This window comes from Wolffia australiana, chromosome 19, assembly GCF_029677425.1.
Source record: "Wolffia australiana isolate 7733 chromosome 19, ASM2967742v1".
NCBI lineage: Eukaryota > Viridiplantae > Streptophyta > Magnoliopsida > Alismatales > Araceae > Wolffia > Wolffia australiana.
Window position 1 is genome coordinate 1,945,171 of NC_135853.1, and position 69,439 is coordinate 2,014,609.

The window sequence follows — 69,439 nt, forward strand, 5'->3', positions numbered from 1 at the left end:
AAATCGATGTCAAATGATTGGGTTAAAGACCTGAAAATGAATAAAAATTAGAAGTTTCATTCTAACAATATAATAATCAATTTTAAATTTTAATAGCATGCATTTATGATCTTTTCGCTGAAAAAAGTAGATAAAATATATTATTATCGTCCCACGGACATTACTACTGAAAATCTCATTTTCATTTGTGATTATCATCTCTTAGACATGACTCACACTCTTCTATACAAAATGAAAGTTCTTCACTAGTTATGGTGGGATGTGTTTCTTGCCTCTGCTTATATGATCAATTTCGTGTGTCTCTCCTCTCAATGGCAAGGTTCCCCTTCATCTCCACCTCAATTGTGAGCTCTTCTCTGTACCTCTGGTGTTAAGGTGTGTGCCCTTCATCCATGATGATGTGTCCAATACATCCAAATTAGCTCTTTCATCCCATAAAGTGTGTTTCATGGCTACTCAAGTACTTGGAAATATTGTCATGTATACCTATCAGATATGCTGATGTCACATTCTTTGAGTCCACACACTTATTGCAAGATTCACCATCACCTCTCGCTCCTCCCACACCTACACCTTCTATGCCTTCACTATTTGCTATCTGTCTAAAATTACTCTAACCTCCTCTTCTATTAGTTGAGGGTCCTTGACCTACTCTATTCTTCCTCTCCCTTATCATTTCCCCCTCCAGAGTATTTATTGATGCCTACTCTCGCTCAGCTCTCTGCGGCTTCACTCTATGATCAGGTAATTTACAACCAAGTCTGATGCAGATTACACTGCCCTCAGACGATCTCTAACTACACATTGCTCTTTAGAATTGTACCTGTTCATGTTATCTTCAACCCATTTCATATGTTGTATGCTATGACAATTCATCAAGTCTACGGAAGGCAGCTTTCTACTTAGAGTATGCAGCTCTCATCCAACGGGGGACACATGTGATGGTCCCTTGACTTGTCAATATTAACATTGTTATTAGCCGATGGGTTTTTATCCTCAAGTGTAATTTAGATGGGTTTAATCAATCATCACAAGGCATGTTTCTGGCTTTAGGATTTTATCAACAACATTATGGTGATTACAAGTAACCTTGTCCCTAGTGGTTTGCCTTATTTACTCTATAATTTTCATTATGATTCAGGGAGAATTTAACACATTGTAACACCATTGGCATAGAAAGTTATTTTATTGTCCCTTTTGTGTAGGCCTTAAAGTGTTGTGACCTCACCATCACAACCTAGATGATATTTCTTATTTGGATTTGATAATGGTATCACATTAAATCAGTTCTTTTGGACAAGTGCACGGGGTAACACTAGAACCATATCAACGCTATAGACTGTCCAGTCATCTGGATCGCAATAGCCTTCGACAGATGCCTGATGACGGATTATGATAATATTATTTGTAAGCTTCGTGGACAGACGACGATCCATCATCCGTTGTCAGCAGTCATTCATCATGACCTTGAACAAGCAACAGAACAAAAAGCATCCATGCCGTACATTACGTCCTGTTCCACTCCGTCATCAGGCACCGGCAATTATCTCAAGGTTTACAATCATCCTCCGCCCGTCCAATCAAAGTGCAGAATTAACGACGGACGACGGATTACTAAAGATGGATGACGAAAGATGAACAATGGATCACGGATGACGAATGATGGATAGCAGAAGGCAGATGACAGATGAAGAAAGATCGATGACGGATGACGGATGGCGGATGACGGATGACGGATGACGAAGGGCGGATGACAGATCACGAAAGATGGATGATAAAAGGCAGATGACGGATGAGGAAAGATCAATGACGGTGGCGGCTGACGGATGACGAAAGATGGATGACGAAAGGCGGATGACGGATGAGGAAAGATCAATGACGGATGGCGGCTGATGGATGATGAAAGATGGATGACGGATGGCGGATGACAGATCACGAAAGATGGATGATAAAAGGCAGATGACAGATGAGGAGATATCAATGATGGATGACGACTGACCGATGACGAAAGATTGATGACGAAAGGCGGATGACAGATGACGAAAGATAGATGACGGATGGCGGCTGACGGATGACGAAAGACGGATGATGAAATATGGATGACGGTCCGAATTACTGTCCCGTCCGTCATATAACAGACCCGGCATCCGTCCCGGGCCTCTTTAGTAACCCTACTCTGTTGTGTGTAGAACAAAAGCGTGAAGAGAGTCAACCGTAGTGAAGAACAGCCCAGCGGAAGAAAAGCGGCGGAGTAAATCGAAGAAGATGGACAAGAGTATGTTGGGAGATCTGGATAGTCTTCCTGAGGAAGACAAGATCAAGATGGCTAGGATGATCGATCAGCTACAGGTCACCGATAGGTTGGTTTGCGACTAATTTCGTCGTTGTTTGCTCATTTTATTCTGCATTTTGATTATCATATTATGAAGCATTTCTTGGGTTGAATTTTTTTCTCCGTCGGATCTACATTTGGGTTGACCTACAAACTGCGAGAAGTGGGTTCATGTCTTTTAGTCTTCTGAATTTGTCTGCAACTCCCTCCGAATTTTATTTTTTTTGACTTTTTTGGTGGTTATGAACTTTCATCCTCTAGGTCTACTGTCGCACACACGTATTGTTTAATGAAATCATAAATAAATGCCGTGCTGATGCCTTTTTGGTTGTGTGTTTACTCCATCTTCATAGTATTGTGAAGCTGAATTCAGATCAGGGAATTACGGTTAATCAACTCTTGGGCAGTAATGATTCAGCGTGATACATTTTTTTTAACCAGATGGAGGCCATAAATGGATAGGTTAAATGATGATAGGTGCCTATTTTCTTGGGGGCTTGCAGGTTTCATTGTCAAATAACGTTTACATAACCATCTCATTTGCCTATTTTATTACTCTTAATACTTATGCTAGAGGATTTTTGGAGCAAATCGACGTAAAGAAGATTCGAATTTCTCTGTTATTTTCCGTCCACTTGAATTCAAGACTAGTAGTTCTCGAACTTCAATTATTTTATTTCCCACAAAAGGAGCGGCATGACTATTTATGTGTTTTATGCATGTTACGAGATCCCCCTCGATGATCCATGGATTGGTCAACCATGGAAAGTGCAATTCGGCACTTCATATTCCAATTTCATGTGTTGAGTTCATTTGTTTGTTGAATGATGATTACAGGAATGGTGTATGATCATTCATTCATCTTGTATTTCCTGCTTGGAAAACCTGTGTTCTCATTCAACTATTTCTCAAGTAAATGTTACTATCGAGTTTATTACCCCTGAAAAGTATTTCTTTATTTGCTCTTTTTTGGATTGGTGCTGGTTTGTTTTTAGTGAGAGAAAGTTCTTCTTTGCAGTCTTGGCTTCATCTGTGCTAGGAATTTAGAGCTTATTTAGATGAAAGTTGGATTATCCATTTCGCTGAATTTCTTTCAATTTACTTTTCTCTCGCTTCTCTCGTTGAAAGTCCTTGCTATGTTTTTGAACTGAAGCTTATATTGTCATATCATAACTAGAAATAGAAACGATTCTTTGTAATATGGTGATTCAGACACATTATCATTTCTATTATAATTGGTTCATCAATTGATATGTTTATAAATATATAAATTTTGTTTTCACGTTTAGCATCATAAATGTTGAGGATCTTATCAAATTCTTGCATCGGCAGCTTGAGGATGTACAACTCCCTTGTGGAGATGTGCTTCACAGACTGTGTAGATACCTTCAGGCGTAAAACCCTTGATAAGCAGGAGGAGACCTGCATCCGCCGATGCGCTGAGAAGTTCTTGAAGCATTCCATGAGGGTGGGCATGAGATTTGCGGAGCTCAACCAGGGTGCCGCCACCCCAGATTAATCACCATTCGTTCTTTACTAATCAGCTTATATACATTTCCTAATGTTGTCCTCTCAGATATCAGTTAAGGCTGTTCTATTGTTCCCTTTCTTTTCCTCAATTTGGTGTAATTTTTGATATTATATATGGGTTTTCTGCAAGGTAAATTGTGGATAAAAAATCAAGTAAAATATGTTTTATTTAATAAAAATGAAAATAAGACTGTGGATATGAGTCCCCATTTATGCAATCTGGTTGTATCTATCAGTGATGAACAGACTGTAGGGAATCTAAATCAAGTTTCCAGGCCAGATCAAGTTTGCTGGATGTAAGAAATGACATGTCGTTGCAAGCATAATGTCTGATCTCAAAAAGAGTGCAAGATGTCACCAGAGGAAGAAAAACAGTTAAGGTGGGTCGAGTGGGTTGGGTTAGCCTGCGACCCAATGTGCTTATTTGGTGATTTTTGTGCTCTTTCCTTGATACTTTTAGCCCACTAGTTATATAATTAAATAATATTATATGCTGTGTTTATTGGTGTAAATATCGGGTGGTCATCGTTTTGTTGGGCGATTTACCCTTTCAATTTCTCAACTAAAAATTATTCTATGTTGTATAGTTTTCAAAGTTAATTTCAATTAATAGGATGTTAAAATATAATATTGATTTATTGGAACTATAAATAAATTAGGTTAGAAAAATGGTATTGTCTAAAAAAACTTATTTACAAATTAACTGATTTCTGGATAAAATGAAAGTAAAGACAAGAAAATGATATAAACAATGAAAAAAATGGTTGATATGTAGCCATTAAATAAATGAATTTCTTCAAATGATTTTGTGATGTGCAGTGAGTCTGTGTATATGTGGGTAAGGGTATGCGGGTGGGTGTGTGTCTATGTGCACAAGTGTGCCTGTGTGGGTGTGTGTGGAAGTGTGTATGAACGGTTGTGTGTGTATCTGAGAGGGAGAGGGAGGGACACAGAGTCCAGCGGGCGAGGGATGTAGAGAGAGAGGACATAGGGTTTTAAAAGAAGTCTTTTTAAAAAAGCCTCATCCTACCCCATTGTGACATGTCGTCGCATGGTCAAATCTGGAGATAAGAACAATCCTTGGATCGAATGTGTGACAGCATCAATGCTTAGGCAGCCTTTGCTTGTGCAGTGGAAGTCTCTTTGGACTGCTTTAGATTGCTTGGGGGTTAAGGAGAGAAGGTAGGGCTAGGCCCTTAGCATCAAAGGGACATCGTATTATGATAACCAATATTACATCAGAGGCCATAATATTACATGAGGGAAGACCAAGGATGATACTAAAGTAATGAGACAGGGTGCAACACGCGTCGTCGTGTTGTGGTGCCCTCTGCGTTGAGGCTCACTGCCATGCACAGGTGCGTGCAGGCACCGTCATCAAAAGCATACCCCCGGGCCGGGCGCCTTGCACCGATGGGTCATGACCCTCGGCGCATCTGCTGATCGGTCTTACCATATGCCCCTATGTCCAACTGCAGCACCCTAATGCTCGGTCCCAGCCTTAACACTCCATGCACCCGCATGCCTGTGGTATTGATAGTCTGTGCGCACAATGCTATTGATAATCTGGGAACTAGGGTTCTTGGTTATTGATACTAAGTATCACTAACCTAGGCCGATTGAGAAGTTCCCTAGATTTATCAATAAATTTATATTCCACACTGATAGGGGAGTGAGAGTCGAACCACAGAGAGAAACTAAACCAAATTTGAGTGGATTTATGCTAAAAATGGGTGTGTAAGAATTCTATGAATTATGTTCAATTTTATTTTGATTAAATGAAGTGTAAACAATAATAAATTATGAATTTACGCATTTAAATGATTTTTAATGAGTGTAAAAAAGTTCAGGTTAAGTTCAGAACATGTTTTAATGATTTTTGGTTATTTTATTGATTTTTTATCCAATTTAATTCATCGTAATCAAATCGGGGAAAAAATTCAGAAGAAACTAGACTTGTTCTTATTGAACAAATCTTGGTCGAAAAGGAAATTTATCCAAGATTTGCAAGATTATGTTTCACCCCACACTTGGGTGTTGTGAATGGAATTGGGTGTGTTCTTGGACCAAGAACACCCAATTCCCACATGGCAGGTGATCTAGAGAGACAAAGAACCCTAATCTTGATTTCTACCACAAGAAATCAAGATTAGCCAAGGAGAAGGGTAGAGAAAGAAAGAATTGCCTTACCTGGCTGGTAGACCTCTCCTTCCACCTCCACAAGCTATGGACGCTTCTAACTTCTTGGATCCTTTGGCAGCTCCAATGTAGAAAGAGAGAGGAGGGAACCCTTGGGGAGGGAGTAGAGAGAGAAGGACTTCTCTCTCCCTTCTAGGCCTTGTCAGCTCACCTTCCACTTTGCCCTCACTAACTCTTAGACTTCATGAGAGAGAGCAAGAAAAGAATCAACTCACCCTTTCACTAAAATTCCAAATAAAAATTCAGGATGTCTTTTACAAAGGAGTTTAAATCATTTATAGGCATGCCTTAGATAATGGATCAATTTGATGGGTGAGATTTGGGCCAAGCCCATATGCCCATTAGTGGCCTTCTAGAAAAGTTGAATACTTTTAAATGGTGTCTTGGAGTTCCTTCTTGGGTTTTCTTTCAAGAGGGAGGCCAATTAGTCCAATGAAATCCCCTTGGCCGTATGAAGAGTCCTTTGATCCTTTCATAAATGCAATTTTCCTATCCTGAAAATGGTCCAAGATTCTTCAAAGAAGCGGGTTAGATTCAGCCCACTTGGTTGATTGGCCAAGTGGGTCACATTAAGTACAAAAAAAACTATATTTTTATACTATTCAAAAGATGAATATATATGGAGAGTTCTAATGTGATATTTCACTAAATGCACATGCTCCAAGTCAGGATTCAATATGAAATGTGAATAAAATGTGCATTAGTAAACTCTTATTTAATACCTTTATATTGAGTTATCAGCTACTAGCCTATTGCACAGCTTGCATGGCCTGCCTGCGCACATGAAGTTTAGTGCCCACACCCACGTGTCCTCAGTGGCCTGTGTGTGCAGCCTGCCCTAATCCGCCATGCTACCGTGCCGGCGAGCACGATCACCAAGTGGGCATTGGCTATAAAGATCAGGGTCGAGTGTCGCCACATGTGACGCGTGCAATAATGAGTCCAAGTATGATGGCAACATTCATGCTGCAAACTCAATCTCCAATTATGAGTCCAAGTATGGAGGCATATCCTCATTAGTTAGCACGCAGGCCGCTCTGTAGGAATTCCGCCTACTTTTGGGCCTTACACTAGTAAATATTGATGGGTTGGGAAGTACTCAATCAACATGCACCCTAATCTGGTCAGCACAACCAAGTGTGGAGCAACTAAGGGTCCTAACCAAGGAGGCAAGTCAAAGGTTTGGTAAAATTTGGTTTGAGTTAGCAGACCATGAACCCTGACCAGGAGAGCAAATGTGGCTCTACCATAGAATCATGATCAAGGTAATTTGTGACACATTTGGTTCAAAGAAAGCAAATTAGCAGTGGCAATTGGGCTTCACAACCTAATCAAAAAACATATTGCGATATACATTCTCATGATTTGAGGATTATTTGAAGGGCCTTCAAGTAAGTTCTTTTAATGATTTTATTTTTCTTTGAGACAATCAACTATATTCTACCATTTTATAAATGGAGAACTATAAAGGGTATGCATTGCATGCTAATATAATGTTAAATGAAATATTTTCAGAAGGTTACCAAAGTTCTCACAGAGATCAGAACATTTACTTTGACATAAAGCCTGATTGTGGACCTTTATTGACCTTGGTCAAAGAATTTAATAATTAATTTTGAAATAGAGCAATGTACAGCATAGGCAGTGGGCAGCACTAGACATGGGTATACTAGGCAAGATACCATTGAATGGTGATACGAGATGAGAAGATAGAGCTATGATATTGTTTTGGTGAGAACCACTAGATGAGGAAGTTAACAAAATTTTATTAATGCACAATATGACTCACAAGCCAATTTCGCATTCTACATCATTTCAAATTTATGAAAAACAGTTATATACTCTAAATTGACATCCAATGTTAAAAATAAATTCTAAGAATATCTGAAGTGGTAACTAGATTACTATGAGATTACATAAAGTGATTACATATTCGTAATGTGTATCATAAACATTATTAATTTATATGATATTCAAGGACAAAAAATCATGTATATAGAATAGCATTATCTGCATATACTCAAGTGATGATTATGGTTTTTGTACATATGACTGGTTTATGTGGAAACTCTAAGCATGTAAATTGGTTCATCCTAGGAATATATTTCACTCTGATGCTACATGTGAAATCCCTGCATGGTATATTGCCTAACTATCAAATTTGAGTTAATTCATGTCTACTTGTATAAAAGGTCCTCAAACCTGAGACTCCAAGGACATTCATGTATGAAAGATTATGATTTAACTATGACATATACATCCCTAATCAAGGGACTCCAAATAGCCATACATGAGATACAATAAAAAGTCTACAAGGGTGATGGTGTTGCCAAAGTGTGATTGTTCGTCCTTAGCTTGAGAGGAGACATTGTTTCAAGAAAATCATTTTTTCATGGCTAATGGTGTCAACATATTAAAAATTATTAACAATGATTTCTCGATGCATTTAAGATGTATTTACAAGATGATTTAGTACATGTCATGATAACTGCTAATAGAAAGGTTATATGAACAAGATTGTGAAACTCTTTAAAACTTGTAGAAAAAAAATTGAATTACATCTACATATCTAAGGTATGGTTATATAGTCAATGTCATTTGCGTGTGCTGAAGTATGGTTATTTTCATGATATCATAATATTATGATTAATTGTATTGAGAATATATTACCTAAACAATCCTACTCATAAGATACTTGTAGGGTACTCAAAGGATATTCAAGAAGATATGTAGAGAGAAAACATTATCCTATCTTTATCATATGATGCAGAGAGGTAATGTTCAGTCCTAAGGCTTTTAGCTGGATGTAAAAAATGTGCTTCTGCAGTTGAAGACTTGAAATAGAACCAAAACTTGTATCTTCAAAATGATGAATCAAATCACTTGGGCGAAGATTGTATCCAGGATTTCTCGGGTCCTCAAGTGAGATGTGTCAAGCTGCTCAAGAGTTCAGCCTCTAGGTATATCCACATGATCCTTGGCATGCTGAATATCCTCCTTTACCTTCATGAGCTCATTACACACTTTGTTGTCACTATTACGTTGTCCCAATCACATCAAAAATGGAGAGAACCTGAGGCGATAAGGGAGAAGAATAGAAATCACTCTAAACCATTCTGGCCTGGGTAAATTTCATTCTAGGGTATTTTTCATAAAAACTCCCAAACTTTAACTAGATATTATAATATCCAAAAGCCCATTTCCATAAGACCATCAAGCCCATGTATCAGTCTAGTAAATGACTCAATTAGCCTAATAATTTTCATTATCCATCAAAATTAATTAGTGATATCATCATATAGATTTATTTAACCCAATCATTACATCGACTCTCTAGCCTGTGGGGTTCCAAGTTACACCTAGTGTTCTAGAATATACAAACAAGTGTTTATCCATTCGCTCACAGAACCTGTCCATCATCGAGTATTGTATATGTGATTAATTAATCACTTATCCACTTGACATTCCTAGGAGAACTTAGGGAATGATCAATTATCAAATCCTAATTCATCATTCAGGTTATTACTCCTACATTAGATCCAAAAATCATAAGAGAAATATTCAATAATATTTGACCACCTTGGCCAATGACTTCATCACATCATCTTCTTTGACATATCTCCTCATATACCTAGGCAAATGATCCCATCTTGACCACTCAATTATCTAATCAAACTTCTTGATGCACTTGAACTAAGACTCTTTAGAATCCCAAGATTATGAACTCATAGGTTGATTTGGGACCATCAAGCTTCGCAGATTCTGTCGAACCAATTCATCGAGCGAGGGCTCACACGTGAGACCCAGCCTTCGGAGTACCCGACCTCGTCAACGGGCCATAAAGGTTTGACGTTATCTTTCCTTATGCTTTCTTTGTTTAGTAGGCCTCGTATGTTGGCTGTGTATGTGTTTGTTTTCTGTTTGTTCGCATGTGTTTAGACCATTGTATGGACCTACACGTTTGCACGTGTGTGAACCCATGTGTGGGCGTGTTAGTGGGTTTCTCTCTCCTATTGGGGGGCCCTAATTACTCTTAATTGGGCCTTCTCCCCTTTATTTCTAAGGGGGAGGCCCATATCTGTCCCAATAAAAGGTGGGGCCCACCCATAGGAAGAGAAAAGAGAAGAAAGATTGAAGAAAATGTGATTTTTAGTAATTTTTTCCTGATTTTTTTTAGTTTTTGTCATATTTATGAAAATGCCACACCGAAAATAGAGAGAGAGAGAGAGAGAAAAAAAACCCTAGAGTTTGCTGAAAACCGCCGCCTCCTTTGCCAGAAATTGCCGCCACTTTCACCGGAGCTCCAGCCACCGCTTATGACCGCCAAGCGCCACCACAGCCGCCCAGAAATGCCTGCGGCCACCCAGCCCACCCGTAGGCGTCTACAGTTGTCATAGCAACTGCCAGCACCACCGGAGGTGCCCGCCACCACTACAGCAGCCGCCATAGCAGTCGCCCGCTGCCACTACGGCAGCATGTAGCCGCTTCAGCCGCCCGCGATGGCCAGCTGCATGCCGTCGCCGTCGCGTCCTGCCATCACCCCCACGACTGCCAGCTATCTGCCGCCAGGGATGTGCCCTGCCTCACCTTTACGACCGCTAGCCGTTTGTAGCTGAGCCCTACCTCGCATTTACGGCCGCTAGCCGTCTAGCACCGCCGTCGTGCCCTGCCATCACTGCTACGGCCGCCAGCCGTTTGTCGCTCGCCCTACTGCCGCCGCCGTGCCCTGCCATCACCGGCACGCCCAGCCGTCGCTACGCCCATCACTACACCCGAAGCCGCACTTCACCACCGTGCTCATGGCTACATGCATTGTCGTGCCTCACCGTCGCACCCATCGTCGTGGTGCCTTGCCATTGTGCCCGTCACCGTGTCAAGCCGCCTACTTGCGCCGCTGGGCCTACTTGTGCTGCCGCACCTCCTTGCATCATCACACCTACTTGTGCCTTGCACTTACTTTCATCGCCACGCCTACATGGCTGTCGCGCCTACTTGCGCCGCCACGCCTACTTGCGTCCCCGCGCCTACTTTCATTGTTGCCCCTACCTACGCTGTCATCGCACCTGCTCGCCTTCCACGGTTGTTGAATCAGACACCTCCCGAGCCTACCGTTCCTGGTACGCTCTTCGATTCCCTCTCTACGTTATTTTATTTCTTTCAGTGCCTCCAAACATTTTCTCTACCGCCGGGGTTAGATTAGTGATAGATAGGATTCACGTTCTGAGGATTAGGATTTCATTCGGTGCATCCTTGGTTGAGACTATCGAAGGCGTGTGCAAAATGCAGCAGTAGCCAAGCTCGCATCGTCGGCCTTCAACCCGACGTCCGGATCATCAGGAGCCTAGTGGCATTCCAAGGCCGCACTTACCATAGCCTAATGGTCGTTGGTGGCCGTCGACGCCAGATTTGTACTTCTTAATGACTTCATTGTTGCATCATCATCACTCGCATTATGTCCACATTAGTCGTCTCCACTACATGACATGACTGTTATAGCTCTCCCTATGGTGTAACACAAGCCATTAGATCCCGTTCTATTCTTAGTGCCTCTACTCTAATGGCTATGGGACCAGCCATACTCATCATATAATTGAGGCTAGATAGTTCTTTTCTATTTGGATACTTTGTGCCCTTATTGAGTATCCTTCTAATATGAATATCTAAAACACATGCTTAAAGACTAATTATCTCCATACTACTATCTCATCATAATTCATTATATTCGATCATGTATTCATGATCTTCATTATATGCATTGTATGTGTAGCATAATGAATACATAGTATTAATGAACATGGAACAAGATATGGAATGTGTGATTGGCTTACTAGCTACATATGTTTCCATCACCTTGAAGATATATGACCCTTAAAAATAGATGTCGCATCTGCTTAAGTGATAGATGACAATTGAACCTCAATAACACCCTTTAGTTTTCCCTTTTTTCTAATGTGGCGCACCTTGAAATATCTCCAAAAGGTGTTAGCGTTTATGTCCACATGCTTCTTGATCAAATTCCTCTACTTCTATGGGTTGCTTTTGTGGCACACAAGACAAGCACGATGGATTCTACGACAATAATTGAAATGAATCTGAATCAATTCATGCAACAGAAATTAGGAAATGGAATTGTAATAGCTCTTAAAAATGCCACGATGAAATCAACTTAGCAAATATTAGATCTGTGATTTCTCTTTTCCTGGAGTGAGACATTTTGATATGTTCATGTTTCCAGCCTCTAGACGTATCCACATGATCCCCAACATGTGAAATATCCTCCTTTGTGTTGATTCTACTTGTTATCAAACTGAAATCGCCATTTTTTTTGTTTCAAATGCACCGAAAGTGGAGGGAAGCCAAACCAAGAAGGGAGGAGGAGGGGCAGCTGAAGAAATTTAACTTGACTGGATTTCTTTCAAGGCCTTTCTCTAATTATACTTCAAAAATTATGATTCATAAAAGCCCTAACATTAAGTATACACTTCCGTGTCAAATAGGCCATTTTATGTGACCCTCAATGCCCATGTATTAGTCTAGTTAAAAAGTATAATGGCCCAAAAACCTTTATTTGCCTTCCAAACAAATTATTTATATCGTCATATAGATTAATTAATAAAAAATATGAATTAAACCAATCAATATATTATTATATGATTTTCAAGCCAAATAAAATTCCATAACACATTTAATGTCATTGAAATAAATATTCATTCATTATTATCCTTTGATGGTTATAATGTAGTCCATGATTAATTAATGTATTCTCATTTGATCAATAGCATGCTCACTTGTCTTCAAGCATGCATTCTAAATATCCTTATTTTTTGGGTACTTTAGACAAAAATCAAATTTTCCACTTAGTTAGCCATATCTAGTCCTACTTATACACCAAGTATGGCTGATTCTGTGGCACTAGTATAGAAAAATGAAGTACAGAAGATGGGTGCTCTTTAGATAAAGAGTTAACTAAAGTTATATGTATGAGTCTGTTGATGGTGTTTTGCCTAAACATCAATGAGGTTGTTTCATGTCACGGTTGTATTAGTGGTCTGTTAACTTGAGAAACCATGCACATCTTGTGTATGGCTACCCATGTCTTCCTAAGACGTACGAGTTCCTAACCATAGAATTCAAAGATGTCATAGCTCAGACAAAGCAAAAAATACAATGGTGATTAGGTAGTCAAGACATGATCATTTGTCCTCGATGTAAGAAGGGATTGACTCAAGGAAGAAGAGGCATCAAATCCCTTGCCAAGGTAGTAGGGATATTGGAGTAGGTGTTCTCCAATGACCCTCCTTATGAATCAGTATTAAATAAATGATCGATTTAGGTTCGACGACTTACCATACTCTTAAGTCATTTGGGAGACTTCCGCGGATGAAGGATTATATATACGCAGTGATCGATGATGGTACAAGTTCCATGATATAGTTCCAAAATTGATTGGTATTTTCTGAAGATTGAGGTGTATTTTGGCACCTCACAGGCTAGAAACTTAAATTATCGATTAGTTTAAATGCACCCTTGATTAATTAACATATATGTTGATAATATTAGTTTATAAGTTTGGTCAATAAATGGTAATGGACCTTTAAATTTATTAACTAGACTGATGTAGGGACCTAGAGGGTCACACAAAAAAGATTAAAGGATATTGAAAAAAAGAGTTTATTAATATCAACTTCTATGATAAGTTCCATACAAATAAGAATAAGGGGGCCACCCATTTTAGGTGTCATGCCAACCAGATCTGGGCTCCCCTCTTTTTCTCAGTTTCACTATTCACTCAATTCCATTAGATTGTCTTTATTTGGAGAAGAAGGAGAGGAGATCCAACAGTCCCTTGATCATGTGGATACATCTCTAGGTGGGCACCTGAATAACTTGAAAGGAATCTCCCAAGGATCAAGCCAAGTGGAGAATAAGTTCCCCACAATGTATTTTAATAATTCACATTGATTTCCAGTTTTTGCTTCTTGGAAAAGAGTTTTACAAGATTCCATTCTTGGCCCAGACCCCAACAGTTCTTTAACAATATCAATTTAGAGCTCAAATAGTTAAAATAAGAAATATACAATAATAACTCACTACATTTTATGAAAAATATTTGACTATGCGATAATGTCTAGTTGAAACAAGTAGTATATTTATATATACTTGCAAATAATTGCATATTATTTTTGGATTCCGTCTCTCTATCTTTTCATATCTGACGACCGGGTATTCTTTAATCCAGTGATTTGTAATGGTTTCTCACCTACACTAGCAGTAATTGTTTTCTCAGTGGTGCATTTTGGATCGTTTTGTTGATTACTAATTTGTTTGGTTGTCAGTTAGCTGGTTTTTATAATTCATTCTTGCTGAAGACTTTGAAAAAGTCATTAACGCCCAAGCATAAATGTTCAGGTGTTCTCATTCTGATATTCTCTCTCTGAAGGTTAGGATGTTCTTGTTTTGTTTTACAATATTTGATTGATATCTCCTAATCTGAACTCATTTCTTTGGGATCTATTATTGTTCTTTCTCAATCTGTTCTCACTCTTTCTCAATTTTTCTTGTTTTTGTTTGCAATAATTGATTGATCTTTCTAAATCTTGAGTCATTTCTCTTGGATCTGTTCCTGTTTCATCTAACAAACCATTACTTTTCTTTATCAAATCTTTCATTTTTTCTATCAGAAAAACTTCTCGAAATATTTCCAAACGTTATCATCCCCATGCAATCTATTTTTTGTTATCTCAGACTACCTCTTCATGTTCTATCTCATAAACCATTCTCTTATTTCTCAAATCATTATTGTTTCCTTTGAATTATTTTATTGATATTTTTTCTTTTTGTTCTCAGATATATGGGATCTATTTTTCATTATGTAACTACCTGATCTCCTTCTTTCTCAAATTGTTCATTGTTTTTTGGGAAAATACTACAAAAGAGCATCAACTATTGTTTTGTCAGCCGGGCAGCATGAACTTTCATGCTTGTCTAAAAAATAGCATGGGCCAATAAGAAGACGCCACTTGGCGTCTTCTTATTTTTTTGTCAGCCATGGTCAACTGCTGACGTGGTGGCCACCATGGCACCATGGTGGCATCCACGTCAGCGGCTGCCGCCGACGCCGCCCGGCTCCGTCCGCCCACGCCGCCGCCCGTCTCCGTCCCCCGCCGCCGCCCGTCTCCGTCGCCGACGCCTCTCGTCTCCGGCCGTCGCCGTCGCGCGTCTCCGACCGCCGCTGACGCCTCCCGGCTCCGTCCACCGACGCCGCCCGTCTCTGTCACCCGACGCAGCCTGTCTCCGGCCGTCTCCGACACCGCCCGTCGGCCTTCGCCGTCGACGCCGGCCGTCTTCGCCGACGCCGCCGTCTCGCCGCGCGACGCCGCCCGTACCGTCGCGTCGGCGGCAGAGGCAGGTGGTGGCGGCCAGGGGCAGGATGGGATGGCTCTCCTTTCCGCTGCGCCCCGCCGCTCCCCCTTCCCGCCGCGCGCCGCCTGCTCCCTTCCCCGCCGCCGCGCGCTGCCCCTTCCCGCGCCCGCCGCCTCTCCCCATCCCCGCCACACCACCGCCTGCTCCCCTGTTTCCTGCCGCTCCGCCACCCCCTCCCCATTCCCGCCGCTGCCCCGCCTGCTTCCCCTTCCCGCCGCTCCCCACCCCTCGCCGCCGTCCCCTCTCTCCAGCCCTCCTCTGCCTGCGGCCACCCTTGCCCGTCCTGTCCTCCTCCCTGGCCGCCACCACCCCCCGCCTCCGCCTGGCCCCCTCCTCGCCTCGCCCTCCTCCCCCGGGGGGCGTCGGCGGCGGAGACGGGCAGAGTCGACGGCGGCTGCTGACGTGGATGCCACCGTGGAGTCCACCTGGCTGCCACGGTGGCTACCACGTCAGCAGTTGACCATGGCTGACAAAAAAAAATAAGAAGACGCCAAGTGGCGTCTTCTTATTGGCCCATGCTATTTTTTAGACAAGCATGAAAGTTCATGCTGCCCCGCTGACAAAAACAATAGTTGATGCTCTTTTGTAGTATTTTCCCTTGTTTTTTCTCAAACTACAATCTTTCTCTTGTCGTCCACTAAATCTTATGATCTGCCATCGCTAAAGATTTTCTCGCTATTAACGATATGTGTTTTGGTGGTGATTTTGATTTTCCAGTCTACATATCGGTCTTCTAATCCACTTTAAAGACTCCATTCATTCAACATTCATACTTTTTGATACATTTCAAATCAGATAACTTTGTTTGAAAACTGTATACATCATAAGGCTATAAGCAATTTTGTTCTACAATTTGTGAAACTAATGAACATACAAAATACTTCTGCAACTATTCTACATCAATGACTATTGGATAATGTCTGTAATCATGTCTTTTCTACAATATTTTACTACAGTAGACTTAAATTTTTTTGCTGCATTATTCAGCATTGAACTCGAAATATGTGGCTGAAATTTTGCCTAAAATAATGACTAAACATTTTTAATGAATTTAAATACCATATTTTGAAAGAAATATTTTCAAACATCATAGGAGAAAACTAGGATAGGTGCAGCAAGGGAGGACAACACTAACATTTGATGTTAAAGAACTAAGGTTTAGATAGAGTTTGGAGACTCTCGAACAGATTTGGGAGGCGTAGGACCTTGAGGAGACATGTTAAAGTATAGAGGAAGAAAGTTAAAGCTGATTTTTGAGAAAAATTGAAGATTGGGGATATCTCCATTCTAGAGATCCTCAGGCAGCATTATGAAACAAGAGTGTGTTGATTATCATTTGAATGTGTAATGAATATGAGCTTTTGTCTCTGTACTTAAGGATCATCCAGGGTCTTAGCAAGTAGGTTAATAAACCAAGTAGGTTAGTTCCCACCCAGGGTAAATATTTATCTCACATTGAGAAGATTAGTGAGTGTTAATCCATGAATATAAAATTGAACATAGAAAATGATAAAATGTAATATTTTCAAAGCACCAATTAAACCACTCCATCCATTCTTAGTGTTTTTTAGTATCACTTTCTCCAACAAAGGATATGGAGGCATTGGGATGATGGATATTATACATGGGATATTTTTAATACCCCTTGCGAAAAACCTTTGGGATGCAGTGATGGATATTTTGTGACCGTCAAGCCAATCGCACTACCATGTCTCATTAATGTTCATTTAATTATTACTATCATGTCATTTTATAATCAAGTCCTTGAATGCAAGCAATGACTGAGGGAATTATGATGATTATATGGTTGATCCCACATCCATCAGTGTGGAGACACTAAAGATAGATGGTCGTAGCTCTTTAGGAAAAGAAAACACTAAATTAATATGTAGATCATGTTGATTCATATCAAGGTAGCGTAAGGGGTCCATTGACCTAAGAAACCAAAGACATTTTGGAGAGACAGCTGTATTTGACTATGACCTACAAGTTCCTTGCCCCAGGTAGTGGAACATTAATGAATTAGTACCCTGATGCTTTCGATAATGCATTAATACACTCTGAGATGAATGACTAAGGTTTGATAATTGACCATACCCTAAGTCATAGTAGGAGTATCAAGTAGATGAGGTATTATATATACATGGTAATTGGTGAAAAAAATGTTTCATGAAAGAGTTATCAGGTGTAGCTTGGCACCCCATGTGCCAATGACTTAATCAGTTGATTGGATTAAATTAATCCAATATTAATTGATCTATAAGGGCTATTAGACCACTGAAGTTATTAGTTAGACTAATCCATGGGCCTAGAGGATCACATGTCATAGAAATTTAGACGTTGGTGGATATGTTATAAGTTTAGAAAAATTTATAAATGTTCTTAGATGGGAACTTTTGTGAAATTTTCACATAAACTTTTATGAAAGTTGACCCAATACGCATAAATAGAGGGGCTACCCTCATTTTATACCCATCCAAGTCCTTGTTGAGTGCCCCTTTCTACTCTTACTCTTCTTCTTGAGTTGCTTCTCTTACTCTGACTAAATGGTGAGAAAATCCTCTCTAATTTCAGGTGGCTAAGCTTGAGGGAATAAAGAGAGGGTCCAATGCTCTAAATTTTGTGTCAATGCATATCGGGTTTAAGCATTGGAATCACTTGAAGAAAGTCATTAGAAGAACTCAGTAATTGTGGAAGTTGTTCAACACCAGTTGTTATGATCTATTTTTATTTTAAGATCTGTGTGAGATTCAATACTCTGCCGCCACAATTGATTCTTGATTTTTCTATTAAAGCCACATATCCTAACATGTAAATAGGTGTATACAATCGAGTATCACATAGATGAATACCTACAGAGATCTAAAGCATGACAATTTGACAAAGTTTATACACAGTCCTAAGGGATAGACCATGAGAGACATTTTCATGTTCCAAATCTCAATATAATATGTATCTTAATTACCTTGGCTTCTAGCTTGAAGTGGAATCTCTATCAGTATGACGACAAGAATGTCTTTCTCCATGGAGATGTGAATGAAGAAATTTAGATGGAACTACCACTCCGATACAACGAACAGGAATTTGGACACAAAGTGTGTAAGTAAAATAGTCACCATGTGCTTGGTTTAGTAAGTTCTCTCACAAAGTGAGAAACATGGGATGCTGTCAAAGTAATGCAGATCCTATTACATTTGTAGAGAGTTCAGAGGCTGGGAAATTTTACTTGTTGATTGTGTATGTTGATTTCATAATTATTCGTAGTAATGCTGAACGTAAGAATTAAAAACTGAGTGTTAAACTATCTCACACATTCAAGATAAAATCTCTGGGAATATTAAGGTATTTTTTGGCAAAGAAGTTTCCTACTCAAAGTGCAGTATTTTCATTCTCAACATAAGTGTATTCTTGAATTTTTGGGAGAAACAAAATGGTCCAAGTGTAAATCATAATGTGGAGGATAAAAAACCTCGCCTCACCCGCCAGTCATCTGCTACTCAATGTGTGTTTCTCTCCACTTGGTGCCCTCCCTCCCCGGCTCCCTGCTTGATAGTCGGCATCTTCTCTCCATCCTCCACCACTTGATTCCACTCGTTGCTCGTTGACTTGGCACCTGACTTCGTAAATGTGCAATTGATTGAGTTGGTGAAATGACCTAATTGCAAAACTAAGTAATATTTAGTATAGTTAGACCTTTGATATGTTTTATGTGGGTTACATCTATGACAATATTTTAGTTACTCTATTAAGTAATGAATTTTAATTTTGTGTACTTATGCAAAAAATATTAAAAATATACTTAAAAATATGAAGTGGGAAATAAAAAACTGATATCCATGACCAATATCTAATATTGGCATCCAACACCTCAGACAAAGGCAGATATTGATATTGAATATCTGGACTGTAACAACTGGCATCCAGTCACATCATCTAAAATCCAGATAGATATTGATAAAAGACAGATATCAGATTTCCCACTCTCAATATCCGGTTTAGCATCCGTCCAAGTCTATAAACAGGCATTCACTGCTCAACACCCTCGTTGGGTAAACAGTACTGGTTTCTTGGGTCAATCCTACACCCATGAGGGCATGTCTGGATTACTCAATCAACAATATGTTAGTATCTACAGTCTAGGCTGATGTAAATTATCATCGTCATCTAAACCCCATCATCATCCATAACTTGTGTGTAGGGTTTGACGGTCCCGGTCCGGTCCGGTTTTCTGGCATGGACCTAAACCTTACCTGAAGTTTGGCCCGACTTCGGTCCGGTCTTGCTCGGTCTCAGTCTGGTCCTGTACGGCGGTGGCGGAGGCGTTGTGCGCATGGAGCAGTGGCTATGAGCGTCTGGGGCGGGTGATGGGAAGGGTGACGGGGAGGGGGATGGGTAGTGCGTGGGACAGGGTCCGGTCCTGTCTGGTTTTTTGGCATGGACCTAAACCTTACATGAAGTTCGGTCCAGTTCCGGTCCAGTCTTGTTCAATCACGGTCCGGTCCGACCAGTCCCCGGTCCAAAATGTCAAAGCCTACTTGAGTGTCAGTGAGGGTTTTATCATTGTCATCCTCTCCAAGATGAATGACTGCAACGGTGGATCTATGCATGGATGATGATAGATTATGACAATTATGTCTCATCACCATCATTGTCTCATCATCTGTGCAGGCAAGTGGGCACACTGCTCATGAATACTTGCATGGGCTATAAAGAAAATAGCCCAGTGGGTTGAATGGTAGGGAGGAAGAAGTCCATTTCTGAATAAATGGGCTGGGAAAAATATCAGGGAGCCGAATCTTTGTAGTGATCATCAGATGATCCTGTCCTTCAAATCCCAGATCCAGAGACAAAGCTTAACCTCACGAGTCCTCAGTTTTCTCCACGCCACTCCAGCAGAGAAAATCTTTCTGGGTTTCTTTGTTCTTCCGAGAAACTCGCGATTTTGAGCTCCGAAAACGGATAAAAGGAAGGAATGCGCTGCCCAAGCTTCCGGGTGATCATCAAAGCCCTTTCTTTGGCTTCTTGATCGATCCATCGTCTATGTCGAGGAGCCTCGCCATGAGGGTCATGCTACCCTCTTCGTATTCTCTGTTTTCCCCCTTTGTCAGCTCTTCCAGGCGTTGCCCATCTCTGGAAATCCTCTTCCCTTCTTCGAAATGCTTCTCTTCTGGGTCTGTTCCTTCTCCTCAGCAAGGATTTCACTCTTATCTCTCCAAGTACCAGAGCCGTCGCCGTCTGCCAAAGAGTATTTCTTATCCCTTTCGAACGTTGTGCTCTGTCTCTTCCGGGCAAGAACTTGAGTGGAGGGATCAACCGTTCAATTCATGCTCAGAAGAAGATACTAGTTACACAGACCACCTTCTGGAAGTGCAGCAACAGAAACAGAGCCGTTTTATCCCTGTTAAAGCTTACTTCATCTCTACCAGGTTTCTTTTCACTTGTTTTCTCTTCTTTTGTTGATTTGAAGGTGTTGTTTTTTGAATGTTTTGTTGTGATTTTGTTCTTGGCAGTATTGATCTGAGGGGACTGCAGGCCCAGAATGCTTTCAATGTTATTCCTCCTACTTCTCGTGCTACGAATTATGTCGTTCTCAGGTACTATGACGGGAAGAGTTCTCCTCAAGTAAGTTATTCCTTTTGGTGACGAACTCGGTTCAGATGAATCTTTATGTTTCAAAGTCAATTCAGATTCATGATGGGAATTTAGTGAAGAGGAAGATTGACAAACCTTTTTTGTATTCTAGCTTATGAATTATTCTGGGCGCTTTTATACATTGAGATCTACTGCTGTTTTGCTTATGATTGAACATCTTTGGATGGCTCCCATGTTTCCCTGTTCACAATCCATTGATTTTCAGTCAAAGATAGTTTACCTCTTTCCACTTTTCACATATGTAAATTTCTTACATTTTACGGTGTGAATTCTACATTTTGACTATTATTCATAGGCATTCAAAGTTTTCATCTGATAACCGTGATACAAACCTTCTGCCCCACGGGGGGTATCTTCGGCACTTTAAAGCTGTAAGGACGTCATGGCTATTTCCATCTTGGGTAATTTCATTAATGTAGATGTGCTTTTCCCTTTGGGAAACAAGTCAAAAATGAAAAATTGAGTTGCATCTTGGCTCAACCTCTTCTCAGTCTCTCTTTCTCTTAGTCCCTTTGCCCTATGATGTTCGTCGATTTTCCGCCTCTCTGTGATCGCCTCACTGGATTTTCAGCTGGCTCAATCTATGACCTGTCCCTACCTCGTCTCCGATCGATCTCTCCCTCCTCAATGCATGGAGATTTTCTCCTATTTGCGATTGCCTCTCCCTCAGCAGATCTCTGGCCAACTCACCTCCGATCGATTCATACGTCCCGCAGCTTAATCCTTCTTCCGTCCTTTTCCTCAATATGAACTAACATTCATGTTTCTATTATCTTGTTACTCGCAGAATATAGATTGCATAATTAAATATGGAATCATGGCTCTTGTTGTGCATCAGCAGCTTTATGCATGATCTGATGTCAGTGATGTGAAATAATGTGCAGGATCTAAATGGTTGCTCTGTGAATGAGAGTGCTTGCTCCTACATGGTCGTCTTTCAGTATGGTTCCATCGTCCTCTTCAATGTTTCTGATCATGAAGTTGATGGGTATCTGAAGATTGCGGAGAAACATGCCGCTGGTCTGCTTCCTGAAATGAGAAAGGATGGTATGTTTTCGTTATCCTTTCATCATCATGTATTTTCATTACTATTCGGTTATTTTTCACCATTTTATTTTTGAATATCAGTTATTACTAACTTTGGCTGAATCTTTGCTCATCTTTGTCAAAATATCACTGATTCTTTCAGTCAGTTTGTATCACTAAATAATTTTTTCGACATGTATCATTTCGTTAATGGTCCTTCATTGACTTAGCTGTTTTGGTAATGAGGATGGTAGCTTTGGTTTTGCATTTGTCATCTCATCTTTTCATTATTTTGGTTATTCTTTGTATCTTTGGAGCAATTTTCATTAATCTTAGTCGGCACACCACAGAGTTTTCATCAAGTTTCTTTTGCCTGGCGATTTCTGTTATGGTCTTTAATCCACATAGCTTGTTTAACACATAATTTTCTTAGTTTCTCTAAGCTTCCATTCTCCTTATGAACAGATTATGCAGTGGTGGAGAAACCAACCCTTGAAACTTGGATGCAAGGTGGACTGGATTATATTTTGCTGAAGAATCTTAACATTGATGGAATACGCACTATTGGAAGTGTTCTGGGCCAAAGTATTGCTCTAGATTACTATATTCGCCAGGTATTCTAAAGACGCGTTTTCATTACTCAAAAGAGAGAGAGATTCATCAGGTCTGCCATGTGGCAGTGCCCGATTGGACTGATCAGCCCATTCCATTTACTGGGCCGAATGGACAATTTACCATTGATCGGGCCTCTTGATTGGATATGATCTACTGGCCAACCTTGATCTGGACGTTCTGAAGATCTAATCGGACTGGTCAGGTCACGATCTAGGCTGTCCAATCGATCAATTTTTGGTCAGGACTGATCGTATGTTATCCAATCCATTTGCTGAACCCTTCTCTAAAGTGTGAACATCGATTCCGTATTCTGTTAATTTCTCTGCTCTAGTTGGAAAGCTGTGATTCTAAACGATCATTGGTAATGATGAAAATTGCAAAGAAACCCACTTTCTATTTCTGTGAAGCAAAAAAACCTAATATCCCATGGAATTTTTTCTTTAGGTTGATGGGATGGTCGCAGAGTTTACTGATATTAACCGTGGAATGGAGAAGACTGGAACCTTCACCATGAAGAGGAAGAAGCTTTTTCAACTGGTGGGAAAGGCGAATTCAAACCTAGCTGACGTCATTCTTAAGCTTGGGTTGTTTGAAAGGTTGCATCTGATTCATTTTTCATAGTTGATTTGTGTAAAATAACTTTTACTTAGTCTTTTTTGGGTCATAAGAATATTACATTCATACCCTTTTTGTTAAAAAAAATTAGATTCATACCCTATTTCAGAATAATAGATTAATTCATCTGACTTTATTGTCACAGTTTATTTTTATATTATAATTTGTACTTTATTTTTAATGGGCTATACAAATATTGCATCCATACTCTATGTCAAAATAGTGGAATGATCCATCTGGCTTTATTTTGTTTATGGGTGCACAGTATTCTAATAATGGTAGTTTTGATGGTTCAAGGTCTGATATTGCATGGAAAAATGCAAACTACGCCCAGATTTGGGAATACCTCAGGGATGAATATGAGCTAACCCAGAGATTTGGAAGCCTCGATTTCAAGCTGAAGTTTGTCGAGGTAAGAAAGATTCAGACTCTGTCATCATCATCATGATCATCTTGAAAGTTGATTCTTTCCGGTTAAGCATCAAAATCTTTCAGCGCAACCTTTCCCGTCTTCATCTTCATAATCATAATTATCATCATCTTGGAAGCTGATTCTCTCCATAAATGCGTCATGATCTTTTAGAACAACATTCACCATCATCATAATCATCATCTTGAAAGCTGATTCTCTTTATATACGCATCATGATCTTTCAGCAAAACAATCTCCATTATCTTTAAATCTGATTCTCTTGACATATGGATCATGATCTTTCAGCACAACATTCGATTCCTCCAAGAGATCCTCCAAAATCGCAAGTCTGATTTCCTGGAGTGGCTGATTATCATTCTGATTGGTGTGGAGATTCTCATCTCAGTTTACAACATCGTCCGGAGCTCACTGTGAGGCAAACTTAACTCTCAATCTCCATGATCGTCTTTATTGTAAAGGCCTTTCTACCCTGAAAATCTATGCATTAAACCACAGCCCTTGATTTTCTTCTGCACAGCTGAACTTACAATTTTGTATATACAGTATAAAGAAAACTTTGTTTGCTCAAGGTTTAGAAATCATTTATTTTTCTCTCTTTGGTTCAGTTACCCACTGAAAGCTTTAATGTTCAATGATTCAAGCGATTATTCCAGATTTTAATGCTTTAATAGTTCCTTTAAAGTTTTCAGTGCCATGAAAAAAATTCCGGTCAATCACTTCAGATTTGATAATAATTATAGAACTTGATGAGTTATTCAACCTCTTAAGATATCAAAATATCTGGAAGTTTATCTAAAATTGGGATCCTTTTGAGTTCATTTGTTTAGTTGAGGAGATGCCCAGGAAAGATTACCGGTCTAAATTCCATTTCTAACGTTTATCATTACTCTTATAGATTAGACGCTTTCTTCATAACCAGATAATATTTCAGGCAATTAAAACAAATTATTTTATAAGCGTAAGTTCCTTGTTTTTACAAACAATTTCTTCTCTTTTTTTAAAGAAACACAAAAGTATTGACTATAACTGAACTAAAAAACCAAGAACTACAGTAACAATTGAAATTGTCAATGCAATATTCTGTAAAACTTTCAGAACTCAGCTGATTGTGGTTTGTAGAGATTTCTTCCATGGTAATCTCTGATCAAGTCTTAAAACTTTGATAGGGAAAAACCTTCATGGAGTGATTTACTAGATAATGTAATAAAGACACAAAAATATTTTATTCTACTTTAATTACGAGCAAGTTTCCCACCTAGCCAGTTCTCTTCCTGACGTTTAAGTTTATGCAAGAATAGGATATCAGAATGCCTATACCTCTGCACAATTAACTGGCCAGTGTGATATATGCTGGTTAATAGCATCTTACATTTAATTATGATAGTATGATATAATTTACAAAAAAATATTTTTCATGCAATAAAAGATATGTAAATTTTCCGAGGTTATAAAATATAAAAGCCTTTTTTGACAATTTATTTAGTAAAAGAAAAGCTCAATCAACACATCCGCAATGTTAATAACAATCCAACAAAGTGGGATCAGACACAAGGAGTTAGGAGTAGGAGATGATTGTGATGGATGAATACATGTGAGGTGGATAGAGATCTGGAGGATTGATATATGGAGATAGAACTGAGAACTTGGACTTGAGCAAAACATATCCAAGAAAGAGAATGGGAGAGTGAAGTGGGGTATGGGTTTATATACATATTTCTCTTGACTCCTACCGTATAATATGTTTGAAACATTTATGATTCATTATGATTACAACTTCATAGTTATATGTAGAACATGAAGATACATTGCATCCAATGCTTAAAAGTATAAATCTGCTCAGGGTTGGGATATTTTTAATTTAAGGGAATTTGTACTCCTAAATGCATTCTGATGAATCTTAGTGAAGAAAATGCTGATTCAATAAGAGAATATCAGGAAAAAATGAATCATATAGTGCAACAAATATAGTCATAAAAGAGGTGCTGAAATGGTTTGAGGGAATATTTACTTATTAGATTCTTTATAGTCCTTGGTTATGCCTTGTCAATGTTATATTTAAAAAATAGCGGAAATTCTGACTAAGAATGAGAGAATAAATCAGACTAGATTACCGTATGGTGGGGGAATGTGAAATGCAACAGGTTATGACTGTGACATCAACTAAGACAAGGAAAGCTAGCCAAGCATCACCAAAACAGACCCCAAGGAAGACAAGTGGCACCTTGTGATAATCCCAGTATGGAACGCTTAGATCCACTTACAACCTTCAATTTTGGCATTCTAAGCCAACTCATGGGCAAACTTGGAGCCAATGACACAGAATTATTTCAACAGTACCATATATATCACCTATTATATATAACCCACATTAAAAAAAAAATTGATATAGTGTTACCGCATCGAATACTGGTTCTGCAGAAGTACATATTCAATTAAAATTTTTCATTTACTATTGTACATGTAGTATCTAAGGATGTGCAAAGCCATTCTCAATTGTCTCTTTCGCTTTTATAAAATTTAGCTGTGTTTTTATTATGACGCCTCTAGGTTAGTGGGTATTGGTAATTATCAACTGATCACTCGAACTTTTGTAATAGAACTGAATGATTGTTACTGTTTTCACCAATAGAATCAAGGTTATCATTAATCAATGATAAATATAATTCTTGGTGTTTCTAATATTTTAAATTTTAATGTAGGACTGATTGGCACGGCCAAATGGTGGCCCCTGATTGGTCTGGAGGTTGGAAGGATGTGTGATAACTTTGGAAGTTCGTATTTATAATGTAGTAGTTGTAAACTGCTACATTAAGGACAAATGCAATGAAAATTATTTTGAAACAATATTAAAATTTTCTCATAAATACACTAAAACATTTTAAAACCCTAAGACACCTTAGAAAGGATCAGATTAACCAAACTAATTGTGAAAATTAAGTCTATTTATTAATTATTAAATTCAGGTCCCTTCAGAAGTAAAACAACCTCTATACAACTGTTTTCTAAACTAGAAAACAGCAGCAAATGTCATCCGTCACATCATTTGTCGCGGCATGACGGATGACGTGATGAAAAAACCTGTGACGGGTGACGTGACAGTGTGACAGGATGGCAGTCACAAGTACAATGGTGAATTTTTTTTAATTATAATTATATCTTAATTTGTTTGCAGTAAGCGTGGCAAGAGGACCACCCTCCGATTCGCATCAAGGGGATCCCTTGGCCTTGGAGAGGCGATCGGACGGTCATCAAGAAGCCACGCGTTCAACCCGGACATTTAAAACCCCGAAGATGACAGAAAAGTTTACTTTTCCCGCCAAAAGAGGTTTTGCGTATCAGAATTTCCTCTTCCGTTCGTCTGATCTGGTGTTGATCTCTGCTTCTTCTTTTTTTCTTTAATAATCCAGACAATATTCTTGTAGAAATCGAGCTTGACAGCAGCGAGGATCACCAAAGGGCTAGCTATGGAGGAGAAGAGCGAGATGCCAACTAATGTAACCTGACTTATGGCGTTTTATTTATTTTTTTCAAATTTACGCAGTGGGTTCGGGAATAATCTGATCTGGTGTAGATATCCGACCCCAGAGTAGAGATTATCCAGTCTGGTTGTCTTTCCAAGCAGTTCCTCTTTTTCAAGAGTTTATCGTTCATCTTCTACTGTTTGATTTTAGGGGTCTTTTCATTTTGTTTTTATGTTATCAGACATGCTAATGGTATCATATCAGGCAGAAAAACCCTTAGTATCTTTTTCAACGTTCTGTAAATGTTTTCTTCACTCTTTCTTGTCAGTTTGGAATTTATGGACTATAGTTTCACTGCTAGTTTTGCCCAATAGTGTTTTTTCTTTTGTTTTTTCGCTTCTTTTGATGAATTACTAAACTAATCTCTGCATGAATAGTGGCAGAAGAACCCTGACTTGCCTTTTGCCTACAATGGTCCTCTCAACATCCTGTCATTCCTTTTTATCTGGAATTAGGAAATTTGTATGCTCAGTGGTGTTCAAATTTTACTTGTTTTTTGGGTCATGGCTAGCTGGCGAATTCGCAGAGTCTTCATATCCACCTTAGCTGTGGAATATTCCAGATTATTGTATGCTTAATGAAGATAATTATGCCTTGTGGAGAACTGTTGTTCAGATGAATCTTGAAGGAATGGGAATCTACAACCATCTCTGTAGGCCAGAATTAAAACCGGAGGACCCAAATTACGAGGGATGGCTTTGTGATGATGCAACTCTTACCCTTTGGTTGTTGAATTCTATGAGCCCCAAGACTAGAGACGGATGGTTTTCTGATGTTTCTGCCAAAGAACTCTGGGATAACCTACACCGAAGTCACTTCAAAGCTCGACGTCTTTTTCACACGCACAATCTTAAGATTAAGATTCAATCTCTCAAGCAAGGAAACCAAAATATGATGGAATATTATTCTTAGTTGCGGGATCTGTGGAATGAACTTGATTTTTACCATGAAACTCTTCGTGGGTGGCCTGAGGATCAAGGAGCAATCAAGCGTATCATAGAGGAAGACAGGGTCCAGGATTTTCTTGTGGGACTAAACCCAGGATATGATAGTCTGAGAGATATCAGATTTTCTTGGATGAGGAACCTCCATCGCTGACAAAGGTATGCCGAATCTTCTGCGATGCTTAATCTTTAGAAGTATTCCAGTCGATTTACATGTTTTTTTGCCACAAGTTAAAGAAACTTTCATATTTTGGTGCATCAAAAACTTTGGGCCTCAAACAACAAACTGTGTGACACTTACTGCGACTGTTTTGGAGACTCATGGAAAATTTTTGAGCTGATGTTTGTTATTTTTTCCCGTTATCGAAAATTTTGTTTTTGGTTGAGATGCACAAAATTTCCAAAAGTACGTAGGCATCTTTTCCGTGAGTAAATTTTATTTGTGAGAACTCACAATTTAGGACAAAAATCATTCATTTATACCATCGGTGTTGTGGATGATGGATTTAAACCCATCGTTATTTGCTCCTTTCTTAGAACCAATTGCAAGGGGAGACGTAAGTCTTCAGGTTCAAAAACCTGCCTTTTATTTTTCCTAACAATTTTGATTTTTTTCATGTCTGGTTAGAAAAGTATTTACAAGTTGATGATAATCAAAACGAGGAAATTAGTTTCTAACTAAATAATCTTAACAGGGTTTTATGTTAAAACATGCCATGCCACATTGTCAGCCCCAATCAATAGGGTATCTGAGAAAGTATATGCTTATTCATTATATTCCTAGTCTTCCTTCGCGCCGGGTTAATAGTCTCCTCTCACATTTTCCTGTACCTTGTTTAAAACTTAAATATTTTTCCAGAGTATTTTATTTTATTGGACACTCCTCTTCAAGATTCAATTTTAGGAACATTGAATCCTTGAGATGTTGAATATTTGGGATGCTCTGAACCTAGATGAAGCGTATTGGTATAAAGAATCTAACATCATTTTCCAATGTAATTGCAATTCATCGATGATTGGCAGACACAATTCTTGCATTCTTCTTAATTTCGTAAATATAAATTGTAATATCACATAACAATCCAATATATTAATGAGAATATGCCATAAGAGAATTGTTATACATGCGTCTAGCAATGTATGGTGTGGAGAGTATGTTAAGTGGACAATTTAACAGCACTAAATTGAATATTTGCTTATCATTTGGTAGTCTTGTAAGTACTAGCGAATTACCTTTCCTGCTGACATTAATTTTCCAATAAAAAATGAGTCAACAATGTTAGTTGGATTTAGTTCTAGCCTTACATCAAACAAACTATTCCTTTGATGAGGCTATTGGAACTTTTATGTAAAACAATATTCTTATAATATGGTTGAATATAAATGAATTAGACTCATCCTAGCATTGGAGAGCTGAAAGAAATGGCGTGATTTTAAAGACCAATCCTTGTGTCATTTCATATGAGAGGAAAATGAAGAGGTCTCCGGAGACATTGTCCATAGACTTAGGTTTTAGGCACTATTTATCCTTGTTAATATTGATCGAGGTTTTTTCGTAGCTAGAATGGTGTCAATTAACTAATATTACAGCATGCCCATACTGCACTTTCATCAGCATCTACAACAATCATTCCAAGGCACATCCCTGTAGACCAATGTGCTATCAACCACTGGCCAAGGTACATCACTCTTGCATTTATTATTTAATATGAATATCACATACAATATAATACCTAATATGTTTGTAGTATTAATAAGCTTCTCCTTCATGTCACCTTGAATTTCTTTAATGAATATTAAGTAAATATAGTTATTAAAAAAATTAATTGTATGCAATACAATATCATCGGTGAGCCCTTTATCTAGTCCTGATTAAAAATATATTGATTTCAATATCTTTGCTCAATATGGATACAACCCTTAGCTAAATATTATGCTTTGACAACGATGATATTTATGCTTTTTTGTATTAACTAAATTATTGACAATGATGATATTTAACCATAAAATTGAGTTCATCATCACTACATTGGAAATCCAGTTTTGTGTGATCCTTGCAAAAAAAGGCTCCATTCCAGAATGATAAAATAAAATTTTCATAGTATAAATATGAAAAATAAATGAAAATTAAATGTGCAAAGGTAGTCTATGGGTAAAACATTAGATATTCCATTGTCTCAAACTGACAGTTTTTATGTTACTTGATGTAAAAGTATCATAATTGACTGCAGTTGTGTGGATAAAAGGAAACAAGGAACACTTGCTGATGCTACTATTGATTGTGTTTGTTTGCAATTATGCCCCAACATGGATGATGACGAGTATCATGAATGTAAACCTGCTGATTCAAACTATAGATTTCATTAGTTCTTGGTTCTTCCTCCCTTATTCAAGCGAAAATAAAATTTGTAAAGTTTTTGGGCTTTGATTGAATGCTTGAAAATATATTTTCCGTAGCAGAATGTGAAAACCAATTAAGAATTAATGTATCAAATATAATAATAAAACAATTACCAGTTTATCCGTGTGAGAGTCTCTCCAAGCTGCTCATACATTGAACATCTAGATGTATCCACACAATCAATGTGAAGACATATCTCCTCTTCTTCTTCATCTCAAATTCTTCTTAAAGATCTAGATGATCTTCTCACCATCAACTCTCACTAATGAATGGAGTGAAGGGAGAAGGGAAGAAAGTGGGGCACCAAGGTCTGGCTAGCATGGGCACTGACAATTGGTGTCCCCCTCTATAAAAGGCCTTATAACTTTAACTATATCCCCCAATGTCCATATATTTTATGTGTGCGACCCTTTATAGCCATGGATTAGTCTAGTTTAGAATTTTAATGGTCGAATAACATTTATTAGTCCACTTTATCGATTCACTAAATCACAATATATGGTAATTAACTGCGGACCAGTTCAACTCAACTGATGAGTTAACTTTCAAGCCCATTGGGTGCTAAGCAATACCTTGTGCTATAAAAGAAAATCCAAATCTCTCATGGAGCATTTTTTGACAGTCATTACCAAAACATATAATCCTTGAGACTCCCAAATGACTTATCATATGGTCAATTATCAAAACATAATCCTTTATTAGTTATCAGTCATGCATAATGGAGATCATTTGATAAAACCATATCCAATATATCCACTACCAGTGCAAGTGATTTAATGCATCTTCTTCCTAAACTCAATATCCTTCTATACGGAGGGTGGAAGATCCAATCTTGAAAACTCAATCATGTTTGCTCACTTCTTGCTTCCTCTGAGCTAAGACATGTTTGAATCCCATAATTAGAGAGTAGTGTACCTTAGTCAAAACATATCACAATATGTCCTTAGTGTCTTAGGTCAACAGAATACTTATACAATCATGGGATGAATCAATATGATTAACATATAAGTATAAATCATTCAATGATTCATACTGACCTATTCGGTAACTACTTTCCTTAAGAACACGACCATATGTCCGTAGTGTTTCCACACTAATGGCCATAGAATCAGATGTACTTGTCATAAAAGCAAGAGAAATATATATTTTATTGAAAGTTTGATGTCCATCTCCAGTACCTTTGAAAAAAAAATTTTAGAAGACATTGAAATACCAATGAGCCAGATATAACGACCTGATCATAACTCAATAAGTCATTGAATGAATTCATGGACTTCATTACATTTGTTCATTAAGTCATTGAATGAATTCATGGACTTCATTATATTTTTTCATTATTTATAATGAATAAAATTTTAAAAAAATTACATGAAAGTGTGATCGAATTGAAGGAAACAAAGTATTTATCAATATCCACATGGACTTAAGCCAATCTTCCCCATGTGCTATGATATATAATGAGACCGTGGATCTTTCATTTGTGTAATTTCACCATTGTAGTCACACAACAAAGAAAAAGGTTTTGATATCAAAGGAATAATGCTAACAGTTATTAATTTCTATTGCCAAACTACTTACAGGCATTAGATGCTATGATATATTCATCTTCTATTGTGGATTCTAAAATAGTGCTCTAATTGGAACTCTCTTCCAAGATAACGTATCATTTAAGGTGCAAAAGAATTAGATCTAGATTTACTATCATCAAGATTTGACTAAAAACTTGAGTCAATATAACCTTGAAATAAATCCTTGTCCTTCTCAAGTAGTCACTGATGCATTTCACTGCTAGCTAGGGTTATCCCTCAAGTGTGTTTGAAATATGCTTCTAACACTTGGAGAAAATGTGACATCATGTCTAGTACATGGTCTTGTGTACATAATATTTATGTAGATGGGTTGGGACAAGCCTAGAAACCTCATTGAGCTATCTCTAAATATACATATTTCAATATATTTTTGGCTTCTCCAAAATCCTTTGTAGAGAAGTTCTTAGGCAGCTAAGACTTCACCAAATATAATATTCCTACAATATTCCTCATAAATAGAATGTCAACCACATAAAATCACAAAATTTATTGCACTCTCACAAGTCTTATTGTACATACATATTCATGTTCATTTTTTAAGAACTGTTACGATCTGATAACCTCATCACATATAACATTCTATTTTCTTGAAGCTTTTTTTAATCCATAAATGTATCTTTAAACCTGCAATCCTATATGGACATTCTTTGCATGCATATCTCTCACCTTGTATCATATATACTTATTCCTCAAGGTTTCCCTTAAGCAGTCTTGACATCCACTTGTCAGATCTTATAGTCATATTATGCAGCTATGGTAATAAAAATTCAGATTAAATAAGCCACCTTAACAACTAAGAATTTTAAATCAAATTAAACTCCTTGTCTTCAATGATAATATTTTTCAACCAACCTGGTCTTGTACATGTTAACTTGTCCATTTGGAGGTATATTTTTTTTAAATATCCAAGTGACATACTTGGTTTTAGAATACATTGCTTCTTTCCATTTAAAATAATTTTAATCTTGAATGCCGTCACCTAAAGGCGTAATGTAAATTTAATTTTAGATCCTAATCCTTGAGGTGTAATGTGTTTGTGAGTTAAAAATATTTTATTGAGTAATTACAAAAGGAAGGATACATGCCTTGGTATATTCAAGGAGAGATTAAGGTGATGAAATTAACCATGGTTAAGAAAAACCCTTATTTCTTGGTAGATGCCAGCGATAAACTCCTTATGATAATGCTTGAACGTGCATAGGTCAGTTGTCATTGGATGATAGATGGCTAACTCCTGGATTACCAAGAAATGAGCCTAAAGAGCGGAGTCACCTTGCTTGCAAGAAAGGATGGACTCCAATATCTCCACTGAATCGCTGATATTGGTCCGGTTGGAGTACATGTTCTCAAGCATTATCTAGAGATTTCGGGCAGGTCGTATGCAGGCGAGTGACTCAACAATAGTTTACTGGATGCTCTATAGCATTTATGTCCAGATAGCTGAGTCGAGCTGACTCCAAGAGGCAAAAGTAGGAGATGTGGCGGCAGAGGATCCTCCATCAAGTACTGAAGCAATTTATGGGAGGTGAGGAAATACTCAAACCTAGATGCGCACTATGCATCATTGTGTCCATTGTAGACGTCTGTTGGGCGAGTGAGCTGTGCCCTTATCAAATGTCATGGATTTGCCAAGCCAAGTGGAGATAGACCTATTGCTAGTGGATCTTGAGACGTTGAACTCTCACATGTGTGATACATTTGGAGGTTGGTCGAGGTGAGGTCACCGCGAGGGCAAGGGCTCCACAAGTGAGGGAGACGCGAGAGCGAGGATGCCACTCGGTTGAGAAGGCGACAGCCGAAAGGACAACAGCAATGGCGGCGGTAGTGGGGGCGACAGCCGGAGGATCACCAAGGGGTGACTAGATGGTGGCCAAGGGGAAACTAGAGGCTGGCCAAGTGGCAACTAAAGGGCATTGAAGGATGGCTAGAGTGTGGCCGGAGGGCGCCAAAGATCGACCCAAGAATGAGTGAAGAGAAGGCCAGAGCACCTAGTGCTCTGATACCATGTGGGAAAAAAAATTGTATTGGGTAATTAGAAAAGGAGGGATACATGCATTGATACATGCAAGGGGAGATTAGAGTGATGAAAATGGCCCATGTGAGACTAATCGCCCAAGAGCAAAAGGAAAGAGAATAGGCCTAATGGGCCTTGTTTAATAGTGTCAACTTTACACATAGCAATATGTCTATCATTTTGATCAAGTTATTTGACTGCTCTTATTGATTTATGTGGCTCTTGTTTATGTACTTGAGCATGATCTAGAACCGAGCCCTCATCTGATCAGGTAGTATTTGTGTTGTGACATGGAATTTCTTCCAAAGTCAAATTTATTCATGTCACAGTCGTGTAAGTGGTCCTTGAACTTGGGACACCAAATACATATGGTGGACAAACAATTGTACTTTGACTATGATCTATGAATTCCTAATCATGGGATTCTAAACAATCTAAGTCTGCATGCATCAAGAAGTTCACAAAGACGATTGAGTCTTCAAGATGATATTGTCCTCCCTTGGTATAAGAGAAGACATCTCAAGGAAGACGATGTGATGAACATCTTGGCCAATACACTAAAATATCCATAACAAGTTATCCGATGATTTCCAAATGCACCAGTACTAAGTCGGATGACCAATTAGGATTTGATAGTTGACCATACATGAAGGCATCTCAGGAGCATCAAGTGGATGAGGGACTATATGTACACAATAACCAATGACAAACAAGTTCTGTGAGTGAGTTGATACACACTCCTTTGCATCTTCTAGAGACTCAACCTATTGATTGGGTTCAATCGACCTAACATTATATATATGCTGATATACTTAATTAATTTGGAAGTACAATAAAGGTTATTGGGACACTAGAGTTGTTATCTAAAGGACACATGGGCCTAGAGGTTACACACAAATAGTCTTTTGGATGTCAAAAGATATACTTAGTTTTAGGGATTTTATGAAAAATATCTGTTTAGTATAAACAGGGGAAGACCGTGAATGAAGTTTATCCTTGCCAGAATTGTTCAAAGGCCTTCATCTTCATCTCCCTTCTCCCCGTAGCTCCTCCCCATTCCCACCGCGATCGGGACGGTGTAATGACGATAACAGAGGATGAATGAAGCTCGTCAAGGCAAAGGATTTGATTTGACATGTAGAGGATCTCATGGATATGTCTAGAGGCTGCACACATGAGCAAATAAACTTATCTCACCTGAGGATCCAAGAAATCATGGATACAATCTGTGCACATGTGATTTGTTTCATGATTTGTTGATGCCATAACAATTCCACTGCGAGGAACCATTGCCATTCATCCATATCAAGGCCTCTAGAACCCAACATTTTTTACACATAATGCCTAAGTACGTATCTGTATTCAACTTTAGAAATCTTCCATTTCCAACATGCCCAGGTCGACAATGTGATAAGTAAGTTGTATTTACACATTATTTAATCTTCATAATAGCAAAATCTACTTGGAAATTATAATATTAATTATCATTACGATAAAAATTTATTCTGAAAATAAGTAAAAAATTCTCTTGTTAATGATGGCGATAGTGAATATGTGTCCAAGTCTATCCAAATAAGAACCGTAAATGAAGTTCTTTATTATTGTAGGATCATAACAAAAGTCTTCTGAAAACAAGAATCTTTGTAGGGAATCTTGGGGTTTATTGTCCCCAAAATGATAGTAGAAACTCTTGTGACATTCCCACCTTGAGCTCCACCTTGCCCTTGTTAAACTTTCTCCTATTTGTTAGCACCTACAAGTGATTGTAGATATGAGTTCGATTTCCATGATTTATAATCTCTACAAGATTAGTATCAGAATGGAACTTTCAAATGCACAATCCCCATGTACTATTTATTAGTGGGACAAGAAATAAAAGAAAGGCAATGTTTGCCTCAAAAAGGGACAAGTGGAAGAAGCAAGTGAAATAAACTCTAGCGAAGAAGGAGAATGGCAAAAGGGCTCATGTTTCCATTGTGGGACAAAGAGTCACTAAAAGAGAAGCCACAACAAGTATCTCAATGGCATAGCTCAAAAGAAGAAATGCTGATTTTTCTTTTGAAACTAACAATATATTAAATATATTTACTTAAAAGACAGATTTTAATTGACTTAAGTTATTTAATTATAAATTATTTTAATACATAATTAAATTCTTAAAAATATTGGAAATTTTAGTAAAATTAGATTCCTGATTCCTGACATAAATACAATTTAAAAATATTTCATGCCGAATAAATCATAAATATGATATGGAATTATATAAATATTATTATTTAAGTTGAATAATACAAAAGTTGAGGTATTTAATGTCAAATAAATTTCAGAAGAAAGCAGAAGAAACATGTATTCAATTTCATTGATGTATGAAAATTAAGAGTTAATTAAATTCTTAAAAAGTGAAAAGATAAAAATGTGAGCCCGAATTTCCATAATGGAACTTTTCGTTGATGAAACTAAAATTTTATGCCATTTCTCATTAAATGTCAACCTACATTTTTATTCCAACAAAAAGATTTAGTGGGCCTTATTTATTTCAAGTATTCTATGTGTTTTGAATATTAAAATGACTCAATATTCATTCAAGTTGGTGAAAATTTGCATCCAGCAAGTGCACCCTTTGTTTAAGATGCTCACAATCCTTAGATCTTTGCGAGAGCTACAATTAAAAATAAAAACTTAATAAGATATGCATTATATCACATAACTCATAGATAATATTTATTAAATTAATGCGTATAATATACTTTTAGATGAGTTTAGATTTCAAAATTTTGTTCATACATTACTAAAACCATAAATTTCAGCATAGAGAAGAGTGAATATTAGCTAAAATACATGCATTTTATGAGATAAGCTTCATTAACATTTTAATTTTATAAATAAACTAAGTTTTATTTATCCCTCTTTGAAATTTCAGCATTGTAGTGTGACGACACCTTGGTGAATTACATTGTAACACAATTTAGGTTACTTGAATCAAAAGATTAGAGTGGAGGCTTACAAATGATCCAAATCATCTAGAGCTTTGTGTGATGTAGATTTTTAAGTAGATATTTTGTGCCAAAGCTGAAGGGATCACATTTTTTTTATACATAGTAATTTTGAATAGACTACTTGGAGAATACAAGTGCTAATACAAGGAAAAGAAGTTGTGGCTCTCTGATGCAACAAACATTTAAATTTAATGGAACAGAGAGCAATGATAAAACAGGAATAATATTAATTTTTAAGTCATCAATTTATCCTTCCATTGGTAGAGAAGGAGCCATCACTGTTGTATTAAGGACTTTAAAGCACCGCCATCAAAATCCATCTACTTCTTACTCTTTATCTGATACAATTTTTTATAATGACATAGCAGATCCATCTATTTGGGAGTTCATAATTGGAAGGCTATAAATTTCAAACTACAACATTTATTAAAAATCCAATTAAAAGAACATTAAACCATGCTTAAAGTTTTCCAACTTTTAGGACCTTAACTTTTAGGCACAGAGATTAAACATGTCTGACTTTAAATTCTATAAAGCACAGATCTTGTCCAGTCCCAACCCATAGGACATTGAATACATTTCACAAGGGAATTAAATATTATTATGGAAGTAGAAGTATAGTGGAGATCATTCAGGACGGGGATGCTGGAGGGTTCCGAAACGTCCCGTTCAAAACTGTTCGAACCGTCCCATTCAAAACTGTCCCGTCCAGAAACGGGCACGCCCCTGGAGCCCCAATTATGTATGACATCTGGAATGGAAAACAATAGATATCCCACTTCATAGAAATCTTAAATTTTGATTAAAAAAATCATCAAATAAAATTTTACTACATTCGTCCCGCGTCCCGTACAAAGCCTGCGGACGGGACGCTTTTTTCAATCCGAAACAAAAAAACCGTCCCGTCCGTCGTCTAGTGAACGAATTTTCGAAAAGTGGGAACAGTTACATCCTTCGATCTGCATCGGACGGTCATGAAGAAGCCACGCCTTCCACCCCGACATTTAAATACGCGAAGACTGCTTCGGTCTGTATTTTTCCCGCGGAAACAAGGTTTTACGTTGCTAGAAATCTTCCTGCGATCGTCTGATCTAGATGAACAACGATCTCTTTTGATCTCTACTTTTGTGTAGATTCTTTGCGATCCAGGCGATATTCGGCTAAAACTTGACCGTGACGATCTATGGAGGAGAAGAGCGCGAAGCCAATGAAAGTAAACATATTAACTTTGTTTGTTGCCTTTTTTTTACAGCTTCCGCGGTGCTTTCGGCTATAATCTAATCTTTTGTTGATTTAGTCCGAACCTGGTCGGAGGTATTCTGTCTGGTGGTTCTTCTAAGCTGTTCTTTCAAGACTTTGATTGTTTTCAACCTTGTTGTTAGGGCTAATCGTCCTCCGGTTTACTGCTTGAGTTTGGTTGTAATTTTATTTTCGTCAATAATTATTCGCATTAGAACTCGCCTTGTCGCCTGTCAGAGTGCTTCGATTGGAAGTTGCCCCAGTTTATGGATAATGTCAGCATTCTCTTGCATCTCATGGTCACCTTTCTTGACCACTTTGTAGCGGTTCTTCTTATGTTTCGTTTGTGTGTGATAGAAAGACAAAATTTCGAAAATTACAATTTTTTTCTCTCTGCATATTTACTTCTCACTCCGTAAATTTTTTCTTCTCTTCAATTATTCTGCGAAGGCTTTTTGTACGCAAGTTTCATTACAATTTTTACCCACGGTTTTTTTTCTATGAATTTTCAAATCTTCAGATTGCCTAATTTTGTCTTAATATGAACCTTTTCAGAACAACTCTGACTCTCCTGCAAAAGACAGACCATCTTCGGCCTACAAAGGTACTTCAAATATCCTGAAAATCCTTCTTTCTCTGCAATTTAGAAATCTTTGCTCAATGATTTTCAACTCTGCTGCAATGATAGCTGGTGAATTTGCACGGTCTTCATTTCCTGATTATCTGTGGCAAGTTCATGATTATTTTATGCTGAATGAAGATAATTATTCCTTGTGGAACAAAATTGTTGAGAGGAAACTTAAAGGAATGGGAATCTTCAGCCATCTCTCTAGGCCAGTATTAAAACTGGGGGATCCGCAATATGATGGCTGGATTTCTGATGATACATCTCTCAAGCTATGGTTATTAAACACTATGCATCCTGATACTAGAAAGAGATGGTTTTCCCAGGCTCCAGCCAAAGAACTCTGGGATAATCTTCACCAGGTTTATTTCAAAAGCAGGCGTCTGTTTAAGTTGTATGAAATTAAGGTCAAGATTCGATCTACCAAGCAAAGAAACCAAAAAGTGATGGATTATTATCATAAGTTGCAAAGTCTGTGGAATGAACTTGATTTCTATCGTGGAACTCTTAATGGGTGGCCTGATGATGAAGGTGCCATCAAGCGTATCATAGAGGAAGACAGGATCCTGGATTTTCTGATTGGACTCAAGCCAGAATATGATGATCTGAAATTTCAGCTGCTCCAGAATGAGGAATTTCCATCATTAATGAAGGTATTCCAAATCTTTTGCGATGCAGAAGCCTTTAGGAGGATGAAAGTTGATTCCAAAGGGGTTTAAAACTTCATATTTTGTCGTGGAGAAAATACTTTTTAGGTTAAATTAACAAGCTATGGTACACAAACTGCAATGAGACTTTTTATTATTTTTTGCTGTTAATCTGGAATTTATTTTGGTTGAGTTGTGTGATATTGCCAAAATTCTAATAGATGTGACATCTGAGCCAGTTTCATATTGTCTTGATTGTCGGAAACATGTCATATTTTCATTAAATGAATGATGGTTCTGTCTTTCATTATTTTACACATTCTAATTCATGAGTACTTCTGTCTTTCATTAATATAAAATGCGCTTGCACATTATAATGGCTTGTATCAACAAAAGTACTCTAGGAAGAAGCGCAAGCCATTGAACTGCAAAATAATGAATATCTTGCTGTTACATAAACTCATTAAAAAGGATAAGTTCATTATTTAAGAGTAATTTGGATGTCACAGAAGTATTAATGAATTCATTCAGTTTGGCATATTTCATCTGAATAATAGTTTGCTCTTAGATGATGTGATATAATATCAATTTGAAATCATCTTGTTGTTTGTCAACTCTACATGTTTCTCCGTATATTTTATTAGTCCAATATCTAGTGGTATAAGAGATTCCACTCTTGTTTTCCTCATTCAATTTCAATTAGAGCCAGTATGATAATATGGTTCATTTGAAGAAAGCATATGGTGTTCTCATGTATTTGTTGCTCTAAGTTGATATTACTCTTGTAGTAAAGAATGCTTCAGAGATTCAGAAGATTAAGGAACATCTGAGTTTGGGATGAAAGATCTTCTTTCAGCTTTGAAGATACTTGGCATGGGGATTCTTAGAGATTCAGTGACAGGCAAAATACCCCTCAACTAGAAGGGTAATATCAATAGGATACTATGCACATTTGGTATGAAATCTGCGTCAATTAGGACCCTTCTTGTTGCACATTTTAAACTTTGGTCAGCCCTATCTCATACAACTAAAGCTGAAATTTCACATAGATTTGAAGTCCCATAAGTGGAGATAATTGGTCCATCGATATATGTAATGATTTGCACTCCGCTTTCTCCAAAAAGGCATCTCTGCATTTTGAGACACTATATATCGAACTCGGAAAGGCCCATATGATTTGTCTTCATTGTTTGGGGATCTTGCATAAAGGCACAAAGTAGGTATTCTGAATAAGAGGAGGCCCATTACAAGATAATTATTCACCATTGGTGGTTCTGGCATGTCATGGGAAACCACATTTAGTACCCTCTTCTAATTTGTCCGCTGTGAAAGAAAAAGATATGACTATTAACAAAATGATTATAGAGACAATTTGGTTGACGACTCTGTTCTATGAACTGTTCATGGGTCTGGAATATCTTAGAATGTTTCGTGACAAAAGTTAAGGTGTTTCATGAGCAGATAAAGCATATTGACTAACTACCCTTTTTTGCGAAGGAGACATCGCAAAAAATATCGGAGGTGACAACTTAAGGAATAGACGCGATGAAGTCAATGTATTGAAATATCGGAGCAGAGTTATCTGATGATTTCTTAATGCATTTGCTCTAACTTTGATTATCAAGTATGGTTTGACAATTGAACATAGCCTAAGTCATTTTAGAAGCATTAAGTGGATGAGGGACTATACTTTCATGGTAAACGATGATAAATAGGTTCCATGTGTGAGTCGATACACACTCCTTTGTATATTCTATAAATTGAGGTGTAACTTAGCACCCTGTGTTGTAGACTCAACCTATCGATTTAACCAAATCGATTCGATGTTAATTAATCCATATGATCATGAATTTAAGTAATTTGAAAGGCCAATAATGGTTATCAAATCACTCAAGTTGTTAACTAGACTGATACATGGATGTAGAGGTTCACATGTGAATGATCTTTTGGATGTCGCAGGATATACTTACGTTTTGAGGTATTTTATGAAAAATACCTACTTAACATAAATAGGTGAAGGCCCTATTTATATTAAAGCCAGACTTTTTCAGGGGCCTTCCCCTTCTTCTCCCTTCTCCTTAACCATGAAAACATACCCCTAAGATTTCATGATTTAGTAAATCAAGAAATAATATTTTTAGGTGAAATGGATGATGAATTTTATTAATATTTATTACTTTGTAGAAAATTTTCAAACAAAAAAGTTGTTAAATTGGTATAACATTTGAATTTGGACCTCATTTTAAGAAATCGGATATACATTTTTACAACATTGAATATTACATTTTGTTCAATTAAAATTCAAATAACAAGAGTGAGAAAATTGCATTCTTGATATATATGATTGATATTATTTGGATAACATTATTAGATGAAATGAAAATTCTTGGCGCTCGATTGGAGAAAATAGTTTATAATTTACATAATATTTATCCACCTAATTTAAAATGTGGAAAAATATTTTTTATGAATATATTTTAGTAAAAATAATAGGTCAAATTGACGATAGGGTACTGTCTCTGTTTTCATTTCAATACATATAAATATATTGATCTTAGTCTATTATTCTTAGATTGTGTAAAATATTTAAATTAAAATAAAAATGAACTGTTGAACAGATTATTCAGACTCCTGTAATTTCAGATGCGACTAGTACATGCTAATGGACGTGGCAGATGATAGTAACATGTAGTCTCATAATTTATGTAAACCCCAATACATCAGACTTTTGGGTATGGATTTCTCTATCAATGATCAATCCATTATATTGGTAAAGAGGAATTTGTTAGCATACCATGAGGGAGAGAAAATACACAGGTGAGCAAGCTTATTAAGAAAATGGGCGGTAAGTAAGCTCCATAATTGGGATATGAATCTAGATTGACTGGTTTACCTTACTATAGACTTAGTCAGCTCATACTTTAAGCATTTGGTATAGTGTGCATAACTAGAGGAGAAAATCATTGTGGATCTCTAAAGAAGAGGGAAAAGGATAACCTCTTAATTAAAATATTAATCTCATTAAAATTTATTTGTTTAGACATTAAATGATCGTATATCAATATGATCAAGAAGAAATTCATTAATTTGGATTTTAGAATTATATTTTTATTTTTTTTGACTTTTGCAAATTTTATGGAGGTTTTTAACATCACATTCCTAGATGTATTATTTTTTGAGACAAATTTTATTTTTACAGAATAAATTAGAGCTTTTATTTCCTGGTTAATCATGTTCCAGTGTTTCACCATCTGGTTTACTCAGATGGTGATCGATTATTTACTTTTGACAATGATTGGATGTATTAATCATCACAAAAAAGTTCCATCTATGAAATCGCATATTGTGATGCCATAATGCAGCAATCATACATGAGTGGTATTTGCTTTACTGCACACATGGACGTGGCATAAAAGAAAAAATATGACCTTCATTAATGGTGAATTGACTCGTTAGACACATTGCATCGTAAGAAAAATTGAAGATTAAAATTGTGAAAAATGAAACAAGAAACCGGACAACATATTAGGAAGAAAAGTTTTTTTATTAAAATCATTATAAATTTGTCATCAACGTATTATCAAGTTAATATGGGGGGCATTTTTTGGACTTTCAGTAGTGAAATTGGTGTGCATAACAGGGAAAATGTTTTGGCAAATCTGATACACTTTTCACTGATGGGGCACACGTGAGATTTGATGCTAAGCAAAGAAACTTATGGTGTGAAAGATTTAGCTAATTTGATGATTATGCTGACAAATTGATGATTCAACATACGGATTGGTTAGGGGAGACAAAATATCAATGGTATAAAACCTATGAGGGCTCAAAATCCGATAGAAAAAGTTTTGGGCAGAAACTGTGAGTACAGCTTAGTCTCTATCTCTCTACTATACGCTTCTATACCTTTGATCTATGAATATACATCTGTATTCATGTATGAATCATCTAAAAATTCTGTGCATACAGGTAGGCCTAGTGAAAGAAACTAATTTCATGATCCATCAACGTTATCTTGTGTAAATCATTAATTGAAATTTGAAGATAAAAGATAATAAGTACTTGGTCATGTCTTTGGAATAAATCACTTTGTTTATGCCAGAATATGAGGGCCTAAGGAGATCTGTGCACACTTATTATCCATCCCTTTCTATCTTGTTACGTTTTTAGGTGATGATCGAGGTGATAGTTTGTAATTAACATAGCGTAAAACTAGGAATGGAACCATGATCATATCATAGGGTGTGTAGATTAGATCCATCGTTTATGTATTTCTCGAGTGAGAATTATTGAGCTGCCGAGATGAATAACCACTAGACATAACCATGCAATCCTTGGGATGATAAATCCCTTCCTTCATTCGATACACCCCTTTAATGCACCACCTTTGTGGTTATGCCATTTTGATAACATTGGAAGTGAAGGAGAGCCAAGGGGGGCAGGGAGAAAAGGTTGAGAATATGAAGAGCCTTCTTCTATTTATACATGACAATATCTTTTGACGTTCAATAAAAAATCCCAATTAATAGCTCTAGGCCTATCTAGCAGACTAGTGAATACATTTAATGTCCAAATAACCTTAATTACCCAACCTAACTAATTATAAAACTCAACATATAGGCTTATTAATCACATAATTATTTTACCAAACAGATTAAGTTTAAAACCTGTGGGGAAAGCTACACCGTGAGTGCTAGAATATACAAATAAGTATAAGATAATATCATAGAATGTTTGTGTTGTCAGTTACCTTGTGCGTATAGTTCCTTGCCCACTTTACACTCCTAGTATGACTGAGGGTAACTTTGAGAAGTACTGATGCATTTATAAGTCATAAGATAAGGCTTCACAAATATTTCACTGCCTTAGCCAACGATTCCATCACATCATCATCCTTGAGCTATGTCCTCTCATGTAGCAGGTGGATGACCCCCACTTGATCAATCGATTATCTTATAAACATCTTTATGCACCTGAGTTGGGATAGAGTTGGATTCTATGAATATGAACTCCTACATCATAGTCAAATTAAAATTATCTATATATACAAGACATCTTTGTTGTACACGTCAAATGCGCACTTACACAATCATGACATAAATTAACCTGGTTGATAATTTGGTATAATACCATTTAATTAACTCTTTCTTATAACTCAGTAACATTTAGTGGATACATATGAATCAATTCAATTAACTTTGTCCTCTAAGCAGTACCTACTATCTGTCCTTAGTGTCTCCAAATCAATGGTTCGGTGGTCAGTCATACTTAACATAGAATTTACAATACATTGCTTTAATCTATCTGGATATTTTGATGTCATTATCAAAATCATTTGAACATTAATATTTCAAACAGTAGATTTCAGACTAGAGGTCTCCTTATTATGATGTCATTGTAATTCACTCAGTTGTACAGTGCATTTCATCATAAACATTACGCATGCATAATAAAAACTATATAATAATAATGAACATTCAATGAGACATGGAATATGTGAATGGAAAATTTTCTCGTTCAGATTTTCATCATATCCAACCACATCCCATTAACCCTTCATCGAATTCCTTTTTCATCATTAACTATTACCCAATTTCATATATAAACATTTAAATGCATTAATATTTATATTTATTTATGACCTTATCACCTCATTTCATTTCTACACTTTATGTTTCACATCTCTACTATGTATATATCACTCATCTTCACGTATACTTAAATTGAATCAGCATATTTGTCTCTAATTCTTCTCTTCTAAAATATTCTTTCTATTGCACATCATTTTTAACACTCATCAATTTAAAAAAACATTATTTCTTGTGGATACAAACTTTATTAGTTATTATATAATTTTTTTGAAGACCTAGGATTGTATATTAGATTTTCTGAATAAATAAACTCTCAACTTGAGTTCATCACCCATTCTGACCTGTCTGGATGGTTGATGGGTTCATTCACATACATAACCCTGTTTACTTTTTCTTCATCAGAGGGTACATAGAGAAATTGTGACATTATGTAACAACTACACAAAGTTATGGTGGATGACTGTGATTTTTGGAGAAAGATGATTCGAAAGAATCTGTTAAGTGCTCTAATACCGGAAAAGGTTGAGTTTGAGTAAAAAAATTCTCCAAGGAAGTGCATCACAAGGATGACTATACATATGATCTAATGAATGACGGTTAAGGTTGATAAAATTTAATCAATATAATTTTAAACCTGTACTCACTTAGGTAAATTTAGCTAGGAATGGTCATTAACAATTTAATATTATTTAAATATTGATTGATGTGATGACATGAGATAGGTATAAACTACAAGGTTGAAAGATGAAAAAATTATAAAAAAAATTATAATTTACAAGGGTAATATTAAATTACAAGGCTAGAGGTTAATTGATGTAAAACGACGACCAGCACGGAGCGGTTCGTGTTCCACTACAAGGATCGAATAAATAAATGTAATGAAATACCTTATAACAATGCCCATATTTTAAAAAATTCAATGAGAAATATGACGACCGTCAACTAATCCAAGACGCAGATCAGCTATACGACATGTGACAGGTTTAGTCACGAGCAAGCTCCCAATGATCCATATAATCAGTTCGAAGCCAACGGTATAGGGGATGTCTTGTCCGTGAGCGTCCACACCATCACCGAGTACGATACTGATCCAACACCGACAATAATAAACTCTATCTCCAAGAACAATGACTATTCTAAACAAGTTTAAACTCACTCGAGGCAATGATCACTTGGAGATAGGCACTGAAAAAAGATAATTAAGCTGTAAGTGAAAGGAGAGTGTGGAATAGGAACCTGCAGGCTAATCACTCGAGTTGATTGGAATCTCCTTGTGCTTGCCGAAGGACGTAGGAGGAATCCAGTTGAGACTCAACTGCGGGCCAATCGCTCGAAGAATTGGAACTTCACCGAAGACGAACAAGAATTCCACGCTATAAGAGGGTCGCTTGCAAGCCTGGGGAATAGGCCATCGATAGCAGGACGGTTGACTTTGGCAACAAACGTCCAGATCGTTGTACAGTCTCAGCAACAGTCTGTGTATTTATCAGGATATGCAAGTCGGATTCTGATGGAGACTGAAGATTTCCTTATACGCCGATGAGACACCGTCCCAAACAAGTCGTTCAGATAACAACCTGGAGGATGGCGTTTGAAGAATCTCACGGGGGATGATCAGGAATTTTACGCAGGATGAGGTGTGACCACGATGTCCGTGAGGGACCTATCAGACTGGGGAGAGAAATTCCGGATCCCTGTCGTTCTCTCGATTTCTTTTTTTCTACAATGACAACAGTTCTATCTCTGTCGAGTTTCAGCGGCCATTCATCTTCGACAAGAATAGGCCGACGACGAACCAAAAAAAGGAGCATGTCAATTCACGCTGATCAAGCCAAGAATTCGGTGAGGATAGTCACGGTGAATGAGCTCGAGAATAATCGGGCATGGCAAAAATTCAACCAACAGTTTCCGCAGGACGACGAGATGATGTAATCAACCCACACGAAGAATCTTAAATTACCAGTAGGCAGAACAACACCGTGTGTAGGCACACAGCAGCCTCTAGTGATTTGATGAAGTCTCGGTGGAACGCTGGAGATGACAGACTCCAAATCTTAGAGATAATAGAAGAAAACTGTTGGCATAAATCTTGGACAATGTAGCGTCGACCAATGGATTTCTTGTTGGCGGCGATTTGGATCTGGTGGAATTCTTGACAGATGCTACGAGCCTGACAATAACTTGATATTTTTTCTAATCTGAAGGGGACTTGCCGGTAATCTTGCCACCAGTTCGTCTATCTGCGATTCTAATCAAAAGAACACCTTCTCTTCTGTCAATTCTTCCTCTCTTCTTCTTGACAAGAACTTCTTAAACACACTCAACACTTCTTCTTCAACAACAAGGTAGAACGATGAACAGAAAGAAAAAACAACGGCCAAAACAAACACGATCTGGAATTGTTCACAACGACCTGGCCTCCACCTCCACACCTCCCTCTTCTTTATAGAGGGGAGGTGGCAGTTATGGAGGCTCAACTGGGCCCCCTTTTAAGGAGAAGGCCTATTGGGCTTTCCTCTTAAAAAGGATCTTTAGGGGGAGAAGAAGCCCAACATGGATTTCCTCCCCCCTAAATATGACACTTAAACATAATTAAAATAAAATATGACACTTTTGAAAGAATGTAAAGATACATGACGCAAAGCGGTAAGACGATGTTGCTTCTCAAGCTTGGTAGTGGAACTACTTCACGACGTGGCTGGCGACGGATCGGGGCGTGATCGACTGGATGGTCCTCCATCATTAATAAAATTAAGATGAGTATAGAAGATAGCAGACATCTATGATCAAGCAATCATATATTCCATACACAAGGAAAGTAGAATAGTAATGTTGTAATAATAAACCTATCTGATTTTCGGTGGCCAAACTAAAGGTCAGGTTCAAATGTTAGAAATAAATGAAATATAAAGTATGGTTCATTACGTCACTTAAGGGTTTTAAGATAAATTTTTTTTTATATAATTTTACTCACAAGCACAACATTAATATGGGTCGAAACCACATAGCGCTAGTACGCTTTCATGAATTTTAAGGTTAATTTCTATTTTCAAGTGTTTATATATTATAGATAATGAATCTAAATTTTCAAATAAAAATATAGAAAATTAGTTTAAAATAAATCTAGAAACGCGAAAAAATCAATCCTATTGACTTAATTTATCAAAATGTAATCATCTAATTTTATAAATTTAATTAATTTTACTATAAAATTTTATTATTGATTATAATTAATCTTATCTCATCCAGAATTTTCGAAAACATGGAATGCAAAGGAGATGATGACAGATAGTGACCATTAAGTATCAAACATGGGAAAATGATGTAGATTTACCAATACTGGTGGGAACGAAGATGGAGGTCAATACCAACTAGTTATAAGCAGAATCAGTTATCACATGCATGATGGTAAAAACATTTACCATAGAGCATTATAATCAAAGGATAAAGGATAAATGGATGAATATGAAAAGATAAATATCATACCAAACTCATCTCCATGGGCCGACTGGTGTTTATGCTTCACTAATCTTGACCAGATTGCCGCTCATTCAAACCTTTGCCCTTGAGACTCAATAAAAGAACAGCTCAAGATTTTGAATAAGCAGATAACTCCCCTAATTAGACTTAGGAACAAAATCCAAGGGTGCACTTTTAACACAGATGTAAGCACTTTTTATAGATATGAGACCATAAATGTACAGATGAGGTAAAGATGAACCATTTAGGTATCATCATTCGAGGTTGGAGAAATATGGACCTTCTAATTTTCTCATTGTCCATATTGTCAGCATGACAAAAAATTCTCAAATTTCTTTAAGATTCCCCATCCTAATCTGCATTTGAAAAGATGATTTAATAACACTCTGATACGTGCTCTCAATTTGCAAATAAATCCAATCCTTTACATGATTTTTTGCATTTTAAATGGCACACACCCAATTAGAATGTACAGGGAAAAAGGCAAAAACAAGAATGTGCCTTTTATATTTATTTTCTCGTCAAAAAATTGCATCATAAAATCAAATCCTCAAATTTCTTTCAGATTCCACATCCTAATCTGCAGTTGAAAAGATGTTTTAATAACACTCTTATACATGATCTCAATTTTTTCAATAAACTTTAATCTTTTGCTTGACTTTTGTGCATTTTAGATGTACATCCAATTAGAATCCACAATGTGTACTTCAAAAACGGTGAAACCACAATGGTGCTTTTAATGCATTTACCCTTTGCTGAATCATGTTGCGCCTCGCATATTTGAGCCTAAAAAGTGACCAATTATTATAAGAAAAGGTGTCTCATTTTCTATTGACCAAAATAATGGCCGCGTAACCATTGTTTGCCAACAAATAGTGGTGCATTCCTATCATTTTACGCAGCCAATGATTGGAATGGATCAGATTTAGACACTTAGACTAAGAAAATTAAATCTGATTTTAAACTAGTATAAATTACTAAAATAAATCAATAAATATGTATTCTGACTTATAAACTTATCTTCGTTACACATTCAGTCAGAAAATTGCAAACAAAAACCAGAAGACGAAGAAAATGGTAATCTCAATTTAAAATATTATAAAACCTCAAGAAATCCCAAATTATAGTTTGTAATTTTATAATTATTTGTTTTAAGATTTTTCATAAACATAGAAGACATATTAGACAGATGAGATGGGAATTTTTTTGGAAAATAAACGTTTCTAGACGGGGATTGAATATCTATGTATATGTACATAATGTTCCCATACAGATTCCAGATCCTTTACATATTCTGAGCTCATTTAGAGAATAACTGATTTTGTGCCAAATTGGGAGGATCAAGGGGAGATCATCTTCAACCCTAACGAATCCACTATTGTTGCATCAACATCTTTTCATACTACCTCTAATGATCAGAAATAATATTTTCTTCCGCCATCTAATTTTTTAGTTTCTTAAAACATATTCACATTGTGTAAATGTTATCACTTTCATATGACCCAAATCAGTATCAGTCTCTATCATACTCTCAATCTCCACGTAGTAAAAAAGTTAAAATGAATTATTTATCATTATTGAAGGTAGAATGCAATCCACATGATATTAATAGGGTGTTTTACATATTTAAAAAAATGTTAACATTTTTTCTATCCACGAATTGGCATCTATAATGGTATCCCTTGTTACTGAACAAGTCATCAAACTGGATGAATGAAATTTCTTGAATCAGAGAAGGGTTATTCCATATGTCTGACCACGGTCAAGTATAATACCTGAAGGAACATAAAGAACTCGATCTCCAGCTATCACATCTACAATGAGGATATCGCTTTTGATTAATCATTCAGTTTTTTCTAGACATGTTTTCCAAACTTGAAACTGCGTGATTATAGGTTTTCCTAAGCTTTTTTGTAATTTTGAAAACACAAAATGTCAATACCCTCTATCCATAAATACATCAAAATTATATTTTTAGTTTATTCAAAAAGATATATGGGGACAATCCCTGATATTAATTTAATGAATCACATATGGCTTTCAGTATCTGTTCATACATTTATCATGTTTTTTGGTGTTTTTCTTGAGCAAAAAATATGAAGTTTCTGATGTCATTATATTTTTCAAAAATTTATTTCCAAGGACAAATAGTTTAGAGCTAATCAACACCTATATGGATTTAGAAATATAGGCCCCACAGTGGAAAACTAGAACAATGCTTGCGTGAAAGAATCTACTTATAATTATGCAGATTGAAGTTTCTTAACTGCAACACCCCTAATTAATAGATTACGGACTGTTAGAAATGACAACAAATCACCAATTCACAATTTCAGTTCCTATTATCCACATATATATTTGAAATAATAGCTTAGATGTGAAAAAGAAATGCAAGAGTTCAATCATCAGAACTATTGTCATGAAAATTCAAATGATCAAAGAGGATAACACAAAAAATAGATGTTTAAAGATAATCTTCATATAGCCTGCTGGAAATAGAAGATAAATATAACTAGAAATTACCCAATTTAAGATTATCTAATCTATAGTTACACATAAAATTTATGATGTTATGAAATACTAAAATGAAATAGAAGATGAATATTTATCTTTACGCATAAAATTTCCACAGTATTATCTGAATAATAAAAATCAGAGAATATTTATGATGTTATGAAATACTTTAAGTAGAGTTATCTGAATGAACATAACTAATACTTTCAGTTTTAATCAATTTATTATAAAGAAAAGTAGTATAAAGTTTTAAAATGGATTAGTAAAATTAAATGTAATTTCAATGGAGAAATTATAGGTTTAAGGCTAGCTAGTAGTTGAAGGATAAACTTAGTTTCATGAAGATTACTAACTATGAGACTTTTCCACCTGTAGCTATGTATATTGGAGTATACAAAGGGTGGGCTTAGCATCAGTATCCCGTAAACAATATGAAAATACAAGTAGAGACTGAGGAATAAATATTTATAATCACAAAGATGATTTGGAAATGAAAGAAAATAATTTATGGATCAAAATAGACTCCAGAATCCTTGTTTGATAATTTTTTGACCATCGCGTAATTAAGATATAAACAATCTAATATAGTCCATACATTGTTATTTACTTAAAATCGTACAGGGAAAGTAAATATGGTATAAGGCTGTGTATACGGTACTATAGTCAGAGGTAATGATCAGAATGAGATATACTTCGAATTGAAATACTTGCATATTTTGAACTCCTTTCCCGGTATAGAATTTGCATATTTTAATGCAGTATATTGTTATTTCAATAAATTTATAAGCAAGCTTAGAAAATCATTAACATGCGTCGGAGTAATGAGGGAATGCCAGGGAAGAAAAAGCACTAATTCAAGGAACTAATTTAACCGTGGCCTCGTAGTCAAAACCGCGCAACGCACCACGGCAACACGTACACTGCAAGAAAAAGCACGCGGCCATGAAAACGACAGATTTTCATCCAATTGAATTCGGTAGGAAGGAGAGTTCAATCTTCTGTCGGTGACTCGTCCTTTCTCATCAATCTTCCGAGTAACTTCCGATTAACTTCCATTCCGTTTCCTGGAAATCAGGGCCTTGCCCATAAGAAGCCCCTCCTCTTGTTAAGAACGCGAAAGAGAGAGACACAGAGAGAGAGAGAGAGAGAGAGAGAGAGAGAGAGAGAGAGAGAGAGAGAGAGAGAGAGAGAGAGAGAGAGAGAGAGAGAGAGAGAGAGAGAGAGAGAGAGAGAGAGAGAGAGAGAGAGAGAGAGAGAGATCGAGAGAATTACAGACAAGGGGAGAGAGGATTTCCGATTAGGCGAGCTTGGATAATTCAGAGATGAAGGTGTCGTCGCAAGGTCAGTTCCCCTTATTGCCCACACATGGCGGACGTTACATCAACTACGATATCTTCGGTACTTCGTTCGAAGTGACGGCAAAGTACCAGCCTCCCATCATGCCAATCGGACGCGGGGCCTATGGCATCGTCTGGTACTCTATCTCCCTCACTCTCTCTATATCTATCTCTACCTCTGTCTATGTCTGGTTTATCTCTATCTATTCATCCTTCTTTGAGTCTCTCTTTCCTTCTGTCTCTCTCTTTGTGTATTAATCTTCCTTCGTCTCTCTTTTTCTCTCTCTTTCTACTTCTCTTTCTCTCTATCTCTCTTTCTTTGTGTCTCTCTCTTTGTGTATCAATCTTTCTTTGATTCTCTTTATACCTCTCTTTCTCTCTATCTCTCTCTCTCTCTCTCTCTCTCTCTCTTTCTGTCTATCTCTCTTTCTTTGTGTCTCTCTGTGTATAAATCTTTCTTAGTTTTCTTTCTCTCTCTCTCTCTTTCTACTTCTCTTTCTATCTATCTCTCTCGCTGTCAATCTTTCTTTCTTTGTGTCTCTCTCTTTGTTATCAATCATTCTTTGTCTCTCTTTCTCTCTCTCTTTCTACCTCTCTCTCTCTCTGTTTATCTCTCTTTCTGTCTATCTCTCTCTTTTTATCTCTTTTTATGTCTATCTCTCTTTCTTTGTGTCTCTCTCTGTGTATCAATCTTTCTTTGTCTCTCTTTTTCTCTCTCTTTATACCTCTCTTTCTCTCTGTCTCTCTCTCTCTCTCTCTCTATCTGTCTATCTCTCTTTCTTTGTCTCTCTCTTTGTGTATCAATCTTTCTTTGTCTCTCTCTTTCTACCTCTCTTTCTCTCTACCTCTACCTCTCTTTCTTTGTCTCTCTCTATCTCTCTTTCTTTGTCTCTCTCTGTCTATCTCTCTTTCTTTGTCTCTCTCTCTATCTGTCTATCCCTCCTCCTTTGACTCTCTTTCTCTCCATCTCTCTCTATCTATCTCTCTGTATATTTTTATCTCTCTCTTTCTCGCTATCTCTCTGTTTCTCTCTATCTCTCTGTAAATCTTTATCTCTCTCTTTCTCTCTATCTCTCTGTTTCTCTCTTTCTTTCTCTCTCTATCTGAATATCTATTTTTCTTCGTCTCTTTCTCTCTATGTATATCTCTCTGAGTTTGTCTCTTTCTCTCTCTTTCTCTCTATCTATATCTCTCTGGGTCTGTCTCTTTCTCTCGCTTTCTCTCTATCTATATCTCTCTGTGTCTGTCTCTTTTTCTCTATCTCTCCCTATCCATATCTCTCTGTGTCTGTATCTTTCTCTCTCTGTCTCCAGACACGAGATACGGTGGATTCTCATGAGCTTTTTCTTTCTTTGTAGTTCTTTAATGGACGTGGAAACAGGCGAGATGGTGGCGATAAAAAAGATAGCGAACGCCTTCGACAATTACATCGATGCCAAAAGGACTCTTCGTGAAATCAAACTCCTCAGGCATCTTGACCACGAGAACGTAAACATCAACCGCTCTTCTTCTGACTTAATTTATATCCGCATTAGGACTTTGATTGATTCATTTCCGATACTAAAGGCTCACACCGTGAAAATCAGAAAGACCAAGGAATTTAATATAATTAACACAAAAATGCAGGTGATCGCCATCACAGATGTGATCCCCCCACCAGTTCGGGAGAAATTTAATGACGTCTACATTACCACGGAGCTCATGGACACAGATCTGCACCAGATTATTCGCTCAAACCAGGAGCTCTCTGCAGACCACTGCCAGGTTAGAGAGATAATCCATCCAACTATTTACTTTTAAGTTACTTATTGCATTATAATATGAACATAACTCTCAATAAAGTAATTTAACCGAGTTATACATTCCAATTATGTACATAGTTTACTTAATGTGAAGAGGCTCTCAAGCCTAAATAAAAAGATGAGATATCTTATGATCGAATAAACAGGATGATTCCCATATAAGGTTGAACTTCTCTGAGAGCCCCCATCACTCTTAAGAGATTAAACAACTTCCTACATGTTGACTAAAGAGACTACCCCTCAAGAACAACCTACAGGCTGAGTTATGTTCTTCATTTTTCTGTTAATCAACTGCTTCAGCCTTAAGTTTTGTCTTTTAGAGATTAAAGAATTCATAATCCTGACATTGAAAACTAATACTATTTTTCCTCGCAGTACTTCCTCTACCAAATTCTTCGGGGGCTCAAATACGTTCACTCAGCAAACGTGATTCATCGTGATTTGAAGCCAAGCAACATCCTGCTCAACGCAAACTGCGAGCTCAAAATCTGTGATTTTGGGCTTGCTCGATCAACGGCTGAGAACGATGCCATGACTGAGTATGTGGTCACAAGGTGGTATCGTGCGCCTGAGCTGCTTCTCAATTCAACAGAGTACACAGCCGCCATAGATATCTGGTCTGTTGGATGTATCTTCATGGAGCTCATGAACAGGCGAACGCTCTTACCTGGAAAAAATCATATGCATCAGATGTCCCTCATCATGCAGGTAAGACTAGTTTTTTAAGAAGAAACCCAAGATTAGGACTCGCATAATTTGAGTACTTATCATGAATAATCCTGCTTTGAATTCTTAATGATGAGTCTGTTAATTGAGAGAATATTTAGAACATACATGATTGATCTTGAGGGGTAGTCTTTTGAGTCAGTAGGTTGTAACTTCAGTCTTGGGAGTAATTGGAGCTCATCAAAGAAAACTTCACTTGAGTCTCGACGACTCGTCCCTAATAATAAGAGGAGAAATTTTAGTCTATCCTAAACTAACCCATCGTTATTTATAGGACAGAGTCATCCTCTAAACCCACACTGAATCCCAAAATAACACTGATGAATCACTTTATCAGGGCTTAAATAATAGCATATCTAACTTTGTATTATTTCCGCCCGCCCATTTCTCAAGAGATATGAAATCGTTGAAGAGTATATCAAAAGAGATTATTTCATTGGTTGTTCAGCTCGTGGGTTCGCCGACGGAGGCCGACCTTGGGTTCTTGAAAAGCGAAGAAGCGAGAAGATACGTTCGTCATCTGCCTCATCACCCAAGAAGGCGTTTGTCCGAACAGTTCCCTCACGTCAACCCTTCCGCCATTGATCTTGCCGAGAGAATGCTCACCTTCGACCCAACTCGGCGAATATCAGGTGGGTTGTCATACTTTTTCTAATCGATCTCTATCAATTAGAATAATAAGGGTATTTATCTGTTGGATTGAGGGTTTAATCTAGCTTTATTTGAATAGAATTCCTTCTCGCTTTCCTCCCTTACGTCTTAATTGTTAACTGATGCGTCTATACCGATTATAACAGTTGAGGAGGCGCTGATACATCCGTATTTAGCGAAGCTTCACGACGAGGAAGATGAGCCAATTTGCACCAGGCCTTTCTCGTTCGACTTCGAGCAGCAAACGTTGACGGAGGAGCAGATGAAGGAGATGATTTACAGAGAGTCTCTCGAGCTGAATCCCAGTTTCGTTCGATAGTGTACTTTTTTAATGGATTCATTGACCGTAAATAATTTTTTTTTTTTCGTGGCCTTTTCCTTCTCCTTTCTCATCTTGCATCTGCAATGTTTGCGTTTCGTATTCAGGTACAGCGACTGGTCTTCTATCTTGGACGGTTTTTGACCCGTCCCTCTCTCTCTCTCTCTCTCGTATACCGAGTGGTCTTCTAACTTGCACGGTTTTTGACTCACCTTTATCTCTCTCTCCCTCGTACAGCGGGTGGTCTTCTGTTTTGGACGGTTTTGACTCATCTCTCTCTCGCTCTCATCCAGCGAGTGGTCTCCTAAATTGAACGGTTTTTGACTCATCTCTCTCCCCCTCTCATTCAGCGACTGGTCTCTTAAATTGAACGGTTTTTGACTCATCTCTCTCCCCCTCTCATTCAGCGACTGGTCTCTTAAATTGAACGGTTTTTGACTCATCTCTCTCCCCCTCTCATTCAGCGAGTGGTCTTCTAACTTGGACGGTTTTTTGACTCATCCTTCTCTCTCTCTCGCAATGTCTCTCTCTATCTCTGTCTTTCTCTGTCTCTCTCCGTCTCTCTCTCTTTCTGTCTCTCTCTCTATCTCCGTCTTTCTCTGTGTCTCTCTCTCTCTCTCTGTCTCTCTCTCTCTATCTCTGTCGTTCTCTGTCTCTCTCCGTCTCTCTCGCTCTGTGTCTCTCTATCTTTCTCTGTCTCTCTCCGTCTCTCTCTCTCTCTCTGTGTCTCTCTGTCTTTCTCTGTCTCTCTCCGTCTCTCTCTCTCTCTGTGTCTCTCTGTCTTTCTCTGTCTCTCTCCGTCTCTCTCTCTCTCTCTGTGTCTCTCTGTCTTTCTCTGTCTCTCTCTGTGTCTCTCTGTCTTTCTCTGTCTCTCTCCGTCTCTCTCTCTCTCTCTGTGTCTCTCTGTCTTTCTCTGTCTTTCTCTGTCTCTCTCTGTGTCTCTCTGTCTTTCTCTGTCTCTCTCCGTCTCTCTCTCTCTCTGTGTCTCTCTGTCTTTCTCTGTCTCTCTCCGTCTCTCTCTCTCTCTCTCTCTCTCTCTCTCTCTCTCTCTCTCTCTCTCTCTCTCTCTCTCTCTCTCTCTCTCTCTCTCTCTCTGTCTTTCTCTGTCTCTCTCCGTCTCTCTCTCTCTCTATCTCTGTCTCTCTCCGTCTCTCTCTCTCTCTGTCTCTCTCCGTCTCTCTCTCTCTCTCTATCTCTGTCTCTCTCCGTCTCTCTCTCTCTCTGTCTCTCTCCGTCTCTCTCTCTCTCTCTCTCTCTCTCTCTCTCTCTCTCTCTCTCTCCGTCTCTCTCTCTCTCTCTCTGTCTCTGTCGCAATCTCTGTCGCTATCTCTATCTCTCTCCGTCTCTCTCTCTATCTCTCTCCCTCCATCTCTCTCTCTCTATCTCTGTCGCTTTCTCTATCTCTCTCCATCTCTCTCTCTCTCTCTCTCTGCGTGTCTCTCTCTCTCTCTCCATCTCTCTCTCTCTCTATCTCTGTCGCTATCTCTATCTCTCTCCGTCTCTCTCTCTCTCTCTCTCTCAAGTTTAATCCGTCTACCATCTCGTTACTGGGGAGAGAAGCGACTTTCTTGGTGTTCAACAGCTTTCTGCCTGGATCATGAGAAAATCCATAGAAAGTCAAATATTTCGAAGGTCCAAAATGAGAGTATTTCTTCAGAGCAAATCAACAAAGACTGCTCCGCCGCCGAAACTATACAGCCCGTGTGAGAAGACTGGAAGAAAGAGAAAGAAAACGAGAAAGAGACCACCGACAAGCATTTATCTTATCTCGAAGATGTATTTGCTGTTTGGGTTTTTCATCCTCTTTTATTGACTTGCGTTGTTGCGTTTGATGCAGAGCTGGCTTTCTTGACCGTCTTCAGAGTTCCACAAAAGCGGCGTTGTCTCTTTCACTGTATACTTAGTGCTGTCACGTTCCTATCACAGTTGGCTCGGCTTCCCATTGGAGAACTAAAGTCTTTAAAGTTAAGACAAGAGAAAGAGGTGGGATTCCAGTTTTCTTTGAAAAATTGAAAATATGAGCCGTGAAGATATACCTAAGAGAGCTCAATTCGGCCCATGTTCAGGAATGATCTGGGGATACATGAAGTATCACAGCCTAAAAAGCGTTAGGGTGGGAACAGCTGGAATAACCTGATGGAACAGTTGATATAACTAGGGTTGGACATTTAGGACTGAGGGCCGGCTTGACTGGACCGAACCAGGACCGTAGGTCTTCCATTTGAGGGTGGACCAATTTATCAAACAGGTTTAGGTTCAATGGTCAAGCCGGACCGGAACCGGAAGATTATTATTGAATATTTTTTATAAAATTCTAAAAATATCAAATCCAACTCGACAGAGAGGTTTCTATTCAGCTCAGCGTAGAATATTATACTTTAAAACATTATTCCAATTTTTTATTTTTACAGAATTGTCATACGTCAGATTCATAAAGAAAATATTCTATAAAATAATATTGTGTAATTTTGAATTTATTTAAATATTTATAAGGTTTACAATGCACTTTTATTCGATTTAATCTGTTCTGCCAGCTGTAAGACTCTGATTCATTTTGATTGAGGCCAATCATTTATTGTGGAAAAATGATTGGGGTCACTTTACACTGACCATGGCCAATGATTAGTCACGCCTCTTAAAGCACTTTTACTACACCTCTTTACATCAAAATAATTACCCAGCCAATAGAAAACCAATGGCTTCGTATCATAAAATGCAGCCTATTAAACTTACATGTGGAAAGTGGAAAAAAATTGATGATGTTTTTTCAATAAATGAACCAACCATCTTTCAAATGTATGATAGCAGGAATGACATAACTTTATATAACCAAGGGAAAGCGCATTAAAAGCATCTCAATTCCCTTTTACTTTCTACCCTTTTGATGTACATGGGAAAATATTTTTTCGCCGCATAGTTTAAGCATGAATTTTAAAACCCATAATTGGAACCTTTCTGGCAGTATTGTGGATGCATGTGAAAGCCTAATTAAACATAGATTTTCATGGAAATTATTGGCAATTTTTAGCAAAAATCGAGGGCACGTATCAGTGTGTGTTGCAGCATAATTGACACTACAGATTTCGACACCAATTTTTGAGACATCTAAGGATGTTGTACAAACCTTGTAGTCCTTGGACATGAATCAAGGAGCAAAGAGAAATAATCAACATGCCATAATTTTCTAACTTCCAAATGTCTCATCAAACTGTGAGAAAGGATTTTTGAGCTGAAACTGTGAGGTTAGTTCAGTCGTTATCTCCATTGTCCATCCATTGTCTTAGATGTATAAAGAAACCCCTCTCCCATTTGTTTTTTGTTCCTAGATATGACAAAAAAATGCTTGATCATTCAAAAAATCAGCTGAGCCATCATTAAATTTCAATAGTGAGAGGTTAAGACTCCCAGAGAAAAAAGTTCTGTCGCTCCTTGGCCCCATGACAACGAGGTTAGTGTCATCCTTGACATTTTTTTACTCATTTATTTATCCTTTTTTTTGGATATCATCCTCAATGATAGCCTAGTATCTATTTTTCCAGACACCATGACTGACTTCATTCCTCACTCAAAAACACAAACAACATGCTATTTACTATTGATTTTTTGTACTTGTGTGATTATTTTCCTTCAAATGATCAGAAAGGCATGTTATTAAAGCATGAAGTGAATTATAACATGTTTTGATTGAATTTCTAGTTTTTATTGATTTTATGCTATTTTAACAGAATTTTTCACTCTGCTTTCATAACAAGAAAAATTTATATGTCAAAAAGTAGATGGTCGTATTAACTTAAAATTTATTTTAAGGGATTTATATTTTTAGATTAATATTATGCTTCATGTGATTTTTTGGTATCAAATTCATAAATAAAATAATCCATAGGTACAAATACATATTAAGATTTACTTAAATATTTTTAAACATTTGAAAAGTCTAAATTATTTAACTAGTCTGCTTTGATAGATGTCACAGCCTAATCACATTGCATCAAATGAGTGGCATGAGATAATCATTGGACACCACAAATGACTGGCAACATCCAATCATATATAATGGGTTATGATTATGACACTCTTTGATTTTCCTTTTTTACAAGTACATGTGGTGTTACATGATTCAAAGCAGGTAAATAAAAAGGTAATGATGTTTTCCTTTTCATACATTTTAAGGACACTTCTTGGAGTCAGTTTAAAGCACATAAGGTAATTATTGAAGCAAAGTAGTGAAAAAAAATGGAAATCAGAGGATATATTTTACACTTATTGAAGCATCCTTTCAAGTGTAAATTAGCGCGTAGAATCTTCAAAAATCTAATGAAGGGCCTAGATTTATTTAACATTAAAAGGTCATATCTAACAATCCAAAAGGAGACTTGGGGTGAATATTAAGAGTAGGTGCCTTTACCTCCTCTATCCCTAGTCTTAGATATATAAATAGATTGCCCATTCGGGAAAAAAATTGTTCTTAATTAAAGTTACCTAGATCATTGTGCACCTTCAAAATCTCATTGGGGTGCATTCTCCTATTCTAAGGCTGAAGGATTGAAAGAGCAATGATTTCATCAAGACATGAAAAAAAGCACTGCTCAGCTCATTGAACACACAATGATGAGGTTAGAGTGAGCTTTGTCATTTGTATGCATATCTTCATCCTTTTTCCTAGGTCACCTTCATTGATATCTTAGGTTTCACCACCAGTCATGCACCTCCACTCATCAATATGTATCCATGTCCATTGCCAGCACCACAAACGGTAGTAAAATCCACAACTATCGCCCAACTCTGCCATCTTCATCATAACTTGTGACAATTAAACACATCTGATAACTCCATTCACACCACCACCATCAAACCTTTAGCCGGCTCTACTAAATTGTATGATTTTGTATTAATATCTAATTATTAGTAGTTTCTACAGTAAAATTCCAAATGTTGCTTAATAAATTTTGAATGAATTGGGTTGGCGATGAATATTATTTTCTTATAAGTTTTTAGAAATATTTTGAATTATTTTTATCTAGTTGGTTTTGGTAAATTATATTTGATTCTTCAAAATATATAAAATATATAAAAATGGTAAATCATATTTGATACATGCTCCGCATGGAATCTTCCATTACTTGCTCCATGATTGTAAGGAAATTATAAGTATTTTTCCATAAATCACAAGCCTTAAATGTCATTTTTTACCCCAATTTATGGTTCATCATTCACCAACACATATCCACCACCATTTCCCCTTCTCTTTAGTAGTGATCAATCTGCAAATCTCAATAAACTCCTCCCCTTGTCTATGGATAATTTCTGTCATGTTTTTTGTAATCCTGATGGTAAAATCATTATACTTCTTTATATGCACATGTACATACTCGCCATGATCCATCATCATCTCATTCTACCAAAGTGATGGGTTCCCATGCTTTGACTGAATGCTGGAGAACAAATCACAGTGTACATACCTTGTGGAAAACTTGTTCCACCCTTGCCTTGTTCCCTTAGAGATTTTTTTGAACCATTCATGTCTCCAGCCTCTAGGAGAATCCATGCGATCAAGGTGCTCTTAGATCTCCACTTTCGTTTATCCAACTCTTTTCAAGCTATTTTAGATCTTGCTACCATGAAGACACTCTTCTTGGTTGATGGAGAATATGGGAAAGAAAAAAGTAGGGAATGGAAATGAATTTTTCAATCAATTTAACCCAATGGTTAGGTTAGGTTTCCAGCCCACATGGTTTCAAGCTACACCTCGTGTCCTAGAAGATATATAGTAGTTTTCAAATTCTATCATGGAACATTTATCCTCATCAGTACCATATGCATATAATGCTTCATCCACGAGACACTCCCGAATGACTTAGGATATAGTTTATCATCATAGCCTAATCCAACATTTGATTAGTATTGATAAGTAACGGGATTCATTTTAGAACCCCTTATCCAATATCCTCACTACCCTGGCCAGGGATTTAGCCGCATCATCATCCTTGACTCAATCTTCTCTCAAACTTAGGGTAGATGATCGTGTCTTAGCCACTCAATCACCTATGTGTGTTTCTTAGTATACCTGAGTCAAGACTCATTCAAATCCCAAGGAGAGAGACTCATAAGTTGTAGTCAAGGTGTAGTCACCCATCCATGTGTTGTCTTTGGTGTCTCATGTCAATGGATCACTTATAAGACCATGGAATGAATCATTCTTATTAGTTTTTAAGTATAACACCATTCAATGAGCTCTTTCTTTAAAGAGAAACCACCATATGTTCTTAGTGTCTCAATATTAACGGCCACAAGATCAACCATACTCATCAGAGAGTAATATTCTATCTGGATAATTTGATGTTCATCTAGAATATCCATAGAATAGGAATATTGGAATACATTTTTAAATACCACTGATTCCTATGTTATGATCTCATCACAATTACTAGGTCATTGTATATATTCATAGATTTCATTATAAACATCACATTCTAATGATAATGAATAAATATTTCTTTGAATGAAATTAAATAAAAACATGGTTATGTGATAAACTCAAAGACCAGATAATATCCATCAAGTGTCAGTTAGGTTATTTATAATTATAATTATTTCTTGCTACAAGTTATATAATTGTTTCTAAAATTATTCAATTAGATTTGGATAACTTAGCATAAATATTTTTCACTTTACTAAAATTATTTCAATTTTTTTCACTATTTTGGTTTCATAAAATGGAATTACATTCATGAAAATAGGAAGTTAATTAAAAAAATTCCACACCTTCGCATCTAATAATTCAAATCTTACTCGCATAATGGTGGTGCGAACAATTATAAATACATGTATACCCTGGACAGTCCATGACCCACAATGGTCACCATATTTGGTAATGATTGTACGTTCATCTTCATTATCCCCATCACCACAATTATCGCTATCATCCTCATTATCTTCCACGTCGTTGACTTCATCTACAACATTACCACCCTCATCAATGCCATCACCACCATCACTAGATAATTTTGTCCTGCATAAATTTCTATTTGCTACACGAAGAGCAGAAATACTGCTCTCTCCTACAAAAGATGTTAAGCAGAGTAAGAAATAGATTCCAAGGAAGAGGTAGAAAGACCACACAGTTTACTAGTATATATTCATTTGCATATCTTACATTAATTCAGAGAGAGTATGTGTGAATGGTAGTTGTAACTACATTTCCGAAGGCAAGCATAAATCAATACATGGATACAAACATCCTCGTCCACATGCTTGATGACAATAACTGACCATACATTTACAGAGTCCCTATAGCAGAACCTCTTCCTAATACTGACCCTACGGTTCTATAATAACTTTTTCACATGGATAACTTGTACATAATCGCATTACTCTTGTCCAATCCTTCACCTCAGTTACATCACGATACTCCATTTAAACATATCAAGTTCAATCAGATGGTATTATACCAACCTTTCGATCATGTCGATTCATATCAAAATTGTGTAAGTGGTCCTTTGGGTTGAGACACCAAACACATTTTTTTTATTGACGATTGTACATTGACTATGACCTACTAATTCCTAATCATGGAATTATAAATAGCCTTAGCTCGGGTGCGGCAAGAAGTTCATGAAGATGATCGATTGATCAAGATGGTATCGTACACCCTCAACATAAGAGGAGATGAATTAAGGAAGATGATGTGATAAAGTCCTTGGCAACGTTGTGGAATATCGTACAAGAATTCTATGATTATTTCTAATCGGCTGACACAATTAGGATTTGAAAGTTGACAATACCCCAAGTCATATTAGAAACATTAAATGGATGACAGACTGTACATATTGGGTAATTAATAACATAAAGGCTTTATGAGTTAGTCAATATACTCACTTGGCTTAGCATACAACAGGTTGGACACTCAACCTATCGATTGGGTTAATTTATCTACCTTAATCAATATGTATGTTGATATATATAATTTAAGTGGAATGCCAACAAAGGTTATTGCCTAATTGAATTTGCTAACCAGACTAATACATGGGCCTAGAGGGTCACACACAAATGGTATTTTGGATGTCAAAAGATACACTTAAAGTATACGGGTTTTTATGAAAGATTCCCACTTAGTATAAATAGGGGAAGGTTATGAACAAAGTTCACCCAGCCCAAAATTTCTCAAGGGCTTTCCCCATCTGCTCCTATCTCCATTTTGCTTCTCTCCTAATAGGATCATGATGGTGTAATCACGATGGAGAAGGGAGAACATGGCTCATCAAGACGAAGGAAGAAATTCAACGTGCTAGGGATTGGATGAATACATCTAGAGTCTCCACACTTGACACGCTCAACACGTCTCACTCCATTAAGTGAGAAATCATGGATATGATCTGTGCATAAGTGATTTGATCAATAAGTTTTTAATATTATTATGATTATGTCCATAGTATTTTGCTGCAAGTATAAGTTCAGTTTCATCTAATTCCAACATATGTAGCGCACACATTTACACAGATGGATGGTGAAAAAAACAGTAAGGATGGGGCACATCGTGATATATCACCATGTCACATGCATAATTTTCACAGGTACATGTGGTGCTTTATGGGACGTTGATTGAGAATAAAAGGGACAAATCTTAGTCAATTTTGAAGTAGTTTATGTAATGTTAAGGATGGAAACCTTAGATGTAATATGAAGGGGGGTTGGCAATTAGAAGAGAGACATATCTAATTTAAATCAATACATGTGATTCATCTAATTTTGGGGTGTGACATCTAACAATCCAAAAGCCAGAGAGAGCTGAAATTTTAAGGAAATATTTCTTCCAAAATTGGAGAGAGAAAATCAGAGGGTAGAGAATGATTCAAATCCAAATCGCAATATCTGAGAAACCAGGAGTTTCAGGCTAAAGTATTGAGCATAGCTTCCTTTTATGTGTCTCTTTCCATCCATAATATTGGATCTTTAAATAAAGCGTTGGATTTGTGTAAAACTATCTTTAAGCTCACTTCCTCCTAGAGAGGAATTAAAAAAAAGTTAAGTTTTGAAGGTACGTTAAGAGTGTTCTTGGTGTTTTGGCTGATTTAGAAAGATTAACATAGAAGTGGAGAGGCTGATCTACATCAAAAAAGCACCATGATCGCAGCAGAACATAGGGAACTAAGGTTAGTCTCTTACCTTACATGGGTTTCTCTCCGTCACATACATTTACTTAGATCTACATCCATTTTGTCATCACCATCTTCCAACATTTCAACCAACCACACCCATATCCAATATTCATCTTGGCCTCGTCACCTTCACTACATATATAAACCCTAAATCATCTAGTCCATCATCCTCTTCTCCATCTCACAACTCCCCATCTATTCTTACATCACATCCATTAGTTAGATTATTCGTAAACTCACGCCTGGGATAAGCTTCTTTTATGTTATTAACCTGTGAAACTCTTGAATTTAATGGGTGCATTCTTATTCTTAGAAAATAACATTTCCTACTGATTTGTCACAGGATGGACCTATGTTGATACTAAATTATCCGTCACTACGCTGCTCCCAAGGACTAGCAGAATCAAAATAGCAAAAATTCTTGGGTCATCTCAATTGGTTCAGAAACAACACGTATCTCAGGATCATCATAGCGTACTTCACATATCTTCTTCCACCATTCTATTTCACCATCCTCCATTCACATCCACTCACATCCATTCACCCATTTCATCATCCTATCTTCTTATTCATCTTCTACATCCATCATCACTCCACATCTTCATCTACCTCATACTATGATTTCAATTTGATCTATCCACTTCCTCCAACCTATTGATAAACTAGAATTTGGGATAAATAAGTCATTTTAAGGCTCTGATTAATGCAACAATATTTATAAAAATTTTCTTACGTATAATAGGGTAACTAAGGATAGAATCCGCAAGGAGCAGGCGATGAGATTGTATGTTGCATTTGAAATACATTTTAAAATAATTAATTTAGGTTTTTTTGGATTTTTAAGTAATTACTAAATAGGAATATCAATGAAATAAATGAAAACTAGTCAAAACTATTTTAAATAAGTGAAATCCATCTTTATTTTTTTAGATGCGTTCTAATAATAAAATGTGATTTTGGAGAATTTTCAGGGCAATAAATAAAATTTATTGTTGAAGAAAACCTTTGACTGCAACTTGTGGGTGGATGTGCTCCGCCGGCCTGGTAGTAGACTGAAAACGCTGTAACTTTGTTGCAGGAAGAATTTTTCAGTGTTAGTTGATGCGTCGGAAAGCTTGAAGTCTAGGTTATCCTCTGGAATATTTACATAGATAAAATGGTGATAAAAATAAAATCAACCATTCACAAGATCACACGAACCTTGTTGTCACTTTCCCCAAGGGCCAAGTGGTGCTCTTTTTCCAAGAATCTTGATCACCCTTGAACTCTCTATCCCACACTGTTGTAGAACAAGAATGGATCAAAGAAATCTGATGCACTAGGCCACCAACAACAAGTTGGGAGAAGAAATCAAGGATGAGATACAAAGAGAGTGGAGAAGAGAATAAATCGAAGTTCCCTAACTCTCTCAGCCATTGGATTTCATTCCAAAGTCTTGGAGGGCTAGGATTTATTGATCTCCATCATGGACCCACGTATCCTCCTCAGATTTTAAAATGGACCTTTCAAATTCAAATAGTGGGTTAGTTCCATAATTCTTGCATTTAATTGACCCAGTCTTTAAGGAGGTTTAATGGTCTTCTAGAATGGGCTTCTTGTGTATTGGACCTCCTCTTATTATCTATTAGATGGCTCAGATTTCTACTTTCCTCCCATTTTTATATGAAATTCACCATTGAATTTACATAAGTCCTTTTTTAAAAATAAAACTCCAAGGAGATGTGAGAAATCCACTTGACTCTAAAGAGACAACTGGAGTTAGTCTAAAAACTCAATAAATATATATATATATATAAATAGGGCTTACAAAAATAAATCATAAATCTCTCATTTTATCCTTAAATGGTGAATAATGCTAGTGCAAATCCAAAAAATGTGTGTCAAAAAATAAGTATAAAAGCCTAATTTTATTGATCTAATTTGATGTTATTACCTATTCATCATATTATTATTCATACCATCTTTATAATAAAATAACCATCACCCTCTCACCTCTTTGGATTTATAAGTATCTATAAGTATCTCCTTTCATCCCTCTTGAATCATCATTTAAAATTTATTTCAACCCTAATGCCCGTTCCCTATGGAGACGACCCTTGCTCATCACTAAATTGTCAAATTATTTTATGAGTAAAGGTTTACAAATATTATTTATTAAAATTAAATTCACAACGACGTAATTTTACTCCTAATTTTGAGTTCATCACTCTTCCCTTGGTTACCTTGTGAGAGATGATTGATGGGAATGTTGTATGTTTGAATGCCTGCTTTTTGTTTCTTCTAGGAAGCTGAAACTTGGCTCAATATTTTAGGCCCATTAATGAGTTACTCCTAATGGGCCCTTCCCTTTGAGGTTCTTATTTCCAAACCCTAGCATCCCATAGCTCCATTCATAATAACACAACCCCTGCATTTTTTCACAATAAGGCATCTAAAAGGTCACTTAATCAGATTCAATGTCTGTAAGTATCCTCTAAAAGTTGACACAAATAATGATTGATGACACTCAAGCTTGATGCAATTTCAAGGTCCATTCTCATGTTTCATATGACAAAATACATAAAATGAGCCTCTATGAAGGTAGGAATACCTGGGTAGTTTTGCTCCTTAAATCCAGCATTTGCTTATATTTTGTGCAGAAAAATTACTCTAAATGAGGTGTTTTTTCCCATCTTATTTCTTTATATGTAGAGAGAAAAAATACATAATAATACCATGGAGAGAGGGAATTGACTACATATGAAATAGAATAGTTTGATTTCCTGAGCAGAGTGATTTCAATGAAAGGGGAAGAGGATTTATCAAATCAGTTGTCGGAAATCATTTGACATCCAACGGCTTGCAATAGGATCAGTGATCAGATTTGGCCCAAGCAACTGATCATATTTACCTTCTTGGTGTAAATTTCAGCTTGTTAATGACCATATTTATGGTAACAAAGTTATATAATGTATTAATTTATGTGAGGGATTTTCAGTTTTTAGTTCATATGTGACTAAAATAAATGTCAGGGCACTGATTTCAGCATGCCATATTTCATTTATTAAGGCATGCCAATGTATCCTGGAAAAAATCTAAATTTTAGTAAATATAGTCTAAATCCTTAAAATTAAATCCTCATGATATAAAATGAATGCATTTATAAAATATGTAGTATGATCTTCATTAATCAAGTAAAGAATACATTTATTATTTCATATTTTCTTCTCATGAGAAAAGTGTAGTGTGAAAAATATTTATGATCTACTTTAAATTTTTCCTTAGGGAAAAATTTTCTTTCTCTGACTTCAAAAATTGCCTCAAATCTTATTGCAGACAGTGGGTCACATCTGAATGGAAAAGGGTGAGGAGGCTACATGCAGGCTGATAGGATATGTGAGACAAAGGTGACCCAAACTAAACGCATCTGGGTAGACAACTTCGTGGCATCTGATAGACAATTCACAAAAGCATTGAAGCTTGTCTTTAGGGGCCATCTTGGCCAATCGATCATCTAACCATCATTCCAACTGCAACCAGTGAAGTCCAGGCCTCTTTTTTACCTCTCTCTATCACTATGTCTCTATTTTTGTCTCTATCGCTGACTCTGTCTCACGGTCTCTGTATGTTTCTCTCTTTGTATATCTATCTCTTTGTCTCTCTCTGTTTATTTGTCTCTTTCCCTCCACTCTCTCTGCCTTTTTATCTCTCTGTGTCTCTCGCTATCTCTCTCACTCTCTCTCTATATTTCTCTCTGAGTCTCTCTTTCTCTCTCTCTCCTTTCCTCCTTTGTCATCCTTGCTCTCTCCTCGTTCCCTCTCTATCCTCCTCTCTCCCTATTCCTATCCCCCTTCTCTCCTCTTTCCATTTGCTTTTTTTCCCTTTTTTACTACAAGGGGATAAACTCTAAATGCATCATGAAATCATGCATCTTCTAATGCCGATTTGAGACCATTTTACATATATTATCCTCATCTTCATATGGAATTTCAATCTCATGCATTAGATGAATAAATTGGTAAAAATAACAAATTATTTTTACCAACCCACTTATTCTTATTGAAAATATGCTTAAAATATTTAAT

General features: G+C 37.0%; 5 protein-coding genes and 1 long non-coding RNA gene across 7 annotated transcripts; all 6 read left to right on the forward strand.

Annotated features, from left to right (window-relative positions):
* Window positions 1-2,180: 2,180 nt before the first annotated feature.
* TIM9 (Tim10/DDP family zinc finger protein) lies at window positions 2,181-3,991 on the forward strand. Its single transcript, XM_078590825.1, has 2 exons — window positions 2,181-2,360; window positions 3,665-3,991. The coding sequence occupies exons 1-2, from the start codon at window positions 2,266-2,268 to the stop codon at window positions 3,849-3,851; spliced, it is 282 nt and encodes a 93-aa protein (XP_078446951.1). The 5' UTR covers window positions 2,181-2,265; the 3' UTR covers window positions 3,852-3,991.
* A 16,336-nt stretch (window positions 3,992-20,327) lies between these two features.
* LOC144715701 (protein RETARDED ROOT GROWTH, mitochondrial-like) lies at window positions 20,328-24,417 on the forward strand. Its single transcript, XM_078590664.1, has 7 exons — window positions 20,328-20,910; window positions 20,995-21,106; window positions 22,021-22,183; window positions 22,628-22,776; window positions 23,222-23,373; window positions 23,690-23,804; window positions 24,110-24,417. The coding sequence occupies exons 1-7, from the start codon at window positions 20,525-20,527 to the stop codon at window positions 24,236-24,238; spliced, it is 1,206 nt and encodes a 401-aa protein (XP_078446790.1). The 5' UTR covers window positions 20,328-20,524; the 3' UTR covers window positions 24,239-24,417.
* Window positions 24,418-27,148: 2,731 nt separating this feature from the next.
* On the forward strand, window positions 27,149-28,630 carry LOC144715655 (uncharacterized). Its single transcript, XR_013584679.1, has 2 exons — window positions 27,149-27,318; window positions 27,723-28,630. It is a non-coding gene; the product is annotated as an uncharacterized LOC144715655 (long non-coding RNA).
* A 9,682-nt stretch (window positions 28,631-38,312) lies between these two features.
* Window positions 38,313-40,878, forward strand: LOC144715601 (uncharacterized). Of its 2 annotated transcripts, XM_078590549.1 has the most exons (4): window positions 38,313-38,502; window positions 39,084-39,132; window positions 39,217-39,806; window positions 40,589-40,878. In XM_078590549.1, the coding sequence occupies exons 1-4, from the start codon at window positions 38,473-38,475 to the stop codon at window positions 40,589-40,591; spliced, it is 672 nt and encodes a 223-aa protein (XP_078446675.1). In that variant the 5' UTR covers window positions 38,313-38,472; the 3' UTR covers window positions 40,592-40,878. The 2 variants fall into 2 exon arrangements, with proteins under 2 accessions (XP_078446675.1, XP_078446674.1); XM_078590548.1 differs by lacking the exon at window positions 40,589-40,878 and having other exon boundaries at window positions 39,217-39,994.
* An 11,644-nt stretch (window positions 40,879-52,522) lies between these two features.
* On the forward strand, window positions 52,523-56,274 carry MPK3 (mitogen-activated protein kinase 3). Its single transcript, XM_078590502.1, has 6 exons — window positions 52,523-52,859; window positions 54,081-54,210; window positions 54,349-54,486; window positions 54,900-55,232; window positions 55,699-55,882; window positions 56,048-56,274. Exons 1-6 carry the CDS (start codon window positions 52,708-52,710, stop codon window positions 56,218-56,220), a joined length of 1,110 nt encoding a protein of 369 aa, XP_078446628.1. The 5' UTR covers window positions 52,523-52,707; the 3' UTR covers window positions 56,221-56,274.
* A 145-nt stretch (window positions 56,275-56,419) lies between these two features.
* On the forward strand, window positions 56,420-58,548 carry LOC144715567 (uncharacterized). The gene is made up of 2 exons (XM_078590501.1): window positions 56,420-58,203; window positions 58,287-58,548. Exon 1 carries the CDS (start codon window positions 56,740-56,742, stop codon window positions 57,925-57,927), a length of 1,188 nt encoding a protein of 395 aa, XP_078446627.1. The 5' UTR covers window positions 56,420-56,739; the 3' UTR covers window positions 57,928-58,203; window positions 58,287-58,548.
* The last annotated feature ends 10,891 nt before the right edge of the window (window positions 58,549-69,439 follow it).

Coding starts and splice junctions, on each gene's coding strand:
- TIM9 (XM_078590825.1), top strand. CDS start 2,266: ATGGACAAGAGTATGTTGGGAGATCTGGATAGTCTTCCTGAGGAAGAC. Junction 2,361..3,664: donor CAGCTACAGGTCACCGATAG/GTTGGTTTGCGA, acceptor TTGCATCGGCAG/CTTGAGGATGTACAACTCCC.
- LOC144715701 (XM_078590664.1), top strand. CDS start 20,525: ATGTCGAGGAGCCTCGCCATGAGGGTCATGCTACCCTCTTCGTATTCT. Junction 20,911..20,994: donor GCTTACTTCATCTCTACCAG/GTTTCTTTTCAC, acceptor TGTTCTTGGCAG/TATTGATCTGAGGGGACTGC. Junction 22,184..22,627: donor TCCTGAAATGAGAAAGGATG/GTATGTTTTCGT, acceptor CCTTATGAACAG/ATTATGCAGTGGTGGAGAAA.
- LOC144715601 (XM_078590548.1), top strand. CDS start 38,473: ATGGAGGAGAAGAGCGCGAAGCCAATGAAA. Junction 38,503..39,083: donor AGAGCGCGAAGCCAATGAAA/GTAAACATATTA, acceptor GAACCTTTTCAG/AACAACTCTGACTCTCCTGC. Junction 39,133..39,216: donor ACCATCTTCGGCCTACAAAG/GTACTTCAAATA, acceptor CTGCAATGATAG/CTGGTGAATTTGCACGGTCT.
- MPK3 (XM_078590502.1), top strand. CDS start 52,708: ATGAAGGTGTCGTCGCAAGGTCAGTTCCCCTTATTGCCCACACATGGC. Junction 54,211..54,348: donor GGCATCTTGACCACGAGAAC/GTAAACATCAAC, acceptor ACAAAAATGCAG/GTGATCGCCATCACAGATGT. Junction 55,883..56,047: donor CCCAACTCGGCGAATATCAG/GTGGGTTGTCAT, acceptor CGATTATAACAG/TTGAGGAGGCGCTGATACAT.
- LOC144715567 (XM_078590501.1), top strand. CDS start 56,740: ATGTCTCTCTCTATCTCTGTCTTTCTCTGTCTCTCTCCGTCTCTCTCT.